The 51,569-nt window shown below is 37.7% G+C and overlaps 1 protein-coding gene across 1 annotated transcript; it reads right to left on the bottom strand.

Moving 5' to 3' along the window:
• Positions 1–5,677: 5,677 nt before the first annotated feature.
• LOC124414730 (calcium uptake protein 2, mitochondrial-like) lies at positions 5,678–44,042 on the bottom strand. The gene is made up of 12 exons (XM_046895768.1): positions 43,825–44,042; positions 13,481–13,622; positions 12,867–12,977; positions 10,788–10,835; positions 9,186–9,268; positions 8,480–8,542; positions 7,371–7,472; positions 6,755–6,877; positions 6,448–6,671; positions 6,202–6,359; positions 5,969–6,126; positions 5,678–5,865 (listed from the first exon to the last, which is right to left on the bottom strand). The coding sequence occupies exons 1-12, from the start codon at positions 44,032–44,034 to the stop codon at positions 5,797–5,799; spliced, it is 1,491 nt and encodes a 496-aa protein (XP_046751724.1). The 5' UTR covers positions 44,035–44,042; the 3' UTR covers positions 5,678–5,796.
• Between the last annotated feature and the right edge of the window lie 7,527 nt (positions 44,043–51,569).

Below are 51,569 nucleotides of genomic sequence, written 5' to 3' on the forward strand. Positions count from 1 at the left end.
TAACTTTTGATCCGTTGGTCGCAGCCCATTGGGACTGCGCTTAATCGATTTCTCTCGCAAAATTACGTCGGATTAGGCCCCTACGAAATTGATTGCAGCACTTTTCAAACTCGTCGAAATTTTCGCCAAAAATCCAAAGGGGTTAGCCTTACTTTTTTTTTGGTAAAAAATTTTTTTGTCTCGGAATCGATATGCTTGACCTTTTCTAGACTAAATGGACCCCCAGGAACTCAGAAAACACATCAAAAAGAGCGTAGGAAGTACAGCAGAGAAATGGCGACGAAAATCGTCAGTTTTTTGGCCGTAACTTTTGATCCGTTGGTCGCAGCCCATTGGGACTGCGCTTAATCGATTTCTCTCGCAAAATTACGTCGGAATAGGCCCCTACGAAATTGATTGCAGCACTTTTCAAACTCGTCGAAATTTTCGCCAAAAATCCAAAGGGGTTAGCCTTACTTTTTTTTTGGTCAAAAATTTTTTTGTCTTGGAATCGATTTGCTTGACCTTTTCTAGACTAAATGGACCCCCAGGAACTCAGAAAACACATCAGAAAGAGCGTAGGAACAACAGCAGAGAAATGGCGACGAAAATCGTCAGTTTTTTGGCCGTAACTTTTGATCCGTTGGTCGCAGCCCATTGGGACTGCGCTTAATCGTTTTCTCTTGCAAAATTACGTCGGAATAGGCCCCTACGAAATTGATTGCAGCACTTTCCAAACTCGCCGAAATTTTCGCCAAAAATCCAAAGGGGTTAGCCTTACTTTTTTTTTGGTCAAAAATTTTTTTGTTTCGGAATCGATTTGCTTGACCTTTTCTAGACTAAATGGACCCCCAGGAACTCAGAAAACACATCAAAAAGAGCGTAGGAACAACAGCAGAGAAATTGCGACGAAGATCGTCAGTTTTTTGGCCGTAACTTTTGATCCGTTGGTCGCAGCCCATTGGGACTGCGCTTAATCGATTTCTCTCGCAAAATTACGTCGGAATAGGCCCCTACGAAATTGATTGCAGCACTTTTCAAACTCGTCGAAATTTTCGCCAAAAATCCAAAGGGGTTAGCCTTACTTTTTTTTTGGTCAAAAATTTTTTTGTCTTGGAATCGATTTGCTTGACCTTTTCTAGACTAAATGGACCCCCAGGAACTCAGAAAACACATCAGAAAGAGCGTAGGAACAACAGCAGAGAAATGGCGACGAAAATCGTCAGTTTTTTGGCCGTAACTTTTGATCCGTTGGTCGCAGCCCATTGGGACTGCGCTTAATCGTTTTCTCTTGCAAAATTACGTCGGAATAGGCCCCTACGAAATTGATTGCAGCACTTTCCAAACTCGCCGAAATTTTCGCTAAAAATCCAAAGGGGTTAGCCTTACTTTTTTTTTGGTCAAAAATTTTTTTGTTTCGGAATCGATTTGCTTGACCTTTTCTAGACTAAATGGACCCCCAGGAACTCAGAAAACACATCAAAAAGAGCGTAGGAACAACAGCAGAGAAATTGCGACGAAAATCGTCAGTTTTTTGGCCGTAACTTTTGATCCGTTGGTCGCAGCCCATTGGGACTGCGCTTAATCGATTTCTCTCGCAAAATTACGTCGGAATAGGCCCCTACGAAATTCATTGCAGCACTTTTCAAACTCGTCAAAATTTTCGCCAAAAATCCAAAGGGGTTAGCCTTACTTTTTTTTTGGTAAAAAATTTTTTTGTCTCGGAATCGATATGCTTGACCTTTTCTAGACTAAATGGACCCCCAGGAACTCAGAAAACACATCAAAAAGAGCGTAGGAACAACAGCAGAGAAATGGCGACGAAAATCGTCAGTTTTTTGGCCGTAACTTTTGATCCGTTGGTCGCAGCCCATTGGGACTGCGCTTAATCGATTTCTCTCGCAAAATTACGTCGGAATAGGCCCCTACGAAATTGATTGCAGCACTTTCCAAACTCGCCGAAATTTTCGCCAAAAATCCAAAGGGGTTAGCCTTACTTTTTTTTTGGTCTGAAATTTTTTTGTCTCGGAATCGATTTGCTTGACCTTTTCTAGACTAAATGGACCCCCAGGAACTCAGAAAACACATCAAAAAGAGCGTAGGAACAACAGCAGAGAAATGGCGACGAAAATCGTCAGTTTTTTGGCCGTAACTTTTGATCCGTTGGTCGCAGCCCATTGGAAATGCGCTTAATCGATTTCTCTCGCAAAATTACGTCGGAATAGGCCCCTACGAAATTGATTGCAGCACTTTTCAAACTCGTCGAAATTTTCGCCAAAAATCCAAAGGGGTTAGCCTTACTTTTTTTTTGGTCAAAAATTTTTTTGTTTCGGAATCGATTTGCTTGACCTTTTCTAGACTAAATGGACCCCCAGGAACTCAGAAAACACATCAAAAAGAGCGTAGGAACAACAGCAGAGAAATTGCGACGAAGATCGTCAGTTTTTTGGCCGTAACTTTTGATCCGTTGGTCGCAGCCCATTGGGACTGCGCTTAATCGATTTCTCTCGCAAAATTACGTCGGAATAGGCCCCTACGAAATTGATTGCAGCACTTTTCAAACTCGTCGAAATTTTCGCCAAAAATCCAAAGGGGTTAGCCTTACTTTTTTTTTGGTCAAAAATTTTTTTGTCTTGGAATCGATTTGCTTGACCTTTACTAGACTAAATGGACCCCCAGGAACTCAGAAAACACATCAGAAAGAGCGTAGGAACAACAGCAGAGAAATGGCGACGAAAATCGTCAGTTTTTTGGCCGTAACTTTTGATCCGTTGGTCGCAGCCCATTGGGACTGCGCTTAATCGTTTTCTCTTGCAAAATTACGTCGGAATAGGCCCCTACGAAATTGATTGCAGCACTTTCCAAACTCGCCGAAATTTTCGCTAAAAATCCAAAGGGGTTAGCCTTACTTTTTTTTTGGTCAAAAATTTTTTTGTTTCGGAATCGATTTGCTTGACCTTTTCTAGACTAAATGGACCCCCAGGAACTCAGAAAACACATCAAAAAGAGCGTAGGAACAACAGCAGAGAAATTGCGACGAAAATCGTCAGTTTTTTGGCCGTAACTTTTGATCCGTTGGTCGCAGCCCATTGGGACTGCGCTTAATCGATTTCTCTCGCAAAATTACGTCGGAATAGGCCCCTACGAAATTCATTGCAGCACTTTTCAAACTCGTCAAAATTTTCGCCAAAAATCCAAAGGGGTTAGCCTTACTTTTTTTTTGGTAAAAAATTTTTTTGTCTCGGAATCGATATGCTTGACCTTTTCTAGACTAAATGGACCCCCAGGAACTCAGAAAACACATCAAAAAGAGCGTAGGAACAACAGCAGAGAAATGGCGACGAAAATCGTCAGTTTTTTGGCCGTAACTTTTGATCCGTTGGTCGCAGCCCATTGGGACTGCGCTTAATCGATTTCTCTCGCAAAATTACGTCGGAATAGGCCCCTACGAAATTGATTGCAGCACTTTCCAAACTCGCCGAAATTTTCGCCAAAAATCCAAAGGGGTTAGCCTTACTTTTTTTTTGGTCTGAAATTTTTTTGTCTCGGAATCGATTTGCTTGACCTTTTCTAGACTAAATGGACCCCCAGGAACTCAGAAAACACATCAAAAAGAGCGTAGGAACAACAGCAGAGAAATGGCGACGAAAATCGTCAGTTTTTTGGCCGTAACTTTTGATCCGTTGGTCGCAGCCCATTGGAAATGCGCTTAATCGATTTCTCTCGCAAAATTACGTCGGAATAGGCCCCTACGAAATTGATTGCAGCACTTTTCAAACTCGTCGAAATTTTCGCCAAAAATCCAAAGGGGTTAGCCTTACTTTTTTTTTGGTCAAAAATTTTTTTGTCTTGGAATCGATTTGCTTGACCTTTTCTAGACTAAATGGACCCCCAGGAACTCAGAAAACACATCAAAAAGAGCGTAGGAACAACAGCAGAGAAATGGCGACGAAAATCGTCAGTTTTTTGGCCGTAACTTTTGATCCGTTGGTCGCAGCCCATTGGGACTGCGCTTAATCGATTTCTCTCGCAAAATTACGTCGGATTAGGCCCCTACGAAATTGATTGCAGCACTTTTCAAACTCGTCGAAATTTTCGCCAAAAATCCAAAGGGGTTAGCCTTACTTTTTTTTTGGTAAAAAATTTTTTTGTCTCGGAATCGATATGCTTGACCTTTTCTAGACCAAATGGACCCCCAGGAACTCAGAAAACACATCAAAAAGAGCGTTGGAACAACAGCAGAGAAATGGCGACGAAAATCGTCAGTTTTGTGGCCGTAACTTTTGATCCGTTGGTCGCAGCCCATTGGGACTGCGCTTAATCGATTTCCCTCGCAAAATTACGTCGGATTAGGCCCTCACGAAATTGATTGCAGCACTTTCCAAACTCGTCGAAATTTTCGCCAAAAATCCAAAGGGGTTAGCCTTACTTTTTTTTTGGTCAAAAATTTTTTTGTCTTGGAATCGATTTGCTTGACCTTTTCTAGACTAAATGGACCCCCAGGAACTCAGAAAACACATCAGAAATAGCGTAGGAACAACAGCAGAGAAATGGCGACGAAAATCGTCAGTTTTTTGGCCGTAACTTTTGATCCGTTGGTCGCAGCCCATTGGGACTGCGCTTAATCGTTTTCTCTTGCAAAATTACGTCGGAATAGGCCCCTACGAAATTGATTGCAGCACTTTCCAAACTCGCCGAAATTTTCGCCAAAAATCCAAAGGGGTTAGCCTTACTTTTTTTTTGGTCTGAAATTTTTTTGTCTCGGAATCGATTTGCTTGACCTTTTCTAGACCAAATGGACCCCCAGGAACTCAGAAAACACATCAAAAAGAGCGTAGGAACAACAGCAGAGAAATGGCGACAAAAATCGTCAGTTTTTCGGCCGTAACTTTTGATCCGTTGGTCGCAGCCCATTGGGACTGCGCTTAATCGATTTCTCTTGCAAAATTACGTCGGAATAGTGCTCTAAAGAATTTATTGCAGCACTGTTCAAAGTCGCCGAAATTCCTGCTAAAAATCCAAAGGGGTTTGCCTTGCTCTTTTATTTGCTCAAAAAAATTTTTGTTTCACAAATGACTGGCAGGACCCTTCTGAGAGTAATTGGACCCATAGTCGTATCGATACGGCATCCGAATAAATTCATTCAGCATTATGCGGAATTCTCAAACGTTCGAACGAAAAAACCTCAAGGAGCTAGCCCTCCGTTTCTGTTGCGTTTTTGTACAGAAGAATTTGTCTTGAATCAGATCCGAACGAAACGACGCTTTTTACAGTAATTTGCCCTTAAGGTACACATAGAACGTGTCTAAAATTTCTTTACAATTCGAAGTCGTGAGCTCTCTTCGAACTTACTTTGATTTTCAACTGGGACTCTGAAATACAATCCGGTTAGACGATAAACGATATCAACAACGCTGTCTTGAGTCCAGACGGTAGCAACGTACTTAAGAAATAAAATCTCTCAATTTCTCGGTGTGCAAACACTTTTTTGCCGGGGTACCATGTCATCATATATATAATATAATATAATAGGGTCTTGACATGCCCCTTGTACTGCCGCACAATACCACTTCTTGTAACACTATGAGGAATCTGTTTGGGACGTACATTCCGGGCTTCTCCTTATTATGAAAACTCAAGTAAACTTGCACAGACATATTTAACGGTTTATCAATTGATTTACATACATACATACATACATAAAAATGAAAATAAATTAAATAAATAAATGAATGGCACTAATTGAATAATATTACAGTGACGAAGGTATTTTCTGCTGACAATAATCACAGATTAACATAGTTTTCCGTTGTTAATTCACGGTGCCTTCATTTCTTGCTTCAAACAGAACTTGAACGCCTCCCAGCCCTCGCTTCGTGTTTGTGACTGTAAAAAAGAGAAAAAATCATTACAAAAAAAGCTCGTAGTTTAGGCGACGAAAATTTCCCGTTAACAGCGATCTGTTTTCATATGAGGCATGTCACCGTACTTTAGATCCTCTGTGAAGCCTGTCCTTCATTATGGCAATGAATTCTTTATACGACAGCTGGCCGTCCCCGTCTACGTCGAATATCGCAAAAACTGTGTCCACTATGTGGGTGGTTAGGCTCGTCCCAGTGCAGATCTTCACGGCGCGATGAAATTCATCTGTAAGCAACAGACAAAATAGCATAAGAATATATTATTTCGTTTATAACGTTGAACGTGATTTACTCGATTTACCTTTGGAGATCGGATGATCGGCCAGAGTGTACATTCTCATAGCGATCGTGAAGTCTTCGAGATTGTTGAGAAACTGGTAGAATACGCGAAACTCTTCGAAGCTGATGCCAACTTCGTGGCTGCTGCGATCCAGAAGCCGATCCAAGTACTTGTCGTACCTGAAAACAAGGCGAGGAGATTAAGAGATTAAACCGAGAACCATTTCGCCGTGTGGAAAGAAAATCGGCGGATATATTTCGTATTTACTCGTCCGTATCGAGGTAGGTGTATCTAAGCAGTATTTTGGCGAAGTCCATTTCGGATATGGTGTCGTGCCCCTTGCTGAACTCGTGAAACTCCAGCTCGAGCACCTCACGCTGCAGGTTTTCCATGAATCGACGAAAGCCGTCGTACTTCAGTTCGTCCTTGCCGGTTTTCCCGAAGAAATGGGTCGTCAATGTCGTGTCGACCGCGTGACGGCGTTGGAGTCCCTTTAGTGGATGGTAAAAAGGAGTAAATAAATTTGGTAAAACAGGAAAATCGTACTCTTCCCCAGCGATAAATAACTGCGCACCTGATCATCGTCAAATTTTCCTGGTACAGCGATATCGGATGATCTTCCAACCTCCGGCAATGAATTAATCTCCGAATTTCCACCGTGTCTACCACGCCAGGCGTGACTGAAGATCTTCTCCATCTGTGCGTAAGAAAACAGAAATGATAATTAGATGGTGTAAAATCGATGAGATTGATGAAAATAATCTCGCCATAGCAATTGGTTATCACGTCACAAATCGCCACAATCATATCGATTAACGAGTTACATCTGCATATGGATATATTATTATAGATTTTCATATTTATAGACACTGCGATGATGTTTGTGAGAAATTTTTCGAGCGGCATCCAGCACCAAACAAACACGGTGTGCATTATTGAGTAGATCTCTGAAATATAAAGTTAGCAACAATACCTGAGACGACGTATCGTCGAGATAAATTTGGGGGACGTGGGGGGATGAAAAAAAAGAGATAAAAGAAAAGAAATGAAAATGAAAATGAAAACATCGTACAGTCGTTAAACTGTAATTAAAAACAAACAGATGAGTTGTTATTTAAATTATAAGATACTCGGTGAACGCACGCAGCATTAACGGTCGATTTTCTCTTTACCTACGTGACAAGACTTACGTAGGAATTTGAGACGATTTCATTATTCTTCTCGATATCGGCGTCCCGGAGTTTTGCCTTAGCACGCAGAGCCTCCTCGCTCGGAGCAACGAGCGTACGTAACTAACGGGGGTATAAAATAAAATTCAAAACGAGTAATTAGTTTATTAATTTTTTTGTTTATTTATTTTCTTTTTTTTTTTTTTTTTCGAAATTTATATCTTCTCTTTCAAGATTGAAGAAAAAAATATTAAACCAACCTAAAGCGAATTGCGGTTAGATTTCAAAAAGGCGAGCGGAAAACCCGCGCGCCGACGACGCGTCGGTATCTTCGATCTTTGTGCCAAAGATCGATAGCGGTAGTTCTGGCTTGAAAAACAAAACGAAAAGAAAATGGAAAATCAAACAAACAAGAGAAAAAAAAGATCAAAGTAAGTGAAGTCTCAAAACCAATGCAAACCAAATAAATGAAAATTCAACTATCGATAATGCAGGGTATAAAATAAAATACTGCGCTACCTACTACATGGATTGGTAAAGGGGGAAAAAATCAAGCGATGATCAAATTTAATTGCGAAAGGAATGTTGAGGAAGAGGAGAAAAAACTAACTTAATTTTGACTCCTGAACGAGTGGTGGGAAATTGTTCTGTTTGTGTGTGTGTGTGTGTGTGTGTGTGTGGAAGGGATTGAAAGAATTACAAGCAAATAAAAAACAGAAACAAAGTATGTATACATAACAGAAAATGCTAGAATGAGGAAAGATGAAGAAGAAAAAAAATAATTGTTAGTGAACAATCATAGCGTAAACGGTTTACAATTATAAATGTTGCAATACGAATACGTGAGCTGCAGCGAATTGATTATTACAATATCATGTAAATTGTCTGCCTTGACAATTCTGAACGCGCGAATGTGATTTGTTATAATTTTCACGCAAGCATGGAAAGCAAGACTGCAGCATAAACGGATCAGCGATCTAAAAATAAAGTTAAATATTCACGTTCCTCGAACATTAAACGATGCTTGAAAAAAAAAAAGCAGTAGTAAAAGAAAAAAAAACATAAAACAAAATATAAAAATGAACCAGATTTATGGCAATTTTTTCGATTCTCGGTTCGTTAAAACTCACGGCTCGTGACGTGGCTTCGTCGAGATCCCGTTCCTTAAGACTACCGCCCAGGAGTCGTCGAATCTGCAGGAAGTTTAATTGCGGAATGCGTATGTTTGTTTTTTTTTTTTTCTATTCAATTATGCGAGAAAAAACAAAACTCTCAATCTTTCGCAGAGTATTATATTATTTATTAATTCATTTAGTTTTATTGTCATACGTGCGTTCCTCGTGTTTTGATGATTAAAGATCGAAATTGATTAGAATTGAAAAAGAAAGAAAATCGAAATCATATATAATAACAGTGAATAAAAAAAGGAAGAAAAACTAAAAAAAAAAAAAAAATAGTTCAATGCACATAACACGCAAGATAAGATCAATAAATCGTTTGATGAGCGTTTAAATTTTACTGAATAGGCATCCTAAAAGATGATTGAAAAATTTCCACGCCCGCTATATACCTACTTTTATTACGCAGTGGGTCTGATTCGTATAAATTTGCACAAGTGTAATAAAATTGTTTTTTTCGATCACTCAAGTGAATCGCGAATAAAAAAAAAAAAAAAAAAAAAAAGTTCTGCAAACGTTCAAATAAATATTTTCGATAAAATATAGATACAATATTAATTGTCAGGAAGAAAAATATATAATCTTTAGGTGTGAAAATACCGATTGAATGACCAGCTATACCTATAGGCATTAAAACAACGTTGAGCGAATTACTCACCACGAGAAATTCCGTTTTATCCACTCGTTCGTTGCCGTCGATGTCAAACATGTTGAAAGCTATCCGAAAGCCGGTCTGTGGTTCTACGAGAAAATTACAGTGTCCAATTGAACCCTCGGAGTAGATTGAAAATTTTTGTCAAAATTGAATTTTAAACCGATGATTAATTTGTATAGAATAGAAAAATTTTATACAATTTTAACACGCCTGCGGTTATTTCGTACGGGTATAAAAGATGCCGCTGCATCTCTATCCCAAGAATCTCAGAATGGCTCGACAGAAAAACACTCGTCTCAAGTCTCGTACAAAATCTACCGCAACAGGGAAGAACAAAAACAAAAACATAAAAAAAAGAAAAACGGACAAACACTCGAGACGCTCTCATCGACGCTCGTAAATTCTCGGTCGAATCGCGCGCCAAAAAGAGACAGTCGGATATACATATATATGTATACATGCATAGGTACATACGTATGGAGGAGAGAAACGAAAGAGAGAGAATTTTGCAGTTATAAGATATCGAAATGAAAAAAGTCGAGTTTACCTATTTATAAAAATAAAAATAACATTTACAAGAATCTCGAGAAATTTGGATTTCAAAAGCGTTCCGCTATTAATATATACCGGGTGTCCCATACCACCCATGGACCACCCCAAATATATGTATATTAAGTAAAATAAAAAACGCATATCAAGGCTCGATATAGTCATATTGGGTCTTGAAATTTTCGAAAAAAATCAGTTTTCCAGATTTTAGAAGGGATGAACGGGTGGTCTGAGACACCCGGTATGTATATTTACCGCATGCAGATTATCAAATATGCCAAGGTATGAAGGATGGTACGAGGAGAAAGTGTTTTCCCCAATATTTACTATACTAATTACTATATCAAACAAAATAATAATAATAATCGTATAAGTGTATAATAGGGTGGCGCAAAAAACCGACTATTTTTTTTTTTTTTTTTTCGAGTCTCGTGTGACAAAATGTTAATTGGTGATGTTTTAAGAGCCCACTCCAAAGGACAGTTCAAAAAAAAAAAAAAAAATTTCAAGAGGTCGCTCCACATTTTTTAAAACGTCAGAAATCGTCAAAAATCGATTTTCTTTTTTGTAATTTTTTTTTCTCGTTACGGTATAATTTTATAGACGAGAAAAGAATAAGTTTCCGAAAGTTTCAGTTCAAAATTTGAATTTTGAAAGGTCGCTCATAATTTTTTTTCAATTTTTTGGTGCATTTCTTTAGATCTTTTCGAGCGACCTTTTAATATTTATATTAAAATTTCATACATTTTTTTTCTTTAATTTAGTAACAAAGAATCGATAACAATACACCACGACATGAATTAAAAATCAAACAAAATACTGAAATATAATTTTTTTAATATAATTTTTTGACGATTTTTGACATTTTAAAAAATTTGGAGCGACCTCTTAAAATTTTTTTTTTTGAGCTGTCCTTTGGAGTGGGCTCTTAAAACATCAAAAACTAACATTTTGTCACACGAGACTCAAAAAAATAGCCTGTTTTTTTGCCCCACCCTAGTGTATAAGTATAAGTGTATACATATATCGTAAGTGAAGAAGCTGGGCAATACTCACTGGTCAGAATTGACAGTAGGAAAAGGTACTCGGTATAAGAGAGGATGCCTGGAACAAACAGAGTCGGGGAAAAGATATTTTTCTTCCCTTTTTTCCTTACATTTTGTCTTTTTCTACTGTTCAAAGACGTAAATTTTATTTTATTTACTTTAAAAGTAAAAAAAAAAAAAATGTGTTTTTCTTAAATCGTTACCAACACTAATCGTGTTTCGTTTGCGAATTATATACGAAACATATTTTCATAATACGTATAGACGATTGTTTCTGCACAGCATCGCGACTTGTGTGTATATGAATAATTTATAATAACGACAAGGCAGAGGGGCAGTTTTCAATGGTCAGGTCTCCTCCTTTTTAGGCATATAATAAGTCTTAGATGGGGGCATATTTCATTGGGACCTCCGCCGTCGCGTCGAATTACACGTGGTGCTCGTTAAACGAGGGTAACTAACCGACTAATCGATGCCGAAAAATGAGGTGCCATTAAAAAGCCAGCGTCTCCGGGGCTCCGGGCGACCCGAGCCGATGGACCGCCAGACTCCGGGGTCCGAAGGCCGGAGAGGGAACAAGCATCTCGATCCTCAAAAACACTTACGGGATTTCAAAGAGAGATCGATCAGTTTCCCGCCCAGTGCGTGTTCGGGTGAAACGTCTCGTTTATTACAAAAGTCTGTTGCGTATCCCCTTGAAGAATGCAAGGGAGGAAGAAGATATAAGAAATAGAAAAAAAAATAAAAAATAAATAGAAATAGAGAGGAGAGAGAAGTTAGAAAAAAAAAAAAAAATAAATAAATAAAAACAGACACTTTGAAAAATGTGCAGATAAAAGCGAGCAAACTTGTTATGTTTTATCCACTCCGTCAGCACGTCTCGCTTAATAAGTAAGTTTTTTAGAATATATTCAGATCTTTAAATAAATTTTAGATAGAAAAATCTATCCCTCTACTATAGCAAGAAAGTGTGAAATATAAAGGTTACACCGCAATTTTACGTCGTTCTAATGTATACATGTGAGAAAATTTAAAGCTGGTATAAAACTCTTGATATCCTTGCTTACAATTAGCAGCTGAAATTATAAGATATTAAACCGGCTGCCTTTAAGGCAGCGAAAATTAAGTTGATACATAAATATGAAAACTGGACGAGTGCGCACAGCTTTACGATTGAACGAAGGGAACATATATGTATGTATATATATATATAATAAACATCCGTGAATAAATACCGTGACGAAGCGTAACGAAATCTTCTTTTCATCTGCTCCTCCGATTTCTTCACGTCAGATATTTCTTACAGTACCAAACACGTAAGATATATTTTGGGTATTCCACGCCAACTCAACCCCGGCTATCTCAAAATAATTTCATGTTTTTTTCCAACATTCTACTCGGTAAAAAACGCGACCTGAATTTTTTTTCAAATTTTTTATAAATATTTCAAGTCGATTGCGAAAGCCCATTTTTTAAAATCTAAAAAAATTCTCAAAAATCAAGTGAATGACACAAAACATCCCCCGTTAAGGGAAACGTGGGCAGAATTTTTTTTTTCATCACCTAATTCGATATTTTGAAATTTTTAAACCCAAAATTAACACAGGATCAAATCGTAACCGTAAAATAAGGGTCAATTTACTCGCAAGTGTTCGGTTTCACCAATTCGATGATGCACCACTCTAGTCAGTAAAGATAATTTTTAGTTTAAAAATTTCAAAATTCCGAATTGGGTGATAAAAAAAAATAGAAAAAAAAACATTCGGCCCACGTTTTCCTCAACGGGGGATGTTTTGTGTCATTCGCTGAGTTTGTGAGAATTTTTCCAGACTTTAAAAAATGGGCATTCGCAATCGACTTCAAATGTTTATAAAAAAAATAAACTGTTCCCAAAACAAAACAAAATTTGGAAAAAGTTCAGGTCAAGTTTCTTACTGCTTAAAATGTTAGAAAAAAAACGTGAAACAATTTTGAGATTATCATTTGCATGTAATTAAATCGTGTTAAAAAATCCTTCAATCGATATGGAGGATAATTCGACGATGTGGATTATAAAAAATTGATAAAAGGAATGGAACGATGGACTGACCTTTGTCCCGCAGTGTTCGGAACATTTGTGGACTGCCCTGCCTGAGACTCGGTGTAGCATTTTTCATAGCCTCGATCTCGTTGTCCGATAAAATCCGTCTTTTGAGTCTAGCTGGAAGATGGAAAACAGGATGAGGGCATTGAGGTGAGACGTTGCCTCCTCGAGATGACGTATACAGCTTACAGTATTTGCTAAGATAATAAAGTGATTGCGATGGCGGTACTGCGCCCACACGACATTGACTTTCAATACCTTATACCCACGGCTGGAAGTCTAAACGAAAGCATGACAACTGCAAGATGAAAAAATAAGAGCAAGACTCGAACGCCGTGCAAATGATTCTATGCAAAATCAATATTTTCAATCGAGTATACTATTAAATTTTCAAGCTGCAGTAACGTTTCCTCTTGGATTCTCCTTTCATTATTTTAAACCCGAGAAGAAAGTTGGAAAATTTTTTGAATTAAAGTTAAAGACTGACTCAGGGTGGCCAAAAATTTTTGGAAACGAGCAACATAAAAAAAACAATTCTAATCTCTATAACAGAAAACTGATACTTTCACTTTTTTCCATGACCAAATAAAAAATCTAAATAAATTAGTCATCATACTCACGTCTCGGTACAGACTCGACGACACTGTCGAGGAAATCTTGCGGCGTCATGTATAGCTGGCCGTCGTACTCAACGGAGGCGAATTTGATGAATCTTCGTTCTCTGGTGGTGAGTCTGACCGCCTTGTGCAGATCATCGTCCCTCTGAAAGAGAATTTTTTTTTTAACATACGTGTAGGTATAATAAAGGAAGGTGACTAAGAAGTAGCAGATTAGCATCTGTTGATTACTCTTTCATTGCTAGACCGGTAGCAGAGTTTTAACTTTAAGTCGCGGCAATTAGAGAGGATGCAGGTCCATCCGAAGCAGCTTATAACGCAATATAAACCCTACGGGATGGCGATAAAGCTCAGATTTACGGCCGCATAATGGCAAGGTTGAAAAAGGAATCAGGGAAAATAGGGGAACTGGTGTTGGCGTATTTTTATGGGTGAAACCCGAGAGAGCAATGTCATCTGCGCTGAGGACGAGGTGGTTACAATTCGATCGGGCCGGTGTTTCGCCGACGAATGATAGGTACACGGAGAGACCAAGGTGTTCCAGAATTTACACTTCTCCCGTGGATTTATTCGCTCCGGTTTGCTTTTCTACAAGGAGATCAGCACCGTAGTTACAAGCTACGCAAAACCGTAGAACCGCGACGAGATATCGTCGACACCAATGCAGACCAGTAGTACATACATATTCCATGTCTGGGGTTTCAGATGTTTGTTTGCCAAGTTTAGTTACAAAGTGATTATCGCAAAAGATGTAGAACATTAATGAGACTGACGTAAAAGTCATCGTCAGGAACTGTTGCACAAAGTTGATATTCAAGGATAGTCGGACAAGATTCTAAAAAAAAAAAAGGAAGACTTTTTACATACAGTTCTGAAGTGAAATCGTAAAATTTGTAATAAACTGTGGAAAGAATTTAAAAGTGAAAATAATTTGAACGGTATAAGACGAGGAGGGTGGGTATATATATAATGTATACGGCGTCGCGTCGGCGGCGGCACCTCGAAGAAGAAGAAGAAGAAGAAGAAGAAGAAGAAGAAGAAGAGTCGAGAAAGATCGGCGGGCGTTAATTTATGCCGAAGGACTTTGCAGCTCTTACAGAAAATCAACAGAGAAGGAGAGGCGAGCTGATTATCTGTATAGAGAGCGAACCAGTTTCCCCTCTCATCCTCCGCTTCGTTATCCTTATATTTTATTTTTCGCTCTTGAAGAAGGGATGAGCACGGAGTTAGTACTGGACCAGAATAGGTAGGTAGAGCAGCATTAACCGTCTCTAAAAGCATCTAGCTCAAACCGTCGGGACAAAACGACGTAGAATAATGGTTTGTGGTCCTTGGGTGGTGTGAAAACGCGTCCGCGTGGCCGCAAGGCCGATAATAAATCGCGTCTAAACGCCGGGATCCGGAGTCTGGAAGCTCGAGGATCCCGAGGGTCGACGACCCCTGCGGACCAGTGCGAACGTCACTCGGTCGTAAATTCGGCTTTCCCAGTGGATTCGAGGATGTATGCATATGTATGCGTGAATGCGGTCAGGTGGAAGTCCCGAGAAGAAGTGCTTCCGGAGGGCCCGACAATCGGGATCCTCTTATTTCGCGCTCTCTTCGCTTCGATGGGGTCTTATTTTCCTCGGAGAGATGTGAAAAGGCAACGACAGGCAACGACGAGAGAATAATGGAAGTCATCGAGCATGGAGCGTGAGTGAGTTTTCACGGTTTCATTGTCAGTGAGCCGATGAAAGCCTGAGAGAGAAGAGAAAAGGGCAGGAGAAGAAGCAGCCGATCATCGCGTGCAAATTTTGCTAACAACAAGGCGTTACCCTGCTCACGGCTGCTGCTGCTTTATACCCCAAGATACGAGACCCCGATCGAGAAGAACAAGCGCGGCTGTCTAACTCGGCGAAATTCTGGGTGGTCCGATCCTCGCAAGCGTTAACACAAGCATTGCGCAGTTAAGGCGCACCCCGAAACATTATGACCTGCTGGACTGCGACTAACACGCGGTTGAAGATTCGAAAGAAGAGCCAGGATGGTTGGAGAGACGAAAGAGATGCTCTTGGAGCGTGGCTGACGTTGTTGCGGATAATAACGTACGTCTGAAGTAGAAATTCTGCATCCCCGGAAAGAAGTAGCCATTTTTGCGATTTTTTTGCTTTGGTTAATTCAAATTTTTATCTAACCTTTTTTGGTTAGTTCCTTTTTTTTTAATGCCAATTCGCACCAATTCGATCCCGAGCAGGAATAAGCGACGAGGCTTCGATTAAACATTCCACCCGCGTTCGATCAGATAGTCTCCAACGGTTCACCTGCAGCGCTGCATCAAGTGTTTTAGTTGGCACCTTAGACACGTTTGCCAAGGCGAGAGACGTGCGAAAGATTCTTTCTATGTTATCTCATGGTCATGGGTGTGACGGCTGCCTACGCACACACGTGCGAGACCTCTTTTCTCCCGGCACACGAGCATCCCTACGTCTTCGACCATATAACGCATCACGACTTACCGCAGTGTGATCGTAACGGCAGGTTATTTCCGAGGCTTTGTGTTCCTTTCTGTTACAGGTACGTTGTTGCGTTAGGTACAACTATTCATCGCTGTTTTCGTTCACCACCACGTCGCATTTATGTAACTGAAATCCTCAACTTCGTCAAAATCATTCTTCACTTTGCACACTTCACACCATCCAAGCATTCTGATTGGTTGACTAAACTATGCAAATCAATCAAAATACTGGGAATTGTGACGAGCAAAAAACCCTAACAAGCCCTCGTGTCGCAGAAACTTTGCAGGATTTAAAGTGCTTATAAAGAAGTGTTGTGCACCTCGAAAACGCGGGGATGCAAAACTCCTATACCGCTCAAGCGATCGGAGTGAAACTTGGGCAGTTGATGCCTTATTTTGGCAAAAAGTGGAGCGACTTTTTACTTTTTTAAAAGTTGGAAAAAAATTTTACAGATTGGTTACCACCCACAGAAATTGACCAAATTTTCACAGTTGCACGGAATGGATCGAACTATCCGGTATGATGCCACTCGGCGGTGATAAAATACACATTTTGAGCCCAGTCCCATGAGATTTGATGGTGAATTGACGAAATGGTAGCTGATCTAGTTTTCGATTACGACGAACACCGAAATCTCATGGAACTGGGCTCAAAATGTGTATTTTGACGTATATAGACGTATGGATCAGTTCAGTGAAAACAGTGTGGAAAAAAGGGCTTGAAGAAATATGGACTGAAGGGTTTCAAGAGTTTAATACGAACTGCAGATCAAGTTGGATGCTGTAGAAATTCCAGTGGTATTCCGGTTTAAGAAAATGCGAGAGTATAGATCGATGGTGTGCTAATGCGAGGACATTTACGATAATCGTGATCTCGTTACCGACAAATTGCACAAACAGCAGCATAGCAAAAGCGCAAGCGTGGCTGCCCGACTCATTACAGGTTTGTATAAGGTGGAAGGTAGGTACCAACAACCTGCTTTTCCTCGCTCCCCCCACCCCATCTGCATGTCCCGGGGAGAGAATATCAGGCCGAGGATGATCATTGAAACGCTCTGGTACCGCCGGACTATCATACGAATCGTCGATTACTATAATTGAAGAAACTTTGCCGAGGGGTGTAATTACCGATGAAATTGAAATCAGATAGCAGTATTTCTGTCCGTATGCATTATCTTGCCTGCTGACGCTTTGGGTCTACTACAGCCTGGGCAGAGACCCAATTTGCATAGGAATTACCTCCCCGCGACATGAAGAGCTAGTCAGTCGTTGCTAAAACCGGGGTAAATTGCAAGGGCTGCAAAATCCTATGGCGAACAAAAATTGCAATGAAAAAACGTAAAAAATATAATTATTTCGTTTTATCGTATACGTCCAATTAATACGATGTTTATTATGACTAAATGCTGAACTAGGAACAGGATTAATCAAGTGGAAACGAATGAATAAACGAATGATTGAATGAATGAATGAATGAATGAATGAACGAGGGGAATGAGGCATCGCCAGGTAAACGACTTCCTCGTGTCACATTTTTTTTTGTGTTCTGTGTTTTTGTTTTTTAAATTCTATCCCTCTTTCTATTCCATTTCGCGGCTGTGGATAGAAAAGGTGCGACTATACTGTCCTGCATGTCACAGTAAACATGTGTATAATATTGAACAGGTGACGCGACACGATGTTTCTAAATACAGAAAAAGACGGAGAGAGAGAAGGGATCCCACGATTCAATAAATTCAAGTGGCGAAAGAACAGATGTACAAATGCTTAGAAAACGGAAAGAAAAAATATAGAGAAAGACATAGTGAGACTGGGCCTTTTGAACAAACAAAATATGGAAACGTTCTCGACGAATATTTATGATTTCGAGCTCTTCTTCGTCATTAGCAATGGTGAATATCTTATGGTAGCACCATGTCAAATTGAGCCACGCGCCCTCGTTTCCTCTCTCTCTGTCTGTTCAACCATTGACAGTCCATAGATGAATCGAAGTGTGTGTGTGGTTGGTTGTCATTAACACGATGTAAATTAATATGTGTATATACCGAGAAAACTATTCCGTATATCGTTGCATGTAATTTCTTACCTTATTCTGGGTGACCTGACCAATATCCTCAATCCAATTCTACCATCGATGATTGATTACGGATGACTTCTCACGAACTTACGCGATCGGTATTAAAGAGTGAAATTTAAATTGACTGTGGGTGGTCCAAAACAGAAGAATCTTACGGATCGCAGGATCCTAGCGTTCCTGTTCGTCTTCTTCTTCTGCTTCTTCTACGTGGATGATTTCAAGATCGAAAGTCAACCATTCTTCGTTCGGAATTTACTATCGATCTTTGCGATAAAAATCGGTTCTCTATTAATCATTCGTCCGATCATTGACGATCGATTGGTCTCCTAGAATTTTCTCTATTCATCTCGATCCCTCGGATATGTTTTGATGTAAGAATATATATATGAGGAGACTGAAGTTAGTAACTTTAACGTAACGGAGGATCATGGAAAAAATCCTGATGATGATTTTCTAGGAATTGATTTTGCAAAATATGATTATATTTCATTCATCATGGTTTATTAAATTGATTTCCTAAACACGCATCGTTACAGTAACATTACTAACTTCATCCTCTTGTAAGAATTTCATTCACAAATGTATCGGCTGCAGTTTCTTTTTCGTATCGAATAGCTTATCAATATTTTTTTCTTTGTCACCTCCGAACACCAACGGCAGAACCTCGTTAATAAATAAAACCGTTCGAAATAAGAAAAAGAAAACGATCCTCCCGGCATTCTGCAGACTTATATACCTACTAAACTGCGAATATAAAACGGGTATCCCAATTCACGGGGAGTTTCTCACCTCTGATAAATTCTTTTAGATACTTTTATTTTTCGCCACGGATTCTCTTTTCTATAGATTGGTATTCGCAAAGGATCCTCCCTCGTATTTCGAGATCAGATTCCTCTCAGCGGTTCCCGGATCACAAGAGAAAATAGCACGCGCGACTCGCGCCGTTTTGCTGAACAAGGTAGTTTGTCACAGGCACCTCACCCGAGAAACGCAGGAGCAAAAGGAGGGGGAAGAGGAGCAAACCAAGAGACGAATATACCCTATAACGATATTTATTGGCATAGTTTAAAATTTTACAGCCTCATTCTTTACAAGCGACTCACCCCCAGCAGCAGCAGCAGCACTCAAAAGAAGTTTCTTCTTTACATCATTCACATATTATAACAAGCAACTACAAATTCAGTTTCGTGTTTAACGATTTCAAAGCCCACCGAGTAGAATATCACACGAAAGTATGACGATTTTTTTTTTTTGTTAATTTGAACCACCACAATGGATCGATGATTTCAAATTTTGGAAGTCTTCTGATTTTGGATTCATTATCGTTGAGCCAAAAAATGATGCCCAATTTTCACCAAATTCGTCAATTTTCTACTTCCTGTTCACCTTATCGAATACGCCAAAAATTTAAATTTTATAACTTGACGTAATATAATAAGCATACATCGTCATGCTGCATTATTCAATAATATAAGTGAAAATCTATCCGGCTGTTTACACCGATGCATTCATGTGTTATTTACCTGTATGTAAATATTCATTCCCTAACGACGTGATTCAAGTTGGCGTAACAAAATTTCTCCGTCGTCTATGTAACATGATTCTCAAACATCCGTTTAATTGGTAAGCTCTCACAGTTTGTCACGGCTCATTGAGAATATGTATGTACACAACGCCAGCTTATAAATCCAAGTATATATATATATATATATATAAAGTACATAAGCTTCTTTACGAATTGCATCCGGCGTCCACGACTGCTGATGAATAATCGATAGTAACTATCGATTCGGAGAGTGAATTTCAGAATACCAAAAAATAAAGATAAAAAAATAAAAAATAAAAGTAAACAAATAAGAAGAGAAAAAACAAACTAACTTTCATCAAACTTTTCTCATCTAGTGTACGTAGTAAAAAATATAAAAATAATTTTAACCCCTTTGAATCGCATTGTGTTATAATAGTTGACGATTTTTTTCACCCACTTATTATCATTATTTTTATTATTATCGTTGTTTTTGTTGTTATTATATTATTATACGACGTGATTATACGGTGAATAGTGCAAGTGAAAAGTTTCACCGTCGTAGCCTGAGGGAATTCGCGGTGTAATATAATATTAAAATGCTTGGCCTCGGGATGAGAGACAAGAAAAAAAAATTGACTGTTATAATATTTACTCAACAACTCTCGCGGGTTATAAGTAAGAATAAGAATAACAAGATGATGAAGAAGAAGAAGAAGAAGAAGAAGGAGAAGAAGAAGAGGCGGGTGCCTTATGAGGCAAAGTACTCTAGGCGGTCGGTCAATTTAAGTGCGTGAACAAGACGAGGTTCGAGCAAAGTAAAACGAGTTACTTACTACCCGGAGGAAAAATAGCTGCTCGAGTAACTCACTCATTGAGAAATGAAGGATAAAGCAAGTTGGCTGCAGAATATAAGCGGGATAAATCGTAGCGGTTTAAAAAGTCATCCGCAAGTAGTTCAAACTCGCACGATTAATTTAAATTGTCTATAAAGATTGGAGAGTAAATTGTAACAAGGTGCGTGAAATCTTTCGTCAACTTCGTACCGGATTTTTGAAATTTTTTTTTTTTCACATTTTTCAAAACCACGTTAAGATTTGAAATTTTTGCACATCGGCAAAATGAGAAGTGAGAGAAAAAAAACTGTCTCGTGAAAAATTTGACAAAAATTCTCAACAATCCGATGTGAAATATAAAAATGTTTCGGCAACCATCCGTAGTAAAACGAGACTCACGCCTTAAATTTTTTTTCAAGATTATTTTTTTTTTTTTTTCAGAAGAAGCTCGAAAACAATAAGAAGAAAAGAAAAAAAAAAAAACGATTTTCGACGGTTTCTGACGTTTTAAAAAATTTTGAGCGACCTCTCAAAATTTTTTTTTTGAACTGTCCTTTGGAGTGGCCTCTTAAAACATCAAAAACTAACATTTTGTCACACGAGACTCGAAAAAAAAAAAAAAAGTCAGTTTTTGTGCGCCACCCTAATATATATATATATATATGTAGGTGTAGTACAGCTCGGGTAATTGAGAAAAAAGTGTAAAGGGAGGCTCCAGCTGGGCGAGAAGCGCCGGAACGACCGCAGGATTAATACCCTAGGTTTATACGGATGCATCTCTATTAGACACATTGCATCTGATCGCCGAGGGCGTAATAGAAGATACAGGGGGGGGGGGGGGGAGGTTGTAATTACAAGATGCGCGCGTGGTTTATAGAGGGTTAAGGGGAGGCGGCTCCCCCTTATACAATTTCCGTTCGTTCGTTCGTTCGTTGGTTCGATGGACGTGAGTAACGCGGTATCTTCTCAAAGAAACCGATATCGTTTTAATAAAACTCCTTCGAGCACCGGGAAGATTAACTGCATCATCGGTTCTAATATACCAGATACAGTGTATGTGATACGTTATATAACCTGATAATCCGAGATATCGGATAAGGCGTACAACCAACCCTCGGAGATTTTTTAACGCTCTCCATTTTCGTATGAGTGGATTAGGATTAGAAAGAAAATTCGATCGATTCGATTCGATTTGTTGCAATGATTTCGACAAATCTGCGCTTCGTCACAATCCCAGGAATGCACATTCCATGTATGGTGAATGAAAAGTTATCGAATTCCCACTTCGAATTTTTGAGAAAAAAAACTTTGCTCCTGACTGATTTTTATTTCATAAAAAATCATTGTAAAAATAAGAAAATAGTAACACTTTATCCCCAAATGTTTCGTTACGACGACAACTTCGTTTCGTTACTATAACTTCAACCTCGTGATCTGAGATGACTGAGACGCACGCAATGACGAACGACTTCTATCTTATTGTTAGTACGATGCTTCATGTGCAAAGAATACCTGCCAAGAACGTAAAATCGAACAGAACGCGCGTTGTGTCTGCCCTACTAAGACTAATTTCGTATGTTTCAGGACGGTTATAGAATCGAGACTGATTGTGAGTGTCGTTCGACTCAATTTACTTATAACCGAGCAACGCGTCATTTTAATTCTCATATTATACCGTGTGTCTATGAGAAAAGTGCGCACCTTATATGCGCGTGCGTCAGGTCACTCGAATCTCATTGGCCGACAATTATCGCCTGATTGAGCTGCCGGTGCAATACCAATCGCGACTGTCAGAAAATGTCCCTAGGAGCCCACAGCTAACGGCTCCTAGGCACATTTCTTGACCGTTAGCTGTGGGCTTCTAGGGACATTTCCTGACCGTTAGCTATAGGCTCCTAGGGACATTTACTGACCATTAGCTGTGGGCTCCTAGGGACATTTCTTGACCGTTAATTGCGGGCTCCTAGGGACATTTCTTGACCGTTATCTGTGGACTCCTAGGAACATTTCCTGACAGCCGCGATTGGTATTGCGTCGGTTGCTCAATCAGACGATAACTGCCGGTGAATAAGGTTGGAACGATTTGACGCACGCGTATAAGATACGGACTTTCCTAATGGACACACGGTATATACAATATAAATTTATATAGTATAATATATAGTATATGTATATATCAATAATACGCCCCTCCCAATAATTACAATAATAATTTGATATTGAAGCACTTTTCCAAGAAACAAAAATTACAAACAGTCTTCTATACAGGTCACGGGGGTAAGGACGGTCATAAGTGATAAAGTGATAAAGTGTTGCTGGGAGGCGCGGGGAAAATGATATTAAACAGTCAAAGGAAAGCGTTCTTCCTCAATTCTTGACTTTTTTACACGCCAGGCTGTACGGACGTCTATCTGCGAGAAGATTAAGTGTACATTTATACTCTTTGGTATACATACATGTGTATAGATATATGTACATATACGTCTGTATAATCTGAACGCATCACGCACGCTTATTTCAGAGTTTAACTGATTCCAGGAAAGACCGCCGCGATCGGCCGAGGAAAAAGTTATCATCAACCGTTTGAAACTAAGCTGTAATAGATATTCCATTTAAATTCACTTATTCTGATTATTATTCTTACACCATTTCCTTATTCTATGTTTATTCTAGCGTCATAGTGTAGGCAGGTAAACGTATAAATACATATTACATGCGAGCATGAGTGTGTGTTCCCGATTTAAATCAAGACTCACGATGCTCGAAGAGCGAAAATTAACTGGGTTAAAAAAACAATAACGTCCGTCATTCATGAAATCACACGATTGTGTTAAATTTTTATGAAAAAGAGAAGAAAGAAAAAAAAATCAATCTAACCAGCAATAGTTTGTTGAAACTTTTTTCCGTCCCCTACAAAAAGTGTATGGTCGTCCGATCCAGCATCTTGAATTCGTATAACCGGATACCCGCGATAAAGGCGATGATCGGACGATCGATAGTTAAGGATCTTAAAAAAAAGAAAATCAGGCTCAATCAATAGATAAGAGCGTAGTCGAGCCTCGCTCAACCGTCACATAAAGTTGACCCCCGAGGTTGGATAACAGGACGTGTAAGGGTTGGGGTTTCCAGGCATTTCCCTTGTCGCGCACCCTCCGCTGCTGTAGTCGGGGAATTTCAATCCTACACGAGAATCAGGGGCGGTAGGGGAGGAGACGTGAGTAGGTTTGCGAAGAAGGAAGGAAGGGGGAGGGGGAAAGGGGGAGGGGGGGGGGTTATAAACTGGGTTAATTGCCGATGTAACCTCACGTAATTACCGTTCGGGGCGAGGTATCGTCGTAAAAAACACCGTCAGCTTGCAGGTCCAACTTAAACACACACACACAGACACACACACACAGTGTCAGTCGGTAGATATATTCAAATGACTGCAGGGGTGCTGCAGGGGATGGATTATATCGATGTCCAAGTCCTTGGTATCGTTGTTGCGGGAGGACGGTGAACAGGGTATACACATTATGGTTGGTGGTATGGCCGCGGTGTTTGAACAACTCGAATCGCCGTTTCGAGAAGGGAATTAAAACTAGCTGTGAACTAATTCGAAAAGCAAAGGAAAACATTTGGGTTTTAAGGTGTAACATCAGCATTTCCTCGGCGTAGAAATTATATCACAGTAAAAGCAAGGTAGGATGGTAAAAATTTTAAACAGACTTTAATATTCATTTAAGGTGAGGGTGGTTAATTCATTAACTCTTTGAGATACAGGAGTGAAATTTTTCATTTTTTTTTTAAATAACATAATACTTTAAACGGTGGGGATAAGACTTTATAAAGTTAGTTATGAGTATCACGGAGCAATTTGGTCTGTACCAAAGGCGGTGCAGTAAGTAAGTAAGTAAGGAAGGAAGTAAGGAAAAGAGTGAACTATAAAGGAAGGTGCTTCTCACGGCGGGAGGTTTCGATGCACCACGTGTAGAGTTATAGGGTTATAATACGTGTGTGCAGCACACGTGGTACAAGGTAGTAGAATGGCTGGTCTGGGTATGTCGAAGTGAAGTAGAACCATCGTCGAGAGCCGTGGATTCCAAAGGAGTGGATAATCGCCGCGGGGATGCGTGTTATACCCGGTTAGAAAAATGTTATGGATTTAAGAGCGTCCGTAGGTTCGGGTAATTAAGACGTTATAGGTCGATATCCACTCTCCATCCTCCGGACCACCGAATACGCGGCGATGCCTCTCTGGCATTTTATGAGAAGAAGAAGAAGAAGAAGAAGAAGAAGAAGAAGAAGAAGAAGAAGAAGGAGGATGAGGATGAGGAGGAGGAGAAGGTACCGATCATGCCTTATGCATCGAGTGGCTATAATACCACCATGAGGTGCACCATAAGAGTCCAGTCCATCATTCACGTGATCCATGGAATGCCCGAGTTATACTTTCTTCTTATAGAAGAAGAAGAAGAAGTAGAAGAAGAAGAAGAAGAAGGATACTCTAGAGGTTTTCTTTTTTCAACCCCGTCAAAAGTCCACATGTAAGTTGTTTATGTAATAGCGATAATCCAGTAATAGGTACGCGTTGTTTGAATAAGAGGAAGTGAAAAAAAAATAAGACATAACGTTTATACTTTGTAGAAAAAATAAATAGTAAACCTACGTAAAATTGTGTGAGAAAAAGAAAGAGAGAGATCGAGATAGATAGAGATAGAGAGAGAGAAAGTACTTCCTGTATAAAATACGGATGTTTGGACTACTATAATAACCTAACGCTTATATTTAAATCTAATCCAACAGTTGCCAAGTTCCCTGCACATTACTCAGTAACATTCACAGCTCACTCAGTTTTTTTAATACCAACGATTGAAAATGGAACTTTTTCAATCTCTCTCTCTCTTTGAGGATCTAATGCAACCGGAATCCGATCATTCACGCTGATTTCACGGTATGACGCATAGAAAAAAATTACACGATTCTTACGCAATTTAGATTCTATACTTGATATTGAACAGATTCAAATCAACTAGACAGCCACATAAGATGGCTAAATATACCCAATTAATTCGTATATATAGATATATATAAGGGTTCGAATAATGGAGAGGCATGGTGTAAGAATTAGCGGTTCTTCTTCTTCTTCTTCTCCTTCTTGTTCTTGTTCTTGTTCGAGATGTTGAGTGCAATATATGTATATACGTATATGGTCGCGGCATATCGGAGCCAGGACCAGACGAGAGGGAAACACACGGAGAATTAGAGAGACCGCTTGTGGGTCGGTCGCATGAACTTTTATAGCATTTTTATGGAGTATCCTAATTGAACGAAGACATTACCCGCCCGCAAGAAAGATATGTACTAGACGAGGGGTCCTCTTACGGACAGACGCACGTTTCTCTCGACTCTATAAATGTTATTTTATACAAAGAGGCATATAGATATTATATATATGGGGTATTCCACGCCAACTCGACGAGTGTTGAACACCCATATGACCATATGAAAAACATTTCATGTTTTTTTTTCTAAAATTCTACTCGGTGAAAAATGCGACCTGAAATTTTTTCACATTTCTTTTTTTTTTTTATAAATTATATTTGTCAAGTCGATTAAGAATAAACGTTTTTTAAAATCTTGTACATACTCGAAAAAATATCATCTGACTGTATATATTCAATATTTTCTTGTTTGTATATACAAATATATGTATACATATATATATATATATATATATATATATATATATATATATATAAATATTAAATATAAATATTATACGACGGCATAGGAATTTCCGTTAAATAATAAGTGCTGTATATACAATCGTTATACATCAGACCATCGGAAATGTCGGGAATAAAAGATAGAGAGAGGGAGGGATGATGATCTATAGATATGATACATATAGTAGTTTGGAAGAAAAATTCTGGTCCAATGGTATAATAAAAGAAAGAAGAAAGTCTCTGCGCTATACTTATAACTCACATAATTTTTGTCCTCCTCTATTTCTTCTTCTTCTATACAATATACATATATATTTCGCCATTGTAAGAGGTTTGTATAAACGATTTTTTTTTATTTTTTTTTATTTTTTTTTTTTTTGCGAGGGATAGGGGTATAAAAAATGTTTGTTTGCCAAAAGGATTAATAAAAGGAGCCGAGAAGGCGATTGTATATCCGTGTTGCTCCTTCCTTTAACCGAGTAGAATATTTAAAAAAAAACACATGAAATGATTTTGAAATAGTCAGGCTTTAACTCTGGTCTGGAGTTAGCGTGGAATACCCCATATATATATATATATATATAAATATTACACAATACACAGATTAATTTAACCAATATTTAAACTTATCGTCTCTGAAAGATTATTACTATTATTATTATTATTATTATTATTATTATTATACGCGAAGGAAAGTCGTCAAGTCGTATTTGTTCGAAAATTTGACGATGCGCACCGATTGCCCTGAATATATGTATACATATAGCCAATATAGCCATGCATGCATGAATGCATGGGATGCGACGTGATGTATATTTTACGGATTATTATCTCTTCGCGAAGGAGCAAAATGTCGGTAAAAGAGAACGCTTAACGACCCCGAGGCTTGGTTTTTAATCGAGGTATATAGTAGGTATAGGTATATACCTACCTACCTACCTACCTACCTACCTACCTACACCTATATATCTCTACTAAGGTGTACTGCAAAAGTAAGCATCGACTCTCTTCGCGAGTTAAGTGAATAATTTTTTTTTTTCCTTTTTTCCGCACGTCCTCCACGCAACTCTTTACAGCCAGACATTTTCTTCTCTCTCTCTCTCTCTCTCTCTCTCGTCCTCTTCTTATTTTCTTTTCAAAGATTTTTACTACCACACGCTGACCAAATTTACTTTTTATCAATATCCCTAATAAATTAAGTGGCCTCGATACTGAAAATATGTATGCATGCATACGTGTGTGTATACGTATATATGTATGTATATAACCCTTATAACTATCGGTTACGGCTAATCTTTTCGCGAGGCAGGCTACACTTTAGGAATAAACGTGGAAACAAGATTTTCGAAACGATGCAGATTAAATTACACCATTGCAAAAATAGATCGTGTATTCAACGTATATATATATATATATATATATATATATATATAACCACCATAAGCACCGATCGTAATTCGATGGTAAATAAAAAAGGTGGACGAGGTGAAAAAAAAAAAAATAACAAAAGAAAAATAAGCAACAATCATAAAATGATTTGTTGGTTTTTGTTTTTTTTTTTCTTATTCTTTTTTTCGTTTTTTTTTTTTCGCTAAATCAAAATAATTAATAGGTGAGAAAATTCCTCGTCTTTTGTTTTGTTTTTTTGTATCGTCGCGTCGATTTCAATATGATTTTGATAATTGTAAAAATTATAAACAAATTATATCACCATTTTTCTCTTCGAATCATAAATAATTTTTTTACTCCCAAGTATAAGGTATATATATATATATAAGATATTAAATAGCTGCATGTAATACGTTTAATAATAATAATAATAATAATAATAATAATAATAATAATAATAATAATAATATATGTGATTCCAAGAGAAATTAGAACGGCCACCCAAGTAGTACAGTAAATCGAAATAAAGCTTCGCTGTATTAAAGTGCATGGCAATCGTATATACATACATATATATGATAATATTATTAGGTGTGCGAAATGTGATTTCGCGTGAATAATTCGCGTCGTCGGTGATAATAAATATCTAGGCGCTTGCATATGGCAAAAGTTGGAATGAAAGTGAAGGAGGAGGAGGAGGAGGAGGAGGAGGAGAGGAATGAGCGTTCGTAATTTCATTCGAATCAACCTCTGCACACCCCCCCCCCTCCCCCCTATCACGCTCTCTCTCTCTTTGCGCAATTATCACCTACATACAAAGCTCCACGTCTTATAATAATGATCGTGGCTGATATAACGCTTCACATTATTGCAGACATATTATACGGTTTGGCGATTCAAGCTTGTTATGGATATAAAACGTGGCTTGTATAGATAATATACAGGAAAATCCATGCGAAAACGAGGAACGTCTGACCCTCGCGAAAGAAAAAAAATTAATAATAATAAAATTCTGCAATTGTTCCAATTCTGATTTACAGTACACTGAAAAAAAATTTTCGGATTTTTTTATTCAACTGCTCGATTGTTTATATATATAAATATTTCAAGTGATTTTGAAAATTATCCTTTTTCAAATTTTCGAATTAATCTCGAGAGCTGTATTTTCTATTCTAAAAATTTTTCCGACTTAACGTGATTTGGTTTTTTTTTTGTTTTTTTTTTCCTGTCAGTCGAAACATTGTTTTCTTATTTTTCACTTGGAACATTTCTCGGACCGATTTTTGTCGATTTTATTAATTTATTTTCGTTTATTGTTTTTTTTTTTACTTAATCTTAATGATAGTCTTTCTCAAAATCACTTTCGATATTAGTAATAAATAATTAATTACAAAACATAGAGATAAGAGAAGAGAGAAGAAACAGATGAATTAGCAAATATAAGTTAATAGATGAAAACAAGCAAACGAACGAATTCAAATGAATAAATAATGATGATGATGGTGATGATGCAAAGATGTGATTTAAGAAGATGACAAAAAAAATCACGCACTTTTAAAGATCAACGAGAAAATTTGTTTGAAATCGATTAGGTATACATAATAATAGGAACAGCAGGTATTTCATCTATTTATATTAATATATGTATACATATATACGTAATTTATGGCTGCATGGTAATCGCTCGGCGCATATTTATATATGCATGACGCGCGTCCTAATTGCGAATTAATATTGTAAATCATTCGAGGCAGTTGATTCGGAGTTCTTAATAATTCGCCTCGAGCGTGAATAGCGACAAGATATCTATGCAAAGGAAAGAATTCTGTACAAAACATATGATATATATAGATATTTCGTAATTTTCAAAGAATTTGAAGATAGAAAAAAAAATGGAATGCATCAAAAGTATTGATTACAGTTTTGTTTCCGATATTAATTATCTTGTTTTACAGTAATTTTTCCGAAATATTAGTTTTGATTTGATAAACTAACCGCTGCCTCGAGGATCTAGCAACTAAGGTTGAAATATCGGCTATCCGGTACTGTGTTCAGTTACAGGGTGTCCAGTTATTTGTGAAAACGTAATTCCTTGAGGATTCCAGGTTTTCTAGACAAGAATCATTATTTATCCAGTTTCTTGTCATGTAGACAACAAATGAAAAATGTTATAATCATACGAACAAGAATATTCTATATTCGACTAAAGCACAGCTCGTTGTGAGACGAATTTGTAAGAATTCGCGAGCAAGTAAAATTTTTATGAAATCAGTGCTTCGTTCGTGACAATTGCCTGAAAGTTGAAAGAAAAATTTGTTTTTTCTCACCAAATGGTTAAATTTTTATCAACCTAGGATGAAAATTAGTATATTCGAGATACGACATGAAATTCCTTGAGATTTCCAGCTTTTTTTCTCAGGGTGTATCAAATTCCCTGAGAATTCCCTGATTCCATAATTTCCACGAATACTGAACACCCTGACAAACGTAAAACAAAACTTACAAATTACATAACTGTTTCATATTATATGCAAAAGTGTCAGAGTATACATTACCTATCTATATAACAAAGTCAGAATGTTGCAAATTAAATTTGGAGTGAAATTATAAATTCAAAAACATGCGACTCTGTAAAATGTTATTACACCTGCCCTGATAAATGCGGTAAATTAATCATGTCAACACAACTGATCTCTTCCCATTCTCACCGTTTCAATTGACTCACCCTGTACATAGCAAACCCGGTGGTATATCTAAACCTTACGAATGTACATCAAAAGTGTGTACCTATCCTGCCTTATACCTAATTGCGATATGCAACAAGGAATATAATTGACACTGCATAATTGACGTGATGTACAGAGAGACGTAAACCGATTACAACCTGACCTCAACCTTCCCGTGTAATAGCGCATTTATAAGGTGCATGATGCACCTGATATATACGATGCATTCCGCGTCGCGAATAATATAGACACGTGTGGGTGTAGGATGATAAAGTTGTGTATTGGATTCGCTGTTTTAACGAGATGTTATTGCGTTATATATAAATTTGAAAATGTGATTAATAATACCCTTCGGCTGTTGATTGTTTCTGTATTCATGAACGAGGACGCTTAAGGTGCTTATAAAGACGCGTTGTACACTTCAAAAACGCGGGGATGCAAAACTCCTATACCGCTCAAGCGATCAGAGTGAAATTTGGGCAGTTAATGCCTTATATTGGCAAAAAGTGGAGCGTCTTTTTACTTTTTCAAAATTTTGAAAAAAATTTTACAGATCGGTTACCACCCACAGAAATTAACCAAATTTTCACAGTTGCACGGAATGGATCGAACTATTCGTTATGATGCCACTCGGTGGCGATGAAACACACATTTTGAGCCCAGTTCCATGAGATTTGATAGTGAAGTGACGAAATGGCAGCTGATATGGTTTTGGATTACGAAGAACACCGAAGTCTCATTTTGGCGACACTTGTTACCGATCTTTTACGCCTGCCGGTAATTTTTTACCGACATTACACGCATACATTACCGGCATGCGCGTAATGTCGGTAACAAATGTCGCCAAAATGAGATTTCGGTGTACTTCGTAATCGAAAACCAGATCAGCTGCCATTTCGTCATTTCACTATCAAATCTCATGGAACTGGGCTCAAAATGTGTGTTCCATCACCGCCGAGTGGCAGCATACCAGATAATCCGATCCATTCCGTGCAACTGTGAAAATTTGGCCAATTTCTGTGGGTGGTAACCAATCTGTAAAATTTTTTTTACTCTCAACAATTAGGTGTCGGAACTTAACTTTTCGTAACTTTTCTCAACAGTAACTTGAATTTCGAAATCTGATATACCAGAGCTTTGACCCGTCGGCTTTCCGACAATTCTCAAAACTTTGTTGTATCTTCAAAGTATAATTTCCCAACTCCATAACTTTTGCCAACCAAATAATTATCGTATTCAAACGTTTTCCATGATAAAAATTCGTTACATCATCACGTTACGTCATTCGTCTCGCTAAACGATCGACGTCGTTCTGGTTCCACTAAAAATCATCATTCGTTAAAAATGACCGAGTGTCAATTATTTATAATATATCATGCCACATATATAATAAACATATACATATACACCTTGCAGCATATCACGTGATACGTACAATTTAATGCTTGGCATATATACCATACATACCTACACATACACTTGAATATATGCATAAAAATAATTGCCGAGCATGCATCAATCGTGGGATCAAGATCGTTAATTTATCAGCAGCAGTAGCTCTGATCGTTATATTTGTTTCAACCACACACAGACTTACGCACACACACACACACACCACCCACGAGAAGAAGATATTACAAGAAACGAATACCGCATGCTTCTCATCAAGTGCCATTCGAACTAGATCGATCTAGTTTTTTATTTTGTCCTCTTGATGGATAATATATCTCTTCCTTCTCTCTCTCTCTCTCTCTCTCTTTTACTTTTTTCCTCATATTTTTTATCGGTATAACGTGTGTCAATTTGTCACCGTCTGCAGACGGTGAGAAAACCGTTTCTGTTATATATGCTTTAAAGGAAATCGGAGAGTTATAAGCTGTGCATCTTGTTTGTATATATACACATATATGTATATATATATATGCAACAAGAGTTTCTTAGAGACGAGGATCTTCTTCTTACAGTCAGTGCAAAGGCGTGTCTCTGCACTCTCTACTTCTATACTTGTATACATATATGTGCAGTGTGCAGCAGCAGGCCTCCTCCCTGGATGCATGCATGCCTAGGGTTGGAGAGAGAGCGATGGTGCCGTGGTGGAGTCATTAGTCTGTCTCGATTGATCAAAAGGATGTTCCCTGGCCGAAGAAGCTGAGGCAAAAGCTGAAGAACCTGAGACGCGTTGAAATGCAGCGCGACGAGTATGATGACGATGTGATAATGATAATGATAACGACAACAACGTACGTGACAATTGACGAGCATTTATACGTCAATGCCAAATTACTCTATTAATCTCGTTGCACTGTATGTATATATACATATTAGGGTGGCGCAAAAAAAACCGACGATTTTTTTTTTTTATGAGTCTCGTGAGACAAAATGTTAGTTTTTGATGATTCAAGAGCCCACTTCAAAGGACAACTCAAAAAAAAATTTTTAAGAGGTCGCTCCAAATTTTTTAAATGTCAAAAATCGTCAAAAAATTAAATTAAAAAAATTATATTCTCAGTACTTTGTTTGATTTTTAATTCATGTCGTTGTGTATTGTTATCGATTCTTTCTTAATAAATTAAAGAAAAAAAATTTATATTACATATTAGGGTGTTTGAGAAACAAATTCTTAGCGATTTTCCACCATGGCACCCCGTAAAAAGTTTGTTTAGATTGAAAAAAAAAAGTTTCTGTGAAAAGATCATGTGTTCTACTTTACACGTGGTAGATCGCGCTCGGTTGATGTTTCACTTTTGTACGATTTTGTTTCTTTTTTTTTTCTTTTTAAGTATCGGTAATAAAACTTCCTTTTTACTGCCCATATTAATGGTATATAAATATAAATTTACGCCACAAAGAAGATCCACGCTTGTAATATCAAGGTCTCCAGTTGATGTTTTGACACGTTAATATATATATATCTGACGACTTTTTAATCATTAATTAATTAATTAATTAAATCTCATAAAGTAGAACATATAATTTAATATACGAACTTTTAATTTAGGAGAATAAGATCCCCGTATGATATATATATATATACATCGTTGATGTTACGTAACGTGATCTTCGGGTTGAACATAAACGTCAGGATAGAAGTAATATAATTGAACGAGGTGCAGCTAAAACGTGTTTCATTCACAAATTCAAATAGTGAAAAATCAAATTTCACAGAATCTTGCTTTTAACTCGAACAAACTGTTCAGGGGGGGGGGGGTGTAACGGTGAAAAATAGCAAGCAATTTTTCTCCAAAACACCCTAATATATTAAACACCTCTGTAGGTACACGTCGACGTTTTTTTTTTTTTTTTTTTTTTTTTTTTAATGAGTCAAAATTAATTTTGACTTTACTTGTACGGTTTAAAATATCATCAAATCGCAGATGCGACGATGACGAAGAACAGAATCAAAGCATCGTCATCATCAGCATCGTGCAACAGCGACCTGTCCTAATGCGCGTTGCATTGCATGCACTATACGAAAGCGCAGCTTTAATGAAAAATAGAGAAAAAGAAGGGAGGAGGAGAAGAAGAAGAAGAAGAAGAAGAAGAAGAAGAAGAAGAAGAAGAAGAGTACACAGAAAAGAGTCTATCTAGCTGCTGCATAGTAGCCGTTGCATTAGCTGTGCAGGCGATGTTGGTGGGTAACGAGTTGCCTTAATCAGCCAGAAGGGTGTCACAGAAATGAAAAAAAGTATAGGTGCGAGGTATTTAATCGAAAAGAGAGAGAGAGAGGGAGAGAGAGAGAGAGAGAGAGAGAGAGAACTGCTACGCAGAACCAACAAACACGAGATCCTCATCCCAAATAAAGGGAGGTGGGTATGATCCTTACTGAACAACATGCGTCACATATTATCTCAAGTGGAATCTAACTCAATTAAGAATACTAACAGAGATAGAAAAAATACGAATAAAACTCCCCCCCCCCCCCCCTAACAGAAAACGAAAAAACAACAAAAAGAAAAAAAAGGAAAAAGAAAAAAACCACCAGCATTGACCCGAAGCAAAAAAGTAAAAAGAATGAGAATGTTCATTGTATGTGCTCGCGTTTTTTTTTTTTACCTCACCTAAAAAAAAGGCATTTCTCGAAATTAATCAACAGGTAGAGATGGCCGGTTATAGTTATATGTAGAGAGATATTAATTCGCAATTTTGCGATACGCATATAATAATTCAACCCCATAACAGCGGGGGGTGCGTAATGAAAAAAATTTCGGCTTCTCAGAGATCGATAACGAGAAATATCGTATATACATATATATATATATATATATATATATATATATATATATATATATATGTATACGATATATTATGTATACACATAAATGAATATGTATGTAGATATACATATATATATATATATATATATATATATATATATAGGTATGTTATATATACAAATAATCCATAAGCGATTATACAAGCAACGTTGATCTAGATTATACGTCGTCCAAAGGTTTAACCCAAGTGCAACGGTGGAAGGCGAACGGGGTGAGGGACGAAGGGGGTTTGCAAAAGCCTTTAACCCGGTCGTTCAACTCCGTGTCTTACGATTAGAATGAGACTGCATAACGTTATGTTATGTAGGTATCGCTACTTAAATGCACACGCACACACACACACACACATATATATATATATATATATGTAAATTGACATGTGTGTCATTTCGTGACGGTTATCTATTTATCCGAGAGCTAGATAAACATATTGTGGAATATACATTAACGTATATATATATATACGGGTCAAGTAAATGCATCATTCCGCGTGGGTGAATTGGGTATACTGTATATATGTAATACACACATATATGTATACACCCCATCGTGATAATTGTCGCTAATTCATAGAAATTACCGCATCACTATAATCATCAACGTATAAAATTAAAATACTTCCGTGTCTGTCTGGTAATTAATTTTTAAGTCATGCAGAAAGTTTATATATGTATAAAAAACGTGTATATATATATATATATATATATATATAGGTATGTATATTATATATATGTGTATTATGATGAAATCAGCGATCGATATATATCCAATTTTTTATTACTTTTCTAACGCAGTTCGAAAACTTTAAGGGGGATACACAAAATTTAGGAAAACCATGACAACGAAAACAATAAATCTTACATATTTTGATAAGTAATAACTCCTTGGTAATTATTTCTAAAATTGAGAAATAACGATCTCCCTCCACCCCACCCCCCAAGCCTCTCAATGTTCCGTTTACGTTAAACCTTATCAAGTTCTTCAGTCTCATCGAGATTTCGAGTCATTTTCTCCTTGCACTTGGACTTGGACTTGGACTTGGGAAAAAAAAGAGACGTGGAGAGGGGGTGGGGGGTAGAAACTTTAGGGCAAAGTTTGTCGGCCGCGGTACCATTGAAGATTATTTGACAGAGGCGCCGACCCGGCGACGTTTCATGAAGACACTGCAAGGCAGGCAGACATGATGCCCATTTATTATTAAGGTGCCCCAGCTTCATTTCGTATGTAATCCAGGAGGGGGGGGAGGAGGAGGAGAAGGAGGAGGAGGGGGTTGAATAATTAAAATTGAGGAGTCAATCGTAGGAGGATTCAAAATGGAGAACGTTGATTGAACATGACATGATGAAGTGTAGACCCTGCACGTAATTGATAACTTAATATCATATACCGGGAAAGTCAATTTTGGTCGTAAATTTATATCTTATGTATACACATTAGGGTGTCCGTTATTTAATTTTAGGTGTTTGACGATTTTTGTCAGTTTTTTACTTCAACTTTCAGAACATTTTTTCCCTCAGTATCGCGATGTAAATTTTTTTTTTTCAAATACAAGTTTTTTTCCATGTTATTTCCGTAAAAAACTTCGATCACAAAGCGGACTATTCCAGAGTTGGCATAGAAATCTAAAGGAATTAGACAATTGTTTACGAATTATTTGTAGTTGATTTGGGGGATGGGGCGGCAAAAATTCGTCGACACGCTAAGTAAGGGACACCCTCTAATATATATATATATATAGATCCTCTGATTATACAGCCAAGAAAAAAAAAAAAAAAAAAAAAAAAAGAGCGAGAGAGAGAGATAGAGAGAGAGAGAGAGCACATAGAGAAGAGAATGGAAAAAAGAAATTAAGGTCGTGTTTACACCGATCGTAATTTCCCTCTGATCGTCGATCGGGACGATGAAAACGATCGAAGATCCGGCGCACGTCTGGCGAAGTAAAATTAATGAAGTCAATTAAACATTTAATTACACTGGATTCCTCCATAATTTTACACGTGTATCCATATATAGACGCAGAGTCGACACCGTCGTCCTCATCATCATCATAATCATCATAATCATTCGTGTGTTTTATTATTTAATACATATTCATTTCTATCCCAAATATAAAACACAGTGCATAGAAATGATGTGCAATATAGATGCGAGCATTTTGATGATAAGACGATTAGATATGGTTTACGGTATTTCATTGACGTCAGAGATTCAATCACGGTCTTACGGTGTACTTAATTAATGCATTGCTATAAAGTATTCAAGGTATAACGTATATATATATATATATATATATATACGTAACGACGTCCACACACGTGTGACTTCTTCTCACTTGAAGGGACACGATTCAATCAACGCCTGTAAGCCATAAAAACTCGAATACCTAACGTTTACATGCTTACATCTGCATGTGTAATAATAATAATAATAATAATAATGATGATAAGAACAACTATAATCACACGGTATGATTGGAATGAAATTCCGAAGATGATAGTAAACCAGCGATGTTGCAGAAGTTATTTTGTCTTAGCAGCAGCACGTTTCAAGATCTTCAAAGACGATTTGCACCCCGTTTCGCTTAGCTCGACGTAATTACGTTATAAATACGTTCGAGTCTGGTTAAGTACTTAGGTAGAGTCTGATTGCTCGCTCTCCGGTTTCTGATGCTAATTAAGTCATTGCGTCGAGGAAAAAGGAAGTCGTCTATATATATATATATATATATATATATATAAGAGTGACGGCGATTGAAATGAAAGAGAGAAAAAATAAAGTGGAAGGGAAGCAGCAAACATTTCTCTATCTGGCAGTGAAGTTTAAGTTTCGAGAGAATGTGCGATAGAAGAAACTATATAAGTATATATGTATTGTATATACTAGAGTAATATTTTCGACGAATAATGTCTTAAAAAAGAAGCGGAGGAATCGAAAGAGACCAATCAATACGAACCTCGCGGGGATCGAGAGGAAAATGGACCTCGAAGAGATCAATAAAATCTATTATTTATCACGATCTGGGATTGAGACTGCAATGTAACTCGAGCAGGGTTGCTCGGCGATAAAGATTCCAACCTCGACCCTTATCTCGGTCAGAGTCTCTCTCCTCTTTCTCTTTCATCTCTCTTGGTCCACCTTTCTCGACTCACCAGACGAATACCGATGCATATAATAGTTGCGCGTTGCTTTTTGAGCCTCGATTTCAAACTCTCGTTTCGAAATTTCGAGTTAAATGCAACCCTGTTTGGCTGGTTTGGGATCTCAAAGTCAAGTGATATTCTCGTTAGTTTAAACTGAATGCTGCACTCTAAAATGCGGCGAACGCGATTGAAAAAAATACTTTTTCCGAAAGAAATACTTGTGACGATTAAATATAGAATTGAATCAAGCCTTTGAATGATCATGCTGATTATCTATTTATTCAAGACAACACGCCGCGAGATTCTTAAGATAATGTGAATTTTTTATCAAGAAAATGTGTGATCGAAATGACTAAAAATTTGATTCAACGCACCTCGATTGTTTTGTTTTAAAAATGTGACATTGTTGTATCAAAACAAATTGAGCTTGTTTTAATTCATGTTTTGTTGAGTCGAGAGTTCAATGGTTGAAACAGGCAATGAATTTTCTTGATACAAAAATCTTTTGCATAGACTGGACATTAGAGTTATCCAAACTCACGAAACGTATTCTTCGTCTGATATTATTTGTAATTCTGTTGACTCAAAATTTTCCGGGGTTTATCCGATATTTAATGGTTAATACCCGAAAACTTATTGCTGTATTAGTACGATTTTACAACTATCTCTGAAGCTACTTTCGTAGCGAGAAAGTTCGCCGCCTAGTAGCCGTTTATAGAACTGGTATTACCGATATTTACGATGAATATATTCTCTACTTCTTTCAAAGCATGTGCTGTTTCATTTACCTCGTAAACAAATTAGCGCAACCGATTCAACCAGTTGCGCCAAACAAGTTCAAAATAAGAAACATATCAGATCGAAGTGAACGAAGTTCAAGAAAATCCGTTTGGTTGTTTCAAGAATTCCTTTCCCTTCGTATACACACACATATATACATATAATATATAAAAAGAAAGTGTGGGAAAGCAGCGAAAGTGAAAATCCCCTCAACGGGGTGGAATTTCTTCTTTATCTTTATATTTTTTCTCTCTACTATTCGTAAAGGTTTGAGAATTCGTTGAGACGAGTTAAGCGCGTCAGAAGTTAAAATCTCTAGTGTAAACTTCTCCATCTTCTCAAACTAGAGGAAGAAAATAAAGCAAGATATCGATCTAAATATCGTCCTATAATTTTGCCAGCTTTACGAGCCCGCAATCAAGGCCGGTGGTCCTCGCAGGATGTATATATGCGATCATCCTGGAGGAGTAGAAGCCCGCGAGAATATCCCCCTCGTTTTTCCCTCACAGGGTTAGCCGTTTCAAAGGTGCGGTTAAGCCATTTTCTATAATATTACCGGGCATCCCGCAGCGAACGAGTGCCCAAAAACTATATTGCGATCAAGATAGCGGATCCATCCGTGATCTCCGCCGCGAAGGATCAGGAAAGCAAACTTTTTCCTTAAAAAATAAAAAATAAAAAAATAAATATATCTTGTATAATTTCCCAACGATATTGCTACCGCTGTAAGCGTAACTCAACTTCCTCAGTTTCTTTCCAACGCGGATTTTTAAGAACTCTACGGTATTTTTATTTTTATTTTTATTTTTATTTTCATCTTCTCCCTTTCTGCCTGTAGTATAATATATATATATATAAGATGAAACGGAGAAGGAGGAACGCCGTTTAAAACGTCGCAACGAACTGCGGGGTATATAATTTTTTATTTCAACTATTCCGACGGATATTTTTTTTTTTTTTTTTTTTTTTTTTGTCGAGACGCTTTTTAGAACGGGGCGCCATACGTATATGTATATGTATACAATATACATACACACGTAGAGTCGCGCAAAGTGCTCGCAGTAAGTCTTTACTTTACGATTTGTTGTACGACGTTAAGTTACACTTTACGCTCCTCTGATCTAAATCAAAAACTTCACCTCGAGTTCGTTTCGGTTCATTTTAAACGTCTCTGTGTGTGTGGATACATGCATGTAATATCATGTTTTTTTTTTTAAAGTTGTAAAAGGGTGAACGAAATGTCGGGCATAAATCTATATATATATATATACATATACACGTGTATCAAGTAATATTCGTGAAACGTAACAGACAGTTTCAAATCGCCGATAAATCACATCACAGTTCGGAGTAATAATATTTTACGCGTTAAGCTTGAAGGATTATGAACTCTGCATAATGTAGGGAGAAGAGAAGAAAGATTTTAGTTTCTACTTTCCACGCATAATATAAAGTGTATAGTATAGGTATACATGTATGTATGTAATATAGTTGACGGGAATCGAACGGGTGGTCCAGCGGTAGGATTTTCGGGAACCGTGTAATCTCAGGATCAATGAGGGTGCAAAGAGAGGAGGATCAACTCTTGGAGATCGTTTGCCGAAATTATAGAGTGCGGCGATTCGGAAACACCGGGTTATAGACTCGCGGTTTCGATTCAGAAAAAGTCAAACCAGGGTGTCCAGTTATTTGTGAAAACGTAATTCCCTGAGGATTCCACGTTTTTTTTTTAGACAGGAATCGTTATTTATCCAGTTTCTTGTCATGTAGACAATAAATGAAAAATGCAATAGTCATACGAACAAGGATATTCTATATTCGACTAAAGCACAGCTCGTTGTGAGACGAATTTGTAAGAATTCGCTAGCACGTAAAATTTTTAAGAAATCAGTGCTTCGTTCGTGACAATTGCCTGAAAGTTGAAAGAAAAATTTGTTTTTTCTCACCAAATGGTTAAATTTTTATCAACCTAGGATGAATATTAGTATATTCGAGATACGACATGAAATTCCTTGAGATTTCCAGCTTTTTTCTCAGGGTGTATCAAATTCCCTGAGAATTCCCTGATTCCATAATTTCCACGAATACTGAACACCCTGACAAACGTAAAACAAAACTTACAAATTATATAACTGTTTCATATTATATGGAAAAGTTTCAGAGTATACGTTACCTATCTATATAACAAAGTCAGAATGTTGCAAATTAAATTTGGAATGAAATTATAAATTCAAAAACATGCGGCTCTGTAAAATGTTATTGCACCTGCCCTGATAAATGCGGTAAATTAATCATGTCGTTTCAGAAATAAACGCGAGCGAAAACCAGCGCGAATTGCTCTTAGCATCGTGGCTCTAAATGATAAATAAGCACACGTGGGATAAGTGATAAATACATCAGAAAGTATTTAAAAAAAAAACACAATTACGAAATGATATCTACTAATATTTTCGTTACAACGATGTTGATTCAATGATGAAAGTTATCATTACAAAGCAATGGGAATAAAAATTTCATTGCAGGAAATTGCTTTATCTTACATATATATATATATATATATATATATATATATATATATATATAAGGTGAGTACTTGTACAAATTTAGTTTGAAATAAAAATTAAACGAAGGATCTAATAACACATAATAAGTATGTGTAAAGGTGAAAATGAGATGAGACGGTAATTAGAAACAAGATTGAATTGAGTCGATGAGCGCGAGTGGCGGGAAGTGATTAAAAAATAATTAGGATCGTTCAGCGACTTGTTCTGGTGTAAACGGAAAGAAATAAATCGTCAATAGATTCGATCGAGGAATTTCCTTATAAGCCTTATTTTACTCTATTACATTGATTACAACGACACTACGCTGCGTGTCGAAATAAATAGCTTTTCTTCCTTCGTATTGGATATTTGGAGAATTCGTTAAAAACCTCGTTATTTAATACGTTGTACCTTATACGCAAAGTTTTATTTTTTATACGTAGGTTTAATATATTATACAGACATAAAAAAACACCGCGATTAATTAATTGAGCCTCAGATGTCAGAGAAAGTTTTCTATTCTTTTCTACCCTGTGAAAAACGTTTCTCAGGAATTTTTTCAAGTTTTTTTTTTTTTTTACCCAACTAAAGAAAAGTTATGAATTTTTCTTTGATGAAATAGATATAACTTTTTCAAAATTTCAATTATCAAAACGATTTTTTTTTTCTTAGGAAATATTTTGTCCATGGACAGCAGCTTCTAGCTCCACTACTTCCGGCGGAAATGAATTGAAAAAATTACAAAGTATACTTAAAAACATGAATAAAATATCCTCCAGGTTTCAAAAAATTCTGATCATCTCTTCCCTGTTAAAAAAAAATTCACGAAAAACACCAAAATTTCGGCCTCCTAAACTGGTTCGGTCCCCCTTAAAAAAACATTCGGTTGAACGAACTTTCGTGAAATCATTTATTCTACTGGAAGATTTAAGGAATCTCTGAAATGCAGTAAATTTATATACATATAAAACACAAATCAAAGGTTGTTCAAATTCTCAAAACTCGGCCACTTTAAAAACACTAAAAAATTACAAAACAGTGCAAGTTTTTTTTAGTTAAAAATTCCTACGAAATTTCAACTTCCGATTTCGTAAGCGTGACAAAAAAACGCGCGTCGAGATCCTCGATGATCTCGTTGATCTCCATGCACCCCCGAAATTGGAATCGAACCCCGTAATCGGACCACACAAGCTGCGAGAGCCTCGCTCGCGCGTTTCGAGGAGTGACGGGAATTTAGGGTCACTCCGATTTCGTTAATTTACGGCACCGATCACCTTTCGACGTCGAGTCGTCGCCTCCATTTCGTTCCGGTTTTATTGCCGTTAGATTTTCGCTTTGATCGGGGTCGCCTCTGGGGGTCGAGAGCTTTCACCCCTTCAATTTCCTTGTAAGATCTCAACGCTACTAAACAAGAGACGCGACGACGCAGTTTAATGTTTCGGAGTTTAACAAAAAAAAAAAAAAAAAAAAAAAGAAAAATACGAGAAACAAGAAGAAGAAGAAGAAATAAGGAGAAGAGTTAAGGTCTCGTGCACCGCCGACGACGCGCGCATTGTATCAAAATACACGAATAAAACTGACGACATTTAAGAGGGAAAAATATATAGACGGATATAAAAAAGGACGATCTCATATCTCGAATCGAGTCGAATCCTCGTAAATATAAAGAGTGCCGCGTATAAGGAGGATCGGGGCGTGAAGGGGGGGGGGGGGGGGGGGGGGGGGCTAAATACGTACCTGCGACGACAGGTACTTGGATCGGGGTTTAGATTATACGCGCTTGGTGAGGACCCCTAAATCTCTTCTCACCCTCGACAGCGGCGGTGCGTTTGTTTTATTAAATTCAGATAAAATTTAATTAATGCTTTTTAATACGCTATACGGGCGTCGGAGAGGCGCGAGAATAAGTTAAGGACCTGTTGCTGTGACGAGATGAAAATTGAAAGAAAAGGAACAGGAAAAAAAAAATAAGAAAAAGGTACGAGTTAACGGACTCTAGACAAAACATTATACACGATGCTGTATACGGGGTTGATGTTATATCCCTTTTACAAACTCCCCCCCTCCCCCCCCCCCCCCCATATTTTGAGTTGTTGCCTCTGCTTCTCTGACGTCTGTTTTACGTTAAAACGTATCCCCCCTACCTCGGATTTTCTCTTATATTTATACTACACACTGTGTTTGCACCGAGCTGTAAATACTCCTTCGGATATGTATGTTGTGTGTATAGAAACTTATAACGAGACGCATCTTGAATTCAGATCATTCTAGAGGAAATATGCCGCGTGTGATAAGACACAGACCATACAGAAATCTTTGTCCAGTTTTAAACGCACGAAGGGATGAGTTGAAATATGTAGTATGAAGTGTGGGAGAAAATTGTTGGGGAATTTGTTTCGGTGATACTCGTTACGAGCAGCAGCTTCGAATAACAACGCAACGAAGAATGTTTTACAGGAATGTGTGCACACCCAGCGCAGAGACATTTTGTTTGAGAAAGATCGCAGTGAGCTGAACTCTGTATTGTACGGCATTCAGAAAGGATATATGACACACCGACTACTTAGTAGTTGTTATCGCTGCGGTCTCTACATTAACATTATATTCGAGTTTCAAAGTCGAGTACAAGGTCGAACGCGCTCTCCGTCAGTCACGAACACCGGCGGCGTGGCTGAACAAACAGATCAAGTGAGAGTAAAAATCCTGGCAAATCGACGCCGTATCAAAGGGCGGGAAGACGGTAAACAAGCAAATGACAAGCGGGGCGACTGATCCACGGACTATGTTAGGTTAGGTTAGGTTAGGTTAGGTTAGGTTAGGTTAGATTAGTTTAAAGTGTAGACGGGACTTCTTACCTTCCGTAGAGCGAGGGCATGGACTACGTTGCGTTTCAGGTACTGATCGGACACGTAAACGGCGGCGACGCCTCCCAAGGCGAATCCCAGGGTCGCCCTGAAGCTTTTGGATGTCCCGTGTCCATGCCTGGAGCTGAAATCCCGACGGGCACAGAGAAAGCACCGAGAAAACAGAGCCGAACGAAATGACAGAGCAGCGAGAGCCGCCATCTTGGACGACGCACTGCGCTGTTGAAACGCGCGCACATCTCGACCACTCTCGAGCTTCCGAAGCAGACGACGCGACGTGTTTAAATATATCCTTGCGTCGCCTGCCTCGGTTATTTGCGTTACTGATTGTGAGAGCGGACAGCGAGCCGCTGCTCTCTAAATCCTAGTTTGAAAACTATACGGTTGTGTTGTCACACCTGCGTGCGGTTCGGTTCGCATTTCATGTTATTATCTAGGATGCGTTCCGAAATTAGTTCCCAGTGCTATCAGAAATCTCTTGTCTCTCTTGCGCTGTCGGGTTTGTGACTAGCTCTGTCTCTGTCCTAGGGAGTTTTAGCACTGCCAGTTAATTTCGGAATGCACCCCTAGACTCTATCTATGATTGCGAGTAGCACCGATTCCTGCTCATTTCACACCGATGCGCGATGCGCTGGTATTGCACAACGCGCCTGACGACGATGATGATGATGATGTAACGCAGCGATGCCTTCACGCGACTCCGACTCGTGACGTAGACTCTCACCCCGATTTTCCCGCATACTTTTTATTTTCATCTCGTGGAATTTTCCGTGGTAAACAGAGAGGCGGATAACAAATTGGTACTCCGCTGTACTTCTTATAGTTTGGTTTCCTTTGGCCGGGATATTTGTTTTTCGAAACCCATTTTTAGAATTTAAACCCGTCCGTGCACCTCATTATATCTACATACGTGTTTTACTTAACGACGAAAGTGAAACACTTCGTTTTACTGCGTGTGGCTCTGGCATGGCGAGCGTACTCACGCGTAGGTACATACGAGTGTAATAATTATTACATTCGGCTGATAAAAGCACAGTTAAATATAAGAGACGTATTAAATCTTCGCACTCTTAACACACGTATTAACATTCGTCATTTATGTCTATTATACGGGGTTCTGTGTAATGTCTGTACGCTGTCGTCACATGGTCGCACTTGCGCATCTTGTAACTCTTTTAACAACTTTCAAACAGCCCGCGCGGGATGCAGCGAGGCATGCCGGACCGGCGTAAGTTTTTTTTAAATCGTTCCATCGCGAGAAATTGACCGTTATAATACATAAACCACGTGTTACGCCTTTGACCCAGTTTGTTTGTCAAGTTTTTACCATTATTCATTATCATCATTATTACTTTTTTTTTCCCCTTTACCCCTTACTTTTTCATCTTCTTCTGGGTCTTCTCCTATTTCTTATCTCGAGACCACTTACCGCAACGCGGTACACATAATAAGCTGTTTGAAAATGTTGTACAAAACTCGAGCTGGTTACGTATAATACGGATCGTGAAAAAGAAAAACTATTATGAGGGATGGGCATGGGTAAAAAGTGCAGCCCGCGAACGGATCAAAGACCCTGCACCGAATTCTGATATATATATATATATATACATATACGTGTATAAAATACGTTATACGGCACGATATATGAATATATGTATTATGCGGTAAAAGAGAACGAAGAAAAGTGTACGAAAGAAAAAGAAAAATAAGAGAAAAGAAGAGGAAAAAAAAACTCCCGGCTCCTAATCGAGCATAAACCCGCGTTCCCGAGAATTGTTGACCTATATCAACGGCTTCATCTCGAGCTTCTCTCTCTCTCTCTTTTTCTCTGTTCCTCTAACTCTATCTATCTTTTCCCCCTTCTCTTTCTCTTTCTTTTACTCCGCGGTCTCATCTGAATACAATACTGAATAAATCTTTGCATTCACGCGCGATACGGATACGATATAAGGTTACACCGCAGGGCGCGAGCCTGTTAACAGAAATGGATCGTGTAGTCGGTACCTACCATAAGGTCGCTGCATATCCAGGTATAGGGTATTACTAAACGTGTACCGGAACACAATCGTCTGTTATGCAACAAATAGGATAATCCGTTTCGGAGTTTGAGTGATTTTTGATGGGTCCGGATGATGGGCATGTAATATAGAGTTTCGCTGCACAATTGCATGAAAAAAAAACAACGATAAAAGGATAGTGTAAAGCGTGTACAAAGGTGAATGTAAAAGCGTGGGAATAATACTCGCGGGAAATTCAAAATTACGTGAAATAGAGAAAGAAAAAGTTTTATTAACCGTTTGACTTCGCTTAATCGCTTTATGTACGCGGGCATTCCACAGCTGCAACAGAGATCATTACACGCCTGAGGCTCGTCAAAGGAATCCCGCACAAATTAATTTATAGACTAGTCTAGTTACGAGTTCTTACATGTTGCGAGAGTTCAAGATCGCGCCGCTTCTTCCAGGGCTATCTAATATCTCGATCTGGATCTTTCTACTTTCAATTTATCACAATGTAGGTACTCGATCTATACACTGCACATAAAATCAACTCTTGAAAATTTTTCGCAAACTGACGCTACATATACGTATAATTCTACCGCTGATTGGATTGTTCTTGCGAACTAACAATTTCGTTTCAATTACTTTCACGTAATATAACAATAATTATTATCGCAGCTAAGAGCAGACGAGAATCAGATCGCTCTAACGATAAGAAACGGTTTTATCGTGGTGTGAGTATACATACTGTGCCTAGGAGTGCAACTTTTTTTTCCAAGAAAGTTTCTCTCTCGCGCTGGACTGGACTTAAAAGTAAGATGTGTACCAACGGTGCCAAAATACCCTAAATCGGTGGTGATTAATTGTTGCGACGTTGAATCTGCGTGGGGAAAAAATGAGCCGGACTTCAAATAACTCAAAACACAACTATACATGATGGCAATACCGAGCAGGGTAGCGTTCACCGAAAAAAATAATTCCCTAACAATATAGGGATTTCTTTGGACAATTGGTACACATCTCACTTAAAGGCTTTAACCTCGAAGAAAGGGGCGTGTCGTAGGAGTTCCAGGCACACCATGTATATTCACAGCACTGGTTTTATGTATAACATCTTAAGCCGATGCTCTGTACGTTACACGTGTTTGCACGCGTATAACAGCTTTCGCAACCGTCTCTTAATTAGCGACAACCGCGTGCAGCGTAGGGGTATAAATGCGTGTAACAAAATAATACACGTGTGTATATAGAATTGCAATAGGATGCGAAAGGATCGACAAAAGGCGGTGCAGCTGGCACGCGATATGCGGAGTGTAAAGCAAGTGGCATAAAATCGCTTTAGAATGAGAATCAACAAGCGCGGTCAAGTCGTGCGTAATTGTACTACGTAGTATGCAGTATGTTTATGCCTTACAAACCTGATGAATATTAATTGAAAACTTATTCGCTACTACTGTCGAAGAGCTGGAGAAGGATTAATTCGACGGGGTCAATCCGATCTGCATACTGCGAAAAGACATTACATATAAAATTCGTGACGTATGTAACAGAGTGAATTCCTAACGACCGCACGGTCCGTCGTCTGCTGAAGTTTCACGCGCGCATGCACGTTTGGTTCCGTTATAGCAACTGTTCGCCGGGGAGACCAACCGTCATAAATTTGTGATATAAAAATTGTATCGGTAATCGTTTGCAATTGAATAAAGTAAATAAAAATTAATAATCGATGAAAATAAATTTATTCCGACGATTGTTGGTCACCCTGGCAAACAGCCACTTTCGTATCGTAGCGCGTGCGCGTGAACTTTCAGCAGACGACGGACCAGGAATTCACTCTGTCGATATATCGTGTTACATAGTAATCGTTATACCTATATATTCGAATGACAATGAATCGCGCCGGGGTCAACGACTCGTCTATCCGCTAATATCAGCTCGCGATATGTTTCAGCTCGTAGAACGTCGCGTCGGTACGGCAGGCGCTGCACTTACCGACGTGAAAAAATCGGATTCCTATACATTATGTGTATGGCGGACGAGGATTACGGAGTGATTGATGAGTCCACGCTGCAAACCGTCGGAAATTGAGTGAGCGGAGCGTGCAGGCGTATTTTTCATTCATAAAAAGCTCCTGCGCCGCACTGCACTGCACATGTTATACTATACGTAATACGTATGGTATTTACATACGACGCGTTACGTGTGTATTATGCAGCTATAAGTGCGATAAGCAAAGTTTAGCAAATTACCGCTCGTCCAGCACATATTCAAGAAGTGACGCAATAGGAAAACGCGGCTTTATCACACGCCGCTGATAACGCAGATGTAATAATTCGTATGCGCATGTAGACGGCAAATCTCATTCCTGCAACCGCGCGATACTCATCGTCCTCGGAGCATTGCAGATCTGCGAATGAGACATTATCGGAAGAAAATTGCGTCAAGTGGCGTCTTTTGTACAAGTGGTTGTGTTTTTTTTACCTCAACAATAAATATAGTTATAACAGTAAGGTATAATAAATTTCGTTACATTAATTCGAGACACGTATACAGGAATACCATATAAGAATCTATTTTCAATTCCCTCGTCATTTCTTTTTCGAAGCCTCGATTACTGCTTTTTAGCACAATTATAGGTATATAGTATACACTTGTATAAATATGCCAGACATCTTAACGTTTCTACCCCTTGACACTTGTCGCAATATTTGGTCAATTACTTTCAGCCTCTCGTGTGTACAAGAAATCGTTGGACTCTGGTTTCTCGTATACGTATATATAAGTGAGGTCTTAATCGGTAGTTGTTGGCCGTATACATATATCTATATATTTATAAATATGTTATACGTATATCGTGCATACATACATACATAGATACGTATAAATTTATACGGATGGCAAAGTTTGCACATTATAAATAATTTGCGGGTGGAGCACATGGCCGCCGTCACGTAGACGTTTCTAGTTGTGACGTCACTAGCGGTGACGCGAGGCAAGGCCGTTCGTGCGAAACGTGACCAGGCGAATTTCTGCGACACGATGTACGTCTATATATACAGAATATATATATGTATACACATCACGGTATATATGGCATGTATTGTATATATAATTCATGTCCTACACCCAAGGGTACGGAATTTGCGGCCACAGCGACATCGAATAATTCCCAATTAAACTCCGGCTAATATATTATTGAACACTGTATAGATGAATTGTGTTTTGTACAATTTTTTTTTTTTTTTAATCCAGGGCGGAGAGAAGAGGGCCGGAAATTATGATTTTCACAGGAGCTGAAATAAATTCTTTCAAATATTTGATTTTAGTTTTCAAAGTTTTTTTTTTTTTTTCCTTCATATCTCGTCTAATAATAATAATAATAATAATAATAATAGTAATTCAATCGTTGTTTTTCATCAATTAAATTTTAATTACTGCTAAAAATTATTATGGCGGCGATCTGCACGTACCTACTTATCATTATATGTACTTTTAATCTAAAGAGACATGTGTATAATGTATATTTGTATAATATATTGCGACGGTTCTTTTTTTTTTTTTTTTTGTTTTTTTTTTTTAATAATTAAATGGTTGATTAATTAGATAGTCAGTTAATTAATTAATTTCCCCGCAGCGCCGACGCTGTATTACTATTTTACATTTTACTTTATGCAGGGATTTCTGTTAATGTGTGTATATATTTATATATATATATATATATATATGTATACATACATATGTACGTAAGTCGATCAAATAACACAATGTATACTGTTTTTTGTTCTTAAAAAATTAACCATGTACAAGCTTCTAAATGTATATAGGTATATACTTGTACGTATGTAGAATATGCATTTATATCATACCTAATATAATTACAATATCCTACAATAATAATAATAATAATAATAATAATAATAATAATAATAATAATAATAATAATAATAATAATAATAATAATAATAATAATAATAATAATAATATTAGTGTATAATTTTCGTATATATGTAGGTATATCGATCGATCGATCGTTCGAGAGAGTGAGGGGGGGGGGGGATGTATAAAGAGACAGTGACAGGCACGTCACACATGTTTTACAATATAATATAGGATGATTATTTCTATCATTAAACCAATCTATCCATATATATATATATATATATATACCTACATATATATGTATAGACAAAGTATGTACACACGTTATACTCTCGCGATTCGTTATTTATTAAATATAATAGGGGGTCACGTACGCGAGGAGATGAAGAAGATGAGGAAGGCGGTACGAAGAATCATATCAGTATTAACTAACACTATGAAAATTGCATTTAAGTTAGAATCGAGATTTTTCGACCGGGTGTAAAAACAGTTAAATCGAAATAATATTAGTGGCAAGTATTTTCGTCATTTTCATATTTTCTCCTTCCATAGTTTCTTCTTTAGACAGATGCAAATTACTTAGTTTTCAATTGTTAATTTTTAACCGTATCAATTTTTCAACATCACACACACACACACACACACACACACACATATATATACTTCTTCTTCCTTTTCTCTCGTGTCTTTTCTTACATATACATACATATATAAGATAGAGGTATATTATTATAGTTTCAGTCTGCAAAATTTGAGTATACATATACATACATAGTTTGAAAAAATGCCAGTTATAAACTCGCGTTTTTCAACCTTTTCTTTCCTTCTTTATTTTTTTTTTTTTTTTATTTTTTTTATACCTAAATTTTCCCCCGCGAGATTCGAAGATGTAGAAAAAAAAAAAAAAAAAGCCAAGAAGAAAAGTTGATAAGTAACTGAAATAAAAACTTCTGCAATAGTAGTATGTACAATAAAGTGACGCAAAACATATTTCCTTCTTCTACGAAACAGTATATTAAATACTTACACGTAAGTATAATATATTCGCGTTCAATTTTTGTTGCATTTTTGTTTTCCGCGGCTGGGGTTAATTTTTTTATTTTTTCTTTTTTTTTTTTTTTTTTCTCTTTTCTTGCGGTTTCGTTCTTATCAATTCTTTTTATCCAGAGTATTTACGCAGCTTCTTAAACCGTACTATAACTATACTCTCTCTACGCTCACTAATACATGACGGTTGTCTTTTATCAACTAGTTAAACACATATTCCCACATATAGATAGATAGATAGATAGATAGATAGATAGATAGATAGATAGATAGATACACCTATCATACATACATACTTGTAACTAAAAACACATATCATTCACGCGCCGGCAAACAACATTTTACCATACCCACACACATACACACACACACACACACACATAATATGATTAAATACTACGAGGTGAACCGAACATCGAGTTATAATATAGGTACAGTGGAAATTTACGGGATAGGATAATAACAGTGGCAGAAATATTGACCGGCTAATTGATTATTGTAACGTGGTGTTGATTTTTTTTTTTTGTTTGTTTTTTTTTTCTTTTTTATGTTCGTTTACCCCGGCCTCATTCGTTTGTAAAGATAATTTAAAATTTTTTTTCAAACTTCTGAATGAACAAGTAATTTTATTATTTTGTAAATGTAATTTCAAGATTGGCTCGACAATTTTTCCACACACACATTCGCATGTATATACCTATACTTATCAGAACGTTGATACACAAACATTGTTTATTAATTAATCAATATACACTGCACACACACACATGTGCGAGTCGATTCATTTGACGTATTTACGAAATGTGAACA

The sequence above is a fragment of the Diprion similis genome, chromosome 14 (genome assembly GCF_021155765.1).
Source record: "Diprion similis isolate iyDipSimi1 chromosome 14, iyDipSimi1.1, whole genome shotgun sequence".
Lineage (NCBI taxonomy): Eukaryota > Metazoa > Arthropoda > Insecta > Hymenoptera > Diprionidae > Diprion > Diprion similis.

Bases quoted from the DNA above. Each gene is read 5' to 3' on its own strand.
- LOC124414730 (XM_046895768.1), bottom strand. From the start codon at position 44,034: ATGGCGGCTCTCGCTGCTCTGTCATTTCGTTCGGCTCTGTTTTCTCGG. The intron at 6,878-7,370 runs GTAAGTCTTGTC...TCTTACGCACAG, and splicing joins AAATCGTCTCAAATTCCTAC to ATGGAGAAGATCTTCAGTCA. The intron at 6,360-6,447 runs GTAAATACGAAA...CCTTGTTTTCAG, and splicing joins ACCTACCTCGATACGGACGA to GTACGACAAGTACTTGGATC.